At 46.7% G+C, this 60,948-nt stretch overlaps 7 protein-coding genes and 1 long non-coding RNA gene across 9 annotated transcripts; 1 reads left to right on the top strand and 7 right to left on the bottom strand.

Moving 5' to 3' along the window:
- Positions 1-913: 913 nt before the first annotated feature.
- LOC117861234 (uncharacterized) lies at positions 914-3,560 on the bottom strand. Its single transcript, XR_004641726.2, has 2 exons — positions 2,989-3,560; positions 914-1,853 (listed from the first exon to the last, which is right to left on the bottom strand). It is a non-coding gene; the product is annotated as an uncharacterized lncRNA (long non-coding RNA).
- Positions 3,561-4,336: 776 nt separating this feature from the next.
- Positions 4,337-5,789, bottom strand: LOC117861293 (momilactone A synthase). The gene is made up of 3 exons (XM_034744825.2): positions 5,569-5,789; positions 5,403-5,486; positions 4,337-5,279 (listed from the first exon to the last, which is right to left on the bottom strand). The coding sequence occupies exons 1-3, from the start codon at positions 5,598-5,600 to the stop codon at positions 4,493-4,495; spliced, it is 903 nt and encodes a 300-aa protein (XP_034600716.1). The 5' UTR covers positions 5,601-5,789; the 3' UTR covers positions 4,337-4,492.
- A 1,746-nt stretch (positions 5,790-7,535) lies between these two features.
- LOC117861316 (momilactone A synthase) lies at positions 7,536-9,021 on the bottom strand. The gene is made up of 3 exons (XM_034744848.2): positions 8,847-9,021; positions 8,681-8,761; positions 7,536-8,532 (listed from the first exon to the last, which is right to left on the bottom strand). The coding sequence occupies exons 1-3, from the start codon at positions 8,876-8,878 to the stop codon at positions 7,719-7,721; spliced, it is 927 nt and encodes a 308-aa protein (XP_034600739.1). The 5' UTR covers positions 8,879-9,021; the 3' UTR covers positions 7,536-7,718.
- Positions 9,022-11,342: 2,321 nt separating this feature from the next.
- LOC117860233 (momilactone A synthase) lies at positions 11,343-12,758 on the bottom strand. Its single transcript, XM_034743492.2, has 3 exons — positions 12,565-12,758; positions 12,398-12,481; positions 11,343-12,288 (listed from the first exon to the last, which is right to left on the bottom strand). The coding sequence occupies exons 1-3, from the start codon at positions 12,594-12,596 to the stop codon at positions 11,496-11,498; spliced, it is 909 nt and encodes a 302-aa protein (XP_034599383.1). The 5' UTR covers positions 12,597-12,758; the 3' UTR covers positions 11,343-11,495.
- Positions 12,759-25,655: 12,897 nt separating this feature from the next.
- LOC117861381 (momilactone A synthase) lies at positions 25,656-27,213 on the bottom strand. The gene is made up of 3 exons (XM_034744923.2): positions 26,934-27,213; positions 26,761-26,844; positions 25,656-26,623 (listed from the first exon to the last, which is right to left on the bottom strand). Exons 1-3 carry the CDS (start codon positions 27,110-27,112, stop codon positions 25,804-25,806), a joined length of 1,083 nt encoding a protein of 360 aa, XP_034600814.1. The 5' UTR covers positions 27,113-27,213; the 3' UTR covers positions 25,656-25,803.
- A 1,457-nt stretch (positions 27,214-28,670) lies between these two features.
- Positions 28,671-32,894, top strand: LOC117861380 (peptidyl-prolyl cis-trans isomerase CYP57). 2 transcript variants are annotated; one of them, XM_034744922.2, is made up of 11 exons: positions 28,671-28,997; positions 29,273-29,451; positions 29,548-29,646; positions 29,790-29,893; positions 29,978-30,122; positions 30,737-30,956; positions 31,071-31,128; positions 31,680-31,884; positions 32,047-32,214; positions 32,311-32,499; positions 32,627-32,894. In XM_034744922.2, the coding sequence occupies exons 1-10, from the start codon at positions 28,778-28,780 to the stop codon at positions 32,449-32,451; spliced, it is 1,539 nt and encodes a 512-aa protein (XP_034600813.1). In that variant the 5' UTR covers positions 28,671-28,777; the 3' UTR covers positions 32,452-32,499; positions 32,627-32,894. The 2 variants fall into 2 exon arrangements, with proteins under 2 accessions (XP_034600813.1, XP_034600811.1); XM_034744920.2 differs by having other exon boundaries at positions 32,311-32,894.
- Positions 32,895-36,557: 3,663 nt separating this feature from the next.
- Positions 36,558-37,756, bottom strand: LOC117860306 (uncharacterized). Its single transcript, XM_034743574.2, has one exon. The coding sequence runs from the start codon at positions 37,584-37,586 to the stop codon at positions 36,846-36,848; it is 741 nt and encodes a 246-aa protein (XP_034599465.1). The 5' UTR covers positions 37,587-37,756; the 3' UTR covers positions 36,558-36,845.
- A 10,163-nt stretch (positions 37,757-47,919) lies between these two features.
- LOC117862089 (uncharacterized) lies at positions 47,920-49,609 on the bottom strand. Its single transcript, XM_034745599.2, has one exon. The coding sequence runs from the start codon at positions 49,503-49,505 to the stop codon at positions 48,210-48,212; it is 1,296 nt and encodes a 431-aa protein (XP_034601490.1). The 5' UTR covers positions 49,506-49,609; the 3' UTR covers positions 47,920-48,209.
- Between the last annotated feature and the right edge of the window lie 11,339 nt (positions 49,610-60,948).

Genomic DNA, 60,948 nt, shown 5'->3' with positions numbered 1-60,948 from the left:
CTTCTACTTACAATCTCATAGATAATAGAAATAGTAGAAATCATAGCAAGATAAAGCTCTTATCCTTTTGTGACAGATTTGAGGCATCTAAAATTATTCCTCCTTATGAGCTCCCACTAATCTCGGCATCCTATAAGAACACAGCCTATCACGTTTCAATAAACTTAGTGAAGCAATTAGAACAGTGGAGATGGTAGTCCCTCAAACTTATTTGGGTATCCTACAATAGCTCATAATTTTAGACATGTCTTATTTAAATACCATTGATGATCTTCCTTTGCCAAAACTAGCCCACCATAGCGATAGCCAGAGAATGAACTAGAGTAGCAAAGCTATGATCAGATATTCACAAACAGCGATGGCTAGAAGTATGAATACAGACCATACTTCAAAAGTCTATGGTTCTATTGAACTAGTCCACCCAGTAATGGCTAGAAATGAACAAGAACAACAAAACCTGTGAAAATGTACTCATTAATCGGCGATAGCCAGATTTAATGAATAAATGTCACACTAACTTATTTGAGACAATAGGTAATTATGGAGTATTACTCCTATCATAATGGTATTTTAGTGAGCATGTCTCGCAAAATATTCACCCTTGATTCATGCCGAGTTTCTATTTCAACTTTTTGAATTCATTCTTTATGGGCAAATAAGAGCATAGTGTGAGAAACTTATAGCTCCTTTATTATATTAGCATATTTCCCTTAATAAATTTGTGGGTTGTACTTAATAGTTGGAGCATCTCTTTACTGATGAGACATTCCATTCTCCCCTTCAAATTATGGTCAAATGTCAGTGAGCCACAAATTTGACAAGGTCTCATCATTTTCTTATACACACACATCACATAATTATATCAAATAAGAAGAGAACATAAACTTTACCACAAGGCAAAATAAATGATAACTTGGATAAACTTGATGATGCTTTTATTATCACCACAAAACATAATGTGACAATATTAATATTCAAATAATGAAACAAACTAAGGTTCCTTTCAAACTATTTACAAAATCAAGTAAAATGTTGGAGCTACTAACTAATTCTATAATTTCATGACGCTTGGACTTCAACTTTATTCATGGATATTTCTTTGCTCCCCTTCTTCTTATGGTTCCTTATGCATAATCTACAAGTGACGTGCACATTGCACCATAGTCCACCATTAAGGGATAATAATTTGCTAAGAGACTTAGCCATAATGGAACAACATAATTAACTTAATTTTGCAGTCACTTTTAGAGGATCTTCTTCTTCATTATTTATGAAGCTAACAAGATCAGAAATGCTCCACGTCTCCCTATTAGTGTCAGAGATAGTCTTGATGGGAGCATAACGAGCTGGCAAAGATGACATAATACTTTCCACAAGGAATTTATCAGAGATATCAACTCTCAGTGATCTTAACTCATTTGTTATGCCACACATGCTCATAATATGTCTCATGACTCCACCTTGACCATCATAACGTGAGGACATCTTAGTAATCAGGACATTGGAATACATCTCAAAGGAAACCTTATAATGTTCTTCTACTGACTTTAGTAGTTCCTTAGCATCCAACTCCCTTTCATCTTTCTTATCAGGAATGCCTCCCCTTATGCCAATTAAAATCGATTCCTTAATAATCCTTTTGGCAATTCTGTTGGATTTCTCCCATTTCTCAAAGTCAACAGTGTAATTCTCAAACTTATGAGCATATTCCAAACTGTCAGACATAATGGGAGCAACTGGCTTATCCTCACGTAATGCATAATCAAGGTCAAGAATCATGAGGACCTCTTGCACATCTTTCTTCCAGGCATGAAAACTACTGCCATTGAGAGGAACGATGCCTCTTATTGGAACTGCAATATCCTCAACTTAAAATTATAGTAACAACATAATGTTTCAATAATAGCACAATAAGATGCACATAAAAGCACAAATTTAACCTTACGGTGGTCTGATTAAAATCATGCAATAAGTTTCAATTTGTATCACCGGTGGGTAGAAAACAAACGAAACTTATCATTAACTCATAATTAAAACAACGTTGGTTAGATTAATCACAAGTGTACTCTAAATGAACTTCTCATTGGTTCCATTCAAATAGAGAGCGTCTTAATTGTACTTGGTGGAAAAACATAATTTTCAGTGTAATTGCGCAACTTAAACAGTAATTAACATAACAAAACAATTCATGGAAATTAAATAAATGTAAACAATAAATTAAATAATGCAAACTAATGCAATATTTAATCTTGAAACATAATGGAAACACTCATTCTAAAATTAAATTTAAACTTAAATATAATGGAATCATGCCAATGTAGCACAAAGTATTAAAAAATAAATTGCGCTCGTAAACTAAAGGCTCTAACAATCGGTACCAAGAGCCATCTTAACCTAATCATGGTCGATCACCTCTGCCTAAGCTATGTTTGAGCCCTGATCTTGCCGTTTTAGATCGGTTTGATGTGCACCTAAGAGTTTTAGATGTGTGCAGTTTAGTTGTTTATGAGAAATTAAGGTTCTCGTTCATGTTTAGTGTGCAGCTAGATTAATTCGTGCTTGTTAATATGCAATTAGATCTGTGCAGTGAGTTTCTAGTGCGAATTTCATGTGAATCTAGTCAAATTAGTTCGGCTTAAGTAAAGTTTAAGTCATATCTTGATCTGTTTAAGTACTCACAGAGCCAGATTAGATCTTAATTAATGAGGTTTAGATCCTAGTTGTGGTTAATTAGTGCCTAAGTGTGCTTATCAATACCGAATTAGGGTCAATTTCATGTCTAATTAAGCAATTAGGCCCTAGGGTTTACTGTTTCCCCACATTTATCCCCAAAAATTCACTGTTACGCCCAAAATTCTCGTTGTTAAGACTCTTCGTGAAATTGAAAATGCATTAACAAGTAGAAGGCGCATTCGTAAGAAACGAAACCCTAAATTCAAAAGAAATCCCTAAATCCGAATAACCCTAACCCTAGTTTTGGGGACTAACCTGGGGATGGCCGCACGTGGCATGAGGCTGCTACGCGCAAACCATGAGCATCTCCCCGACTAACTGCTGCATCAGCAAGGGTGCGCACAGCCTAAGTTAGCCAGACCAGCGAGCCTCCGGGCCACCATCCCGAGCAGCCGTGCCGCTTGAGCTCGTGCGCTGCCGGATCCTTGGCCACTCCGGTGGGCGCGTCATCACCTTGACCCACCGCCGCTGTCGTCGGGCTGTTACCGCCGTCAGTTGCCACGCCCAGATGCGTGCGCCCCGCCGCTGCACACTGCTCTCGGAGCTTCTCGACGGCACCGCACGCGACTTGGTCGCGCGCGGTCGTCGACGAAAGGGCCCGAGGCAAAACCGGCCGAGGGCGATGAAGGGGTGGCCGCCGCCGGCGCTGCTCGGGGTCGGGAGAGAAAGGAAAAGGGACTGAGAGTGAGAAAGGGGATTAGAATTTGCTTGCCGGCTGGCCAGCGTTTATGCGGGTGAAAAACCCTCCCGACCGTCCGATCGATTCAGCGGTTGAGATGCAGGCTAGGCTGTTAGCTGGGCTGTCTCGGGCCGCGCGAGGAGTTACTGCGCGTGGACGTTTGGCCGCTGCAGGCTGTTTTAGTCTTTGGGCTTCTTTTGAGGTTTCGAGTCCATTTTTAAGTTTTATATTTATTATTCACTATTTCTATTAATTATTGTTTCCATGAGTTATTTAATTAGTTTAATTACTGTTTCTTGCGTAATTACACTAAAAATTATGTTTTCCACCAGTATGCAATTAAAATGCTCTCTAATTAAGTGGAACCATCGAGAAGCTTAGTTAGAGTACACTCATAATTAATTTTGACCATCGTTGTTTTAATTATGAGTTTAATGATAAATTTCGTTTGTTTTCTACCCATCGGTGATACACATTGAAATTTATTGCATGATTTTAATTGGACCACCGTAAGGTTATTTTTATGCTTTTATGTGCATCTTTATTGTGTATTTACTGAAATATGATTTTTCTATAATTTTCAGTGAGCAATGTGACCACCTACCTGCGCTCCATCGAACCACTAAATGGCACCAACTTCCCCACACTTGGGTTCACTGAGTATGATATGGCTTTGCATTAGGACAAGTCTCCCACTCCCACTGGTGCTAATGCTGACACCACTCAGGTTAATAAGTGGGAGAGTTGCAACAGGATGGCACCGATGATCATTAAGCAATCGATCTCAGGTGCTATATCAGGACCAGGACGGCAGGGATTTGACTGCTAAGGCATAAATTCCTACCGCAGCATGAATTCATCATGTAAAAGATGTTGATAACCTCAAAAATTTGGATATAATCTACTCGGTGGAATCGTGGAAGGTGTTAAGAAACCAACATCCCATTATTTTCATGGATCACACCAACGCATAATGAGCGCTGGACGGTTCTCACGTGCACAAGAAGTAAAACACAGCTGATATTCGGAAAAATAGCCCACGAAATCCATCACTCCGTCGGTGTGCTGGAGCAGGTACTTCTATTTGGCGGTTCTGCTCACCGCGTAACCGCCGTCGACGATGAGGTTGTGCCCGCTGACGTACTTGGCCTCGTCGGAAGCCAGGTACAGCGCCGCCCTCGCGATGTCCTCCGGCTCCAGCACCGTCCCGTCCATCGAGCTCACGTCTACCTCAATGATCCGCCGGATCTCCTCGGCGCTCTTCCCGGGGAACCACGAGCCGAAGGTTTCCATCGCCAGCGGCGTCGCGACGGCGCCGGGGGAGATGGCGTTGACGCGAACCCCGAAGCGCGCCATCTCCGCCGCCATGGCGCGCACCAGGCCCAGGACCGCCGCCTTCGAGGCACTGTACGAGGGGTTGACGACGGTGCCCACCACGCCGGCGGTGCTCGCCGTGCAGATGATGCTGCCGCGGCGGCGCGGGACCATGACGCGGGCGGCGTGCTTAAGGCCGGCCAGAACGCCCCGGGCGTTGGTCGCCATCACCCGGTCGAAGTCCGCGATGTCCACGGCGCCGAGCGGTGGCCGCACAGGGTTCCCTCCGATGCCGGCGTTGTTGAACATGACGTCGAGCTGACCGTGGCGGGCAACCGCGAGGTCCACGGCCGCGGCGACCTGCGCCTCGTCGGAGACGTCGCAGCGGGTGTAGCACGCCGCTCCTGGGCCGAGCTCCGTGGCGACGGCATGGCCGAGGTCGTCTTGGACGTCGGCGATGATGACCTTGGCGCCGTTCCTGACAAATTCGACGGCGGTCGCCTTGCCGATGCCGCTCGCGCCCCCGGTGATGACGGCGACCTTTCCAGCCAGCCTAAAAACAAAATAATCCTCCGTTAGTCATGAATGATTAAGAAATTAAAGAGCACAGGACACCATCAAAGATGTGCCACAGATGACTAGAGCGATTCAATGAAGGTTGTGCGCGAGAGTGAACCTCTGACTCTGAGAGGCCGAAGCCGAGGAGAAGGCATTGACGAAGCCCAAGGATCCTGGCGCAATGACCCCGTTCTTCTTCTCCCTGCAAGACACGGAATCCATTCAATGTTTTAGAGCTTCTCGTAAACATCAATCAAAATTAATCAAACTCTGACACCGGCTACCTGAAAATCGATCGCAAGGCTCTGACGAACATGGTGCCCACTAGCTTATTGTTGAGAAGATACAATCCTACAAACAGGCAGCAAGCTGATCTTCGCCTCTAGATGGTGGCGAGCCTTCTTAAGAAGGTTAGTTTTGGTGCTGGGGTTTTGGCGTCCCGTTCCGAGTTGTTGTGCCATGTCACTCAGCAGTCAGCATGCTCCTTCTCAGCGGTCGTTTGTTAGTGTTTCACGTGCATTGGAATAATGATGGAAAGCCCTCCTAACCTCAGAGTCAAACCTAGATAACTTCCACATGGTTTTTCTTTTCTTATAAACTTCCAGTATTTAAGATCCATGCTATCCATTGTGAGGGCGATACCCTCAGCAAATTCAGCTTTTGTTAACCTATGATCGTAGTTTAGGCCTAATCCGGATTCCGTATTCATTTTAAATAGGTTTAGGCACCCAATTGTACTTGATGCTTATATAAAAGAAATACCATATAGGACGTAGGAATTATACTCCTAATCAGGGATCCAAAGTTGTATAAATCTATAAGCCCGTGTAAGATGGTCGCGATACTTGTCACCTCACGACACTACTGCACGGCCTACATCGCCGGTTTGATCTAACCGTCCTAGGCCTCCCTCTAACCTCAAACCCCCAAATCCCTTTTTCGCTAAGCCTACTTTCTATATATTGTATCATGCCACATCAAAGTTGTTGTGTCATAGAAATAAAATTGATACAACTCGCCAGAAGGATAGTATAATGGTATTGTTAACCGTAAGTCAACTAATTATTACATGAGTTGTGTCTATGGCAATAAACCAAATCATGAACACAATTTTCAACATGAAGATCCCATTTCTTCTCTTTTTTTCCTCAACCCTATGCCATGCTACTAAAAAAAAATCATACATAGCAATCATTTAATTAATGCATATGACACCAGAGCAGCACTTCGCTGGAGTCAGTGTTGAAACTCTCTAAGGTCGACTGAAATAATCAAAACTACTGACTATTGAGTACCTGATATGCAATACGGCATGAGACTAGTGTATCTTGGTTATCTCGTTTTCGTATACAAAAGCTTACTAAAAGAATGCTGGCAATAAAAATTCTTGGCATCTACCTCTGAACTGCGAGTCTCTGTAGTAAACATGATTTTTGTTATCCTAAAGTCCACAATGTTCTCCGCAGTCGCTGTTCAGGTTTCACATGGTTTGAACTTTGAACAAACTGAAAGTCCACCCAGCAACCATCGAGATTGGACTATTTTGACTCATCAAGGCATGTGTTTGCGCGGTGACACATCCAACAGGATGGCATTCTGCCGCGGATGCCTGAGCTAACGTCCACGAGGAAATATGAATATGCAATGTGCTGTTTTCTCCTTTTTCTTCGTTTTCCTTATTTTTAGTTTTTCCTTGTTCTTCTCTTACATCACGAGGAAATATGCCCAGTGGTGATGACATATCTGAAGAATCTCTACACGTTTGTTTGGATCTAGAAATTTTGTGTTCTCATTCTTCTGCATTTTTTTCTCAAAAATATGTGGTGCAAAAGAATTTTACTTACTATAGGATTCATTTGCCCATTAGCTTTTTTTACATAGATCATGTTTGCATTATGACCTTCTATCCTAGATCTAATGAATTTATTTATGTTGAGAACTTATACAGTTTTGCTGGCCTTCTGGCTTTAACCCAACTTATTTCAATTGCCCCATGAAAGCTGCATTTTTTTTTTTTCCATTTTCTTTCTTTCATGATGCCATATGCAGATGCAGAGTTTCAGAAAAGGCCTTTGGCTTGCCTTGCTATTGCATGTGTAAGTTGGTAGAGGATCCTGATCTTGCATCAAGACGTATAAATCACATTATAGTTTGTATATGTGACCTCAATTCTCAATCACAAAACCACAAAGAACATATATGAGGCATTTAGTTTGAAATGGATTTTTGAGCCCGTAGTGACGCATGGGTATTGGCCTATTAGGAAAAGAAAACATAGTATTTATTTCCGTTGATCGCACCGTTGTTAAACACTGAATGAGTGCTGAACTGTTCTCTTGTGCATAAGAAGTCAAGAACACAGTTTATTCCGTGAATAGGTCACGAAATCTGCCCGCTCTTAGTCTAAAAAAAAAGAATCTGCCCCGTTCTCCCCTCACTCCCTCGCCGTGCTGGCGCTCACATTTCCGACGCTTCTGCTCACCGTCAAACCGCCGTCGACGACGAGGTTGTGCCCGCTCACGTACTTGGCCTCGTCGGACGCCAGGTACATAGCCGCCCTCGCGATATCCTCCGCCTCTAGCACCGTCCCATCCATCACGTTCATGTCTACCTCAATGATCCGCCTTATCTCCTCGACGCTCTTCCCGGGGAACCACAAGGAGAAGATTTCCATTGCCGCAGGCGTTGGGACGCCAGCAGGAGAGATGGCGTTAACGCGCACCCCGGAGCGCGCCATCTCCGCCGCCACGGCGCGCACCAGGCCCAGGATCGCCGCCTTCGAGGCGCTGTACGCGGGGTTCATCGCGGTGCCCACCACGCCGGCGACGCTCGAGGTGCAGATGATGCAGCCGCGGCGGCGCGGGACCATGACGCGCGCGGCGTGCTTGAGCCCGGCCATAACGCCCCGAGCATTCGTCGCCATCACCCGGTCGAAGTCGGCGAGGTCCGCGGCACCGAGCGGCGGCCGCACGGGGTTGCCCCCGATGCCGGCGTTGTTGAACATGACGTCGAGCTGCCCGTGGCGGGCCACCGCGAGGTCCACGGCCGCGGCGACCTGCGCCTCGTCGGAGACGTCGCAGCGGGTGTAGCACGCCGCGGCCGGGCCGAGCTCCGCGGCGACGGCGTGGCCGAGGTCGTCCTGGACGTCGGCGATGACGACCTTGGCGCCGTTCCTGACGAACTCGGCGGCGGTCGCTTTGCCGATGCCGCTCGCGCCCCCGGTGATGACGGCGACCTTTCCGGCCAGCCTACAAACCAACCCCGCACAACAAAAAGGCTCCTCTGTCAGTCGTGAACGAATAAGAAATTGAAGCTCCGCACAGGCCAATTCAATTCCATCAACGAGGTGCCAGAGAGCACTAGCAGCTAGATGAAGGTTGTGCCACGAGAGTGAACCTCTGACTCTGAGAGGCCGAAGCAGAGGAGAAGGCATTGACGAAGCCCAAGGATCCTGGCGCAATGACCCCGCTCTTCTTACTGCAAGACACACGAAATCCATTCAAATGTTTTAGAGCTTCTCGTAAATATCAATCAAAATTAACCAAACTGTAACCCCAGCTACCTGACAATCAATTGCAAGGCTCTGACGAACATGGTGCCCACTCGCTTATTCGTTGAGAATGTACAATCCTACAAACAGGCAGCAAGATGATCTTCGTCTTGACGCTTCGGCTGGTTTAATTGCAGCTCCGCGTGGCGAGCCTTCTTATGAAGGTTAGTTAGGGTGCTGGGTTTTTGGTGTCCCGTTCTGAGTCGTGTGCCATGTCACTCAGCACAGCAGTCAGCATTCCCCTTCTCAGCGGTCGTTGTTACTACTTGCTAGTATTTTCACGTGCTTTGAAAGAACGATGGAAACCCTCAGTGTCAATGGTCAACGACTGAGATGTTTGCGGCACCACGGTGTGAGACGACGTACGGTCACCCTTCCAGATGCTCTCAGTTTCTCTGTTGAATAATAATACTTGGTGATGGACGGCCCAGGCCGTAGTCTAGTCATATTTAGGATTGGATAAAGCTCGTAACTCGTTAGTTCGTTCACTAAGGACCCAGCCAAGGCCTAATAGGACCTTTTTGTGCTTGCTACGCCTCAAGTGAAAGACCTAACGTCCAAACCTTAGTGGCCTCTGTATCTAGCAATAATTGTGCTCGCCACCAAAGCTAAAGGAATATGTCGAATACTGATTGGAAACGGGTAAAGGAGTTTTCTGAGAAAGTACTTCATAGTTGGAAAGGTAAACACTTTTTTTTTTTGGCAAAACACAATACTAACATAGAGTTCATATAAACACGCGCATGCTCAACTTTATGAATACATGCACAAAATTCTACCCCTATGAGCTCCTCTGAGAGACTGAGCCAGCAGATCCTTGAGATTGACAAAATCTCCTCTGGAGTCTCGCTGTCGACGGGTATGTCATCTACCACCGAAAGAACAACATACGGTTAAATTCTAAAATAAATCTAGAAAAATATGAGAAATAGTACCGAGTCGAGATCTCGAACGGATAGATTCCACCATAACGACGTTACCAGCTGGGCTGCTCAGTTCAGACACCTATTCATGGTTGGGAGAGTAACACTGATTAATTCAGTGCTCAATAGTCTAACCATGCACATGATTTTTTTTTTGCCATCCCACGGGTCTGGTGGTAGGGGAACGCTTTGAAAGAAGAGTTAGTAATTGGAACACCTATAAAAAAATCAAAATTACTGACAGTTGAGAATTTAGTAAGCAGTACGGTACGGGACAGTATAGTTCAATTATAATGTATATTCATATAAAAAGCTTATTAAGAAAAATACTATGGACAAACAATTTTTCGCATCTGCCCCACTCTACTCCCAACATTAGTAAACACGATTTTCATTAGTTCACCCCCAAACTCCTCAACGTTCTCAGCCGTCACTGTCCTTGTTTCACATGGTTTGGACTTTGGGTGAGCTGAATGCGTACAAATCCACCTAACAATCTCGGACATTTGGTTGATTTCAAGGCACGTATTGGCGCGGTGACACATCCAACTGCAATGCCCAAATCACCACGACGCGCACGAGGGCAATGACGGCAGAAAGATAGAGCACACTGTGCGCATGGGGAGCAGTGCCGCTGCTACACTAACCGTTGCCCCGTCACTGCAGTTGGCAACCGAGAGCGCGGCCGAGCTTCAATAGTGTTCAGGCTGTCATCCCCCGTTGTCCGTTTTAGGCAGTTTTGGACCTTCCATGAGTTAGTACACAGTTACATGGCTGAACATTATTCTGTGTTCCTTTTCACATGTTCAGAAGGGCTCCTCCAACAATACCAATTCAGCTAGCTTATAGGATTCAGCTAGCTTATAGGAATCTACCTTATCACTTTGCTTGCATGGAAGAGAGAAAATATGAGGAGAGAGAGTGTAATATTTCTTTTTCAAGAGCTAGCTAATAGAGAGAAAGTGGGTTGGACCCTTTATTGATGGGAGATATGTTGTTAGACCTAAAATACTTTGAACAATGTGCTAGACAAATTATTGGAGAGGTAAACTTTTTACTATCTCTTAGAGCATAGCAGTGTAGCCGAGGCTTGAAACATCATTTCATACTGCACACAACTACGATGCTTTAACTTATTTTCATCGCAGTGTGCGCCGAAACAATGTGAACCCTACCCGCGAATAAAATACTCCCTCTCATTTCAACCACCGGCCACCGCTTCGCCATCTGTCGTTGATGTGGCCGCAATCGGACAACGGCCATGTGACTGAAGAATGTTATTTTATTGATCAAGGAGAATACGCATCGAGGACTATACATTTCCAGTTGCTGACTTTTTGCAACTGGGCATCGGTAGTCACGGTGGAAAAAGCGATGCTCCAAACAGGAGAGAGAAATCGGTAGTCACGGTGGAAAAAGCGATGCTCCAAACAGGAGAGAGAAAAATGGGGCATCGTGTTTTCACAACATTGCGGTTGCTCTTATATGAGGTGGATAATCTTTGAGCTAGTGCACGGAGGGAGGTCTAACACGATGAGCTCATGTAAAGAAGTTGGTAGGCTAAAAAATTCCGACACGTGGAAGATGTTAGGAAAGCAACGTTCTATTATTTTCGTGGATCACACCAACGCAGAATGAGCGTTAGACAGTTCTCGTGTGCACAGGAAGTAAAAAACACAGTTTATGTTCTGAAAATAGCCCACTAAATCACTCCGTCGGCGTGCTGGAGCTGGTACTTTCATTTGGCGCTTCCGGTCACCGCAAAACCGCCGTCAACGATGAGGTTGTGCCCGCTCACGTACTTGGCCTCGTCGGACGCCAGGTACAGCGCCGCCCTCGCGATGTCCTCCTCCTCCAGCACCACCCCGTCCATCAGGTTCACTTCTTCCTCAATGATCCGCCGAACCTCCTCGGCGCTCTTCCCGGGGAACCACACGGCGAAGGTTTTCAACGCCAGCGGCGTCGGGATAGCGCCGGGAGAGATGGCGTTCACGCGCACCCCGGAGCGCGCCATCTCCGCCGCCACGGTGCGCACCATGCCCAGGACCGCCGCCTTCGAGGTGCTGTACGCGAGGTTGCCCATACTGCCAAGGCCCACCACGCCCGCGACGCTCGAGGTGCAGATGATGCTGCCGCTGCGGCGCGGGACCATGACGCGCGCGGCGTGCTTGATCCCGGCCAGCACGCCCCGGGCGTTGGTCGCCATCACCTGGTCGAAGTCGGCGAGGTCCGTGGCGCCGAGCGGTGGTGGCACGGGGTTGCCCCCGATGCCGGCGTTGTTGAACATGACGTCGAGCTGCCCGTGGCGGGCCACCGCGAGGTCCACGGCCGCGGCGACCTGCGCCTCGTCGGTGACGTCGCAGCGGGTGTAGCACGCCGCGTCCGGGCCGAGCTCCGCGGCAACGGCGTGGCCGAGGTCGTCCTGGACGTCGGCGATCACGACCTTGGCGCCGTTCTTGACGAACTCGGTGGCGGTCGCCTTGCCGATGCCGCTCGCGCCCCCGGTAATGACGGCGACCTTTCCGGCCAGCCTACAAACCAATCCCACAGTAAAGAGGGCTGCTCCGTTAGCCAGGAACGATTAAGAAATCAAAGAGCACTACTGGCACTGGCACAGGAAGGTTGTGCACGAGAGTGAACCTCTGGCTCTGAGAGGCCGAAGCCGAGGAGAAGGCATTGACGAAGCCCAAGGATCCTGGAGCAACGATCCCGCTCTTCTTCTCCCTGCAAGACAGGGAATCCATTCAAGTATTTTAGAGGTTCTAGCGAACATCAATCAAAAGTAACCAAATTCTGACCCCGGCTACCTGGCAATCAATTGCAGTGCTCTGACGAACATGATGCCCACTCGCTTATTTGCTGATGCGCAGATACAATCCTACCAAGCAGAAAGCTGAGGTTCGTCTCGACGATCCAGCTGGTTGATTGCAGTACCTCGCGGGGGCCTTTTTAAGAAGGTCAGTTAGAGTGCAGGTTTTGGTGTCCCGTTCCGAGTCACCTTGGGCGATGTCACACTCGCATCCCCTTCTCAGCGGTCGTCGTTAGTATTTCACGTGCTTTGGAACTTGGAAGAATGATGGAAACCCTCTTGACGTTAATAAAGTCAATGGTCAAGGAGTGAGGTGCTCTACAGTTTCTCTGTTGAATAATCTGCTTGGTGATGGATGGTCCAACAGCCGTATAGCCAGGTCCGTCACGTCTCCATCTTGATTAATAAAAAGTTGATCGTGGACCGTTGATCTAATGACATATTACTATTACTAAGGAGTAATAGGTTTGATTTTTATTATATGTATTTTTTAAATCGAAAAATAGAAAAATATCTGAACTGGATCTAACTGCCATGCGATTAGATCTGTTTTTTCCCTGACGTGATAATGACCATCTGTACGTTTTAAAAAAAACAAAGAGAGAACATGACAACTGCTGTGTTGTTTTTTCCCACCCGTGATTTACCAACCGGTAAAAATGACAACAGAAAGAAGAACGTGAAGCTGCTACATTTCTTCCCTCTGTACGTGATTATGGCCCCAGCTGTTCGTATTAAAAAATAAATTTCCCTGTCACATTCTTTTTATTTTGACATAAAACAATGAATGTAATCGTAACATGAAGGTGTGACTACTTACAAAAAAATTGAATGTAATCGTAACATGATGTATGAAGGGAATTCATGTCGCTTTATAATTCTGTGATTGATAAATTGATCAATATCATGACATTCAACTGCACAGGTTCTGCTAATTTCTTGTCAATCTTGAAATCATGAGAGAAATAGATGATCACGTATTGATTCCATTGATAAAAAAGGATACATATATATACACACCACTACAAAATAGATGGTTCATGTCGACCATGGATAAATGATATACCTGAAGAATCATCCATGATGTGTAGATCTACGTGCATGCATGCAAGATTTTACTATTTTTTATATATTTTAAATTGATTTATCCTTAAAAATCTTGTAGCTCAGATTCAATTGAGATCTTACCTCCTAGGAGGTAACTGGAGTCCTTAGCGTAGCCCTTAATAAAATCTTCCCTTATCGAAAAAAGGTCACATCACGTGTAGAGTTGGACAAAAAAACTCGGGACTCATTAGTTCGTTCGGCTCAGGACTAGCTTGGCTCCATACACTAATGAGCAAACAAGTAGTTCGCGAGTTTAATGTGCCAGAGTAAATGTTAGCAGGCTGATAGTTCGGGCCGGCGATTCCCTAAGGGTCCAATAAAGGCCCAATAGATTTCATTTGGACTCCTACACCTACGACGTCTAAACCCTAATGGCAATACTCTAACCACTGAGTTAAGTAGGCAATTTATCACCATAAAAGAAGGCCTCTGCATCTAGCAGTCGTGCTTGCCACCAAAGCTAAAAAGAGGCAAAAGGGTGCGTCCCGTGTTCTACTTGTGAGTCGTGACTCGTGACGATATTCGCAATCGGGGTTCCAAGGTAACCCCAAGTTATTGTTTATTTCCCAATTGTCAATGAAGTTATTTGTATCTCATCTCACCAGGATAGTACATCGTCGGCGAAAATTGTCACTTCACGACACTACTGCACGACCTACCACCGCCTGTCTAATCTGGACGTCCTGGTTGCCGCTAGAAAATGGTCTTGATTTTGCTAAAGAATAAGATTGTACTATGGAAAAATACTCCCTCTAACCTCAAATCCCAAAATCCCCTTTTCTCCGAGTCTACTTCCTATACATCAAAGTTTCCAAATCACAGAAATACAATTTGATACAGCTCGCCAAAATGGGTAATATTATGGTATTGTTCATCCTAAGTCAACTAATTATTACATAAGTTGTCTCTATCATAATCTTACTATTACTAATTGGAGACTCCTTCTGAGATCTCCAGGTGAAGCCACCTAGGATCTTAGGTGGACACTCTAGAAAAAGAGAGAAATCCTAAAAATTCACACAAAGAAGCAAAACATCTGGCCATCAATCTGGAACTCAAATCATCATAGGATCTATTATGTTTTCTAAAAAATTACCCACCTAACCCTCTAAATCTGTATCTAAATTACCCACATCTACCATTATATAAAATAAACTTGAGTAACATCCTGATCTTCATCAAAATTACCCACTTATGCCATTATAAATAATATTTAAAATAATCCACTAAATTTGTAACTAAATTACTGACCACTAATACTCAAAAAATAACTTAAAGTAACCCCTTAAATTTGCATCTATATTGACCACGTATATATGTCATTATTAAAAATAACATGAGGTAACCATACATTTGAATGCAAATCACATTAGTTAAAATATACACTAATATACGGTTCTAAATCGTCTATTTCCTACACTATTGGTATATGATATAATAATTAAGGTATAAACGCATGATGTGCGTCACCATTTATAAAGATATAGAGGAAGTGATGAGAATATTGATTTCTATGTTAAAATTATAGCTCAAACTTGGATCCATTAAATAAATTAAAATGCAACCTGCAATGCAAAGTTAAAAGTTGAAGATTATAAATGTGGATGAAAATATTATAGACTAATTACTAACTAAAATCTATCACAATTAGATGAAGATAATAAGTATATATCTATATGAGTATTGTGTTTAAATATTTAACAAATGAGATGTAGCTTAAGGTAATAGTTTTGTAGCAATGTGGCCTCATTTGTTTCCATTGGACACTCCACATTAAATCTCATAAGACACACTAGAAAAAAAATATAAATTCTAAAAATTCTCATGAAAATCAGAAACACCAAACATCAATCATGTAAACTCTAATAATCATAGTCATTGGTCTATTATATTTTCTAAAAAGTTACTCACCAGTATCATTTTGAAAATATTCTAAAATAAACTCTAAACCTATATCTAAATTACGAAGCTCTGTCATTATAAAAAAAATCTAAAGTAATTCCATAATCTTCATCCAATTTATTCATGCATATCATTATAAAGCATAACTTAAAATGTCATTCTAAATTTGTATCTAAGTTACCCACGTATGTCGTTATTAAAAATAACCTAAAGTAAATATCTAAATCTTAATTTAATTACCTTCATGTGCATCATATACAAATATTCAAAAGTAAAGTAATATATGATTCTAAATTACCTATTTATATCATTGTTAATAAATAAATACTAAGCTAAGGTATATACACATGATGAATGTCACCATGTAGACCATTTATACATGTATAGGAGGAAGTGATGAAAAATATTGATTTTCATGCTAAACGCCATGTATGGAGGTGCAATACAAAATAAAAAAAGTGTGAATGTGAATGAAAAAAATGTATAGCTTAATTACTAATTAAAAATCAATCACAACTTACGCATCTATATAAGTATTATGTTGAAGTATTTAAAAATTGAGAGAGTAGTAGGTAAACAATTTTGATTATTATCCAGAATTTTAATTTCTAAATAATTTTTAAATACAATAACTTTTAAAAATATTAGCCCGTGCGCGAGCACGATGAACTAGTAAATCAAATGATGGATATGATTTCACCAAGAAGATCCACTTTCTTCTCTTTTTCTTAAATCTATGTCACATTACTAAAAGAAATCATATATAGCAATGTTGCTGGAGTTAAGGTCGACTGAAATACATGAACCTAGGAAATCAAAACTACTACTCTTGAGGACCTAGTATATGTATACAGCACGACATGAGACTAGTCTTGATGAAAGCTGGTCCGACTAGGGAGCATTCTCCCACTTCTGACCACATCAAAGGGGTCCGACACTTTCTATCATAAAGGGCCTCAAATGGTGACATGCCTAGGCTGGCTTGATAGCTATTGTTGTATGAGAACTCTGCATAGGGTAAACTTTGTTCCCAATCCTTGCCATAGGTTAGGACACACGCTCTCAACATATCTTCCATAATTTGATTTACCCTCTCTGTTTGGCCATCGGTCTGGGGGTGATAAGCTGAACTAAAATCCAATTTGGTACCCATGGCTTTATGCAAACTCCTCCAAAACCTAGAGGTGAACTGAGTTCCTCTATCCGAGACGATTTGGCTGGGCACACCGTGTAGCTTCACTATATTGTCGACGTAGAGTCGAGCTAGTCTTTCTCCACCGTATGTGCTCCATACGGGTAGGTAGTGAGCGACCTTGGTGAGTCGGTCCACTATTACCCATATGGAGTCATTTCCCTTCTGAGTCCTGGGCAAGCCTACCACAAAATCCATGCCAATCTCATCCCACTTCCAAACCGGGATAGGCAATGGTTGCAGCAAGCTGGCTGGCTTCTGGTGCTCGGCCTTGACCCTTTGGCAAGTATCACATCGGGCGACAAAATGAGCTATGTCTGCCTTCATTCCATTCCACCAATATCTCTGTTTTAAGTCCATATACATTTTGGTGGATCCGGGGTGAATGGAGTATGCCGAGTTATGGGCTTCATCCATGATGGTCTGCCGGAATTCTCCGTCCTTGGGAACACAAATTCTGTCCTTGTACCACAAGGTTCCTTTGTCATCTACCCTGAAATCCGGGACTTTATTTTCTCCGGTCTGCTTGCGGATTTTTGCTAAGTCTTGGTCTGAACCCTGGGCTTCTCGGATTTTATCCTCCAAGGTGGGCTGGACACTTAGCTTGCGGCTAGTATTCTGGGGAATGATATGCACATTCAATCGGGCCACTTCCTCTTGTAGACGGGCATTCTCGGGTCCGGGTTGTCTATAGGTTTTTCTGCTTAAGGCATCAGCTACAACATTAGCTTTGCCGGGGTGGTAATGGATTTCTAGGTTGTAGTTCTTTACCAGTTCTAACCACCGCCTTTGCCTTAGATTCAGATCGGGCTGGGTGAAAATGTATTTTAGGCTCTTATTGTCGGTGTAGATTTCACACTTATTCCGAATCAGATAATGTCTCCAGATCTTGAGGGCATGCACTACGGCTGCAAACTCTAAGTCATGGGTTGGGTAGTTCTGCTCATGGGGCTTAAGTTGTCGGAAGCATATGCCACAACCTTCCCATCCTGCATGAGGACACATCCTAATCCTTGTCGGGATGCATCGCAGTAGATGACGAAGTCCCGCTGGATATCTGATAAGGTTAATACTGGGGCTGTCGTCAATCTCTTCTTCAGCTCTTGGAAGCTCCGCTCACATGACTCGGTCCAGGTGAACTTCTTATCCTTCCTGAGCAACTCTGTCATGGGCCGGGCTATCTTGGAGAATCCCTCGATAAACCTCCGATAATACCCAGCTAAACCCAGAAAACTCCTGATCTCACTAACATTGGTGGGTTGCTGCCAGTTGGAGACGGCCTCAACCTTCTCAGGATCAACTGCTACTCCTTCCGCGGTCAAGATATGACCAAGGAATGCCACTTTCTCAAGCCAAAATTCGCACTTGCTGAATTTAGCATAGAGTCGGTGGGCTCTCAATTTTTCTAACACCACCCGTATGTGTTGTTCATGCTCCTGAACACTCTTGGAGTAAATAAGTATGTCATCAATAAAGACTACGACAAACTTATCTAACTCGTCCATAAACACCTTGTTCATGAGGTTCATAAAATAAGCAGGTGCATTGGTCAATCCAAAGGACATCACTGTAAACTCAAATTGACCATAACGGGTGACAAAGGTCGTCTTCGGGATGTCGCTCTCCTTGATCTTGAGCTGATGGTACCCTGATCTCAGATCTATCTTGGAGAAATACTTGGCTCCTTTCAGCTGGTCGAATAGGTCATCTATCCTGGGGAGAAGGTACTTGTTCTTAATGGTGACTTCATTTAGTGCGCGATAATCTACGCACATCCTCATACTCCTGTCTTTCTTCTTGACAAAAAGTACGGGGGCTCCCCACGGGGATGAGCTGGGCCTGATAAAGCCACTCTGCTGCAATTTTCCCAACTGTTTCTTCAGTTCGGCTAACTCTGAGGCTGCCATCCTATAGGGTCTCTTGGCTATAGGGGAGGTTCCAGGGACAAGGTCAATTACGAATTCTATGTCCCTATCTGGGGGCATTCCAGGTAGTTCCTCGGGAAAGATGTCCGGGTATTCACTCACCACCGGGACTTCTTCTATGGTCTTGGTCTCCATGCTAAACACCATGGGGTCTGGACCACTTCCTCGGGTGTGGCAGGTCACTTGCACACCATCCCGATTGGTCAGGTGTACTACCTTATCAGCACACCCTATATGACCGTCATGCAGGCTCAACCAGTCCATTCCAAGAATCACATCTATCCCCTTAGACTTAAGTACTACTAGATCCGCTAGAAATTCTACCCCACTTAAATTGATCCTTACCCGAGAACAACCTAGTCGACACTGAATGTCGGCTCCAGGAGTCCGGGTTAATAGGGGTAACTTTAGTAGTACTGTAGGTATATGGTGTTCTTCCACAAAACTTGAGGATATGAAGGAATGTGATGCTCCAGAATCAAAAAGTACTGTTGCCAAGACTGAGCTGACTAGAAACTCACCGAGTACCACGCCCTGAGCTTCGCGAGCCTCCTGCGCGTCGATGTGGTTGACGCGGGCTTGTCCGAATGATTGCTGGGGCAGCCTCATCTGCTGGCTGTTGTTGTTGCTGGGGTTGTTGTTGCTGCGGACTAGCACACGGTTGGCTCCTGACAATGCGGCCTTGGGCCCGGCTACTGAGTTGGAGAAGGCTGATGCTGCTGGCTTGCTGGCATAGGGGCAGTTGGCGATGAAATGCCCTGGCTCTCTGCAGTTGAAGCATGCCCTACCGTTGCCAGTGACTTGGCTGGCGCCGCTCTGTGGGGCCTTGGCAGGGTTCTGGCTCCTGAACGGGGCAGCGGTCTAGTGCGAACCGGGTGCTTGGGACTGGGTCCGATAATGCATGGGAGCTTGGGATCTGGGCAAGGGGTGTCCGAAGCTCCTTGGCCTCTGGAATCGGTCCTGCTGGTGCGTCTTGTTCTCCAGGAACCGACGCTTGTTGTCCCTCCGCTCTTCTGCCTTGGCCCTCTCAGTCAAGATGGCTATGTTCATCAAGGTGTTGAAGTCGGGGTAGATCTAGGGAGTGAGCAGGGTCCTCAGTTCCGTGTTCAAGCCTTTCTTGAACATGTCCTGCTTCTTCTCATCCTTGTCCACCTCCTCTGGAGCATAACGGGCCAACTCCATGAACTGGAAGGTGTACTCTTCCACGGACCTGTTGCCTTGGCGGAGTTCATGGAACTCGTCCGCCTTGCGCTTCATGGTGGCTGCGGGGATATGGTAGCGACGGAATTCCGTCATGAACTCATCCCAGGTGATAGTGGAGGCATCCTGGGCGGCAGAGCAGTAGTTCTCCCACCATGCTAGGGCAGTCCCAGTGAGCTGGTGGGCAGCCAAGAGAACTTTGTCCCTGCCCTCACAACCAAATGGCTCCAGCTTCCTCTGGATGACGCGCAGCCAGTCATCCGCGTCCAGAGGGTTGACGGACCCGCCAAAAGTGGGTGGCTTGGTCCGGAGGAAGTCCGTCAGCTTCTCATTCATGTTATGCCCGCGGGGCCTCTGACGGGTAACAGCGTTGGCCAGAGCTTCCAGCAGAAGGGTCTGGTTGTTCATCACTTGAACCAGATCAATAACTGGTGGGGGTGGTGGCTGCTGTGTTCCCACTTGGCTTTCTCCCCTTCCTTCTGGCTGGCTCACTTCCTGTTCCTCCAGGAGTACTACCAGAGGCGGTGCTTGCCTTTCTGGCTACCTCTCTGCACTGCGGGTGGCATGTCCCTGACTTGGGGAAGTCCTGGTGGCACGCTTGGGCGGCATCTGCGGATTGAGTGAGACTTTATGAGAGTGGGATTTGGATTTTAGTGATCTTTAAAGTTGTTATTTCGTATTTTCGAAGAGACAGAATCCACCTCCTGTCGACAAACACACAGACTAACAAGCAACAAACACAAGCGATTTTATTTATTTTGGGGGGGGCTACAACACTTCTGGGGTAAGGCCAAAACACGTACTACACGACCGGTTACAGCAACACAACTGGAGGGGGTACGACTCTAAACTGCGGACCATGTCGACTTCATTCCTTGGGCAACTCTGGGCTGGGCATACTACTCGCGGGGTGAGTCTTCTCCCTGGGCTGAGTGGTCTTCTAACAGGATGAGGAGGGCCAGCACCTCATCTTTCAGAGTCCCGCCCGCTGGAGGGGTCCCGGGTGCCTCTCCATCTGACACCTCGGAGTTCCTTTCCGAGGGCGGTGGCGCTGGGGTGGCATCTGGGCTCTTCCGCTTTCGGACCCTGGGGCAATGGGAATTCCTTCAAGGATCGGGGCCTCTTCGTCCTCGATGGCCACCATCCTACTCCTGGCACGAATGGTGAGGTGGGCATCCTTCAGTTCCTTGGGGTGCCGATCCTCAGCCTCCTTGAGAGCCTCAACGGCAATGGCCTCGTTGCTTTGGGCGGCTGCGGCTCGAGCTTCGGCGGCAGCTAACTTCACCTGAAGCCTCCTCACCATAACCTCTGCGTCCTCGGCCCTACGAGTCTGCTGCTTCAACTTAGCAGCCTGCTCGTCATAGAGCTCGTCCAAGGTGAGAGGGTAGGCAGCCATGTGCAGCACGGTGTAGTCATCCTCGCGCTGTCCACGTCCTTCCAAAGTCCTTACCCGGGCCAGCCAAACCGGGCGGTTCTTCTTGACAGGCGGGTAGAACCTCATCGGAGTGCAGCCAATGTGCCTCTCATAGATCTGGCACAGGAAACGGAGGGCTTTCTGGGCTGCCACTTGATAAGTATCCTTGTGCCGAAAGCCGGTGGCAGTCACATTCCATGGCTGGATGTCGGCGTAGCGGCTACTCCGCCCGATGTAGATAATCATCTCACACCGAGGGGTCCCGCGGTCCTCGTACTCCCTGCTGGTGTACTCCGGACGCTCATAAATTCCAAGGCGGTCCATGCAGGCGAACAACAATCTGGGAAAGCTAGGCTCCTCCAGGCAGTGGCTGTTGACCCATCCTTCCTTGGCCATCTGGAAAAGATCCGGGGCACAAATTAGTTTTGCAATAGAGCAGAGGTAGGCAGAAATTTTATAAATCTTTTATTTTCGTCAAAAAGGGCTAATCCGGTCATAAGGTCGCGTCCTACAGCCAATGACGGCTCTGATACCACCTGAAGCGTCCTCACATAAGTAGATACTAAATGTGATACAAATATCAGTCCCAGGAGGCTGATAGCACATTTATTCGACAGATAATTCAGTTACCGTACAACTCCCGAGGAAGTGGGCGTGAGAGCCACGCAGCGATAAGAAGTAAATAAACAACAGCGGCTAACCAAGCGACTGCCAAAAGACAGCACTTGGGACTACACGGCAGCAGCAGCATCTTGGAAAGGCCAACACCACAGGCAGCGTCGGGTGCGGACACAACCTCCACTCAAGGTCTTCAGCGATGAAGTCAGGGTCTTCCTCTGTAGTAACGAAGCAAGGGTGAGTACGAACGTACTCAACAAGTCCAACCCCATCCACGGAGGGGGATACAAGCAAGTATATGCACAGGATATAACAAGGATAGGCTAGGGTTTATTTGCAATAAAGCTAGATTTTTCAACACATGCATAGGCTTGTTTTCAAACAAGTTTTCATAAAGCTTTTCCTTTGGTACCCGAAACAAGGAGTGGGGTTGATCCTACACAAAGGATCCAAGTTTTTATCGCTATCGGACTCGCCATCCGCCATAGCGCACGGCACAACTGCCGGACTCTTCCAAAATTCAACTCACACACACACACACCCACACACCATCCATGCCCAAGTGCTAGTTATGTGACCAAGCCGTAACTCGTCCAATGCCGTGGACACGGCTACCCGGATAGGTTTTAACTCTGCAGAGGTTGTACACTTTTCCCACAAGTAGGGTACCGCAGCACGATCACCTTAGTGCCAGTGCGGATCCTAACAAAGCCATTACCCACCTTAGCTAAGACTGGCTAGCCCTCACGGAAGCACCCAAGGGGTTCACGGCTCATCCACGAGACCGTAACCGGGACCTAAGTCACCAAGATCTTATTCCTTTTCCATGGGCTCCCGTTGCTCACCAGCACCCCTGAAGACTAACAGTTCAGCTAGTGGGATTTATGCTAAGGCGTTGCCCATACAACGGTCGAGTGGTTGCACGATGGTGGAATTAGGCAAGATGACACATCAACTCGGTCCTTAACCATGACAAGATGGATATCTCCCGACATTGCTCAACCACTAAGGTACGAGCACAACATCCTAGCATCCCACACAAGGAATACCCATCCATCCTGTCTACACATCCTTTTTCCTCTGAACCTAGAAAGTCATTTTCCTCATTTGCACACACACACACACACACACACGCTTATTTTCCAAAAACATCATTGTAGTGGTGATTGTATTGGAGTAGTAATTTCCTAAGCATTCTAGCAGTGGCTATCGACCAAATAGAGCGAATCATATTTAGAGACAACCATAGGATAATAAGGAATGTTCATAACAATCAAGGGGTGGCTATCCAACCAGGTCTTGCGATGAAATAATATGCATTTTGTAAAACAGGCCAATAGGTTGTGTTTGAAAAACTAGGTGTTAAATATGCATCAAAGGGTGAGATTGGACTTGCCATCTTCAAAGCCTTCCGGGAGTTCCGGCTCGTGCTGCTGGTCCTCGAGCTCGGGCTCGCGGTCAAACTCCTCCTCGGGATCCTCCTCGGGCAATCTGCGATCAACGGCACACACAAACGGGCACACAAATAAATAAAAGAAAATCGGTTTTTAACCGTGAGCTCCGAACAGAAAATGTGAACGGAAAGTAGGTAGAAACATTATTTTTGGGAAATTTGGATATGGATCGGCGAAAGTATTCTGGAGGATGAAGTGGTGAAATTTAGGATTAATTCGAGGGAGTTTGGCGCATGAAATGACGGGTTAAACATGAATTAGGGCTTAAATAGGAGGTTTAGGACTGTTTTGTACTAAACTAGGGACCTATTTGTAAATAATTTTGGAGGTGGAGGGGCTTATCCGTGAATAGGTTTATGAGAGTGGTGGAACGACTGTTTCGTGAATAATGGATTTGTTGGGGTTAGATCGGAATTGGGACCTTCTTCTTCCCCTTGGGCGCATAGTGCACACGGGAGAGGGAGAGGGAGGCACGGCCGGCCTGGGGGCGGCGGCCTAGGCTCGCCGGCGGCGAGGGGAGGCGGCGGGAGAGGCTAGAGGAGGCCGTGGGGGCTCCATTTTGCCCGATACCTTGGAGCTTCGGATAGGGAAGGGGCGGCCGGCGGTGGTTCGGTGGAGGCGGCGACGGTTGACGCTCGGGCGGCGGAGGTACTGGTGACGGCGGCGCTTGGCGAGTGGTGTAGGTTGGGGTGGTGAGCTGGGTGGTGGTGGAGTGGCAAGGGAGGCCGGGCGAGCGGCCCTTTTTTATAGGCCGGCGAGGGGCGGCCGGCGGTGGGGGACCGGGCGACCGACGGTGTGCGGCGTGGGGGTGGGGGCCGGGCAGGCCGGGCCGGCGGTAGGGGCTCGGGCGTCGGAGGTGTGTGTCACGGGGAGGGCGGCACGGCAACGGTGGCGTGCGGCGGGCGGCACCGGAAGAGAGGTAGGGGCCGATGGCGGGCAGCGTGGAACGGGGACGGAGGTTGGGCCGGCGCAGGAGGGGCGCGGGAGGGGTCGGGCGGCGCGGAGCGGGGCCGGAGGCGGGGTCGGCGGGGTCGGGCGATGCGGAGGGGCGCGGCCCGAGGCGGGCGGGCGGCGTGGCGCCAGGGAGACGCGGGCGCCGGGAGGAGTAAATGCGTCGGTGGGGAGGCGCTAGGAAGAAGAAGAGAGGAGGAGAGAGAAGGAGGAGGAGGAAGAAGAAAAAGAAAGGAGAAGGAATAGGAAAAAGAAAGAAAGAGGGAGGAAACAGAGAAAGAAAGAGGGGGAACCGGCGGCCATTGCGGCACGCGGTCGGAGCACGCGCGCGGCGGTCTGACGACGGCACACGGCGAGATTTACGGGCACGGGTAAAGATGATGGCTGTCGGCTTAGGTGCCGGGACGGCGAAATCGCTGGGAAAGTTTTCGATATCCGGGAGCTCAGCGGTAAAAAGATTTTGAAAACGATTTTTAACGGATGATTTTAATTGGTGATTTCTGCGGATGTTATAGAGCACAACCCCAACACCCTGGTGGTCATCCTCCCACCTTCATATACCCCTTAGCCGTCATCAAGAACAGTTAGATTTTGTTTAGATCAAGTTTAACTCTCGCTACTACTTATAAGCGCGCGTGCTGGATCAACCGCCCGTCTTGTTGTCTTCAAAACCGCACCTTATTTGAGATTGAATTTGAAACCTTCATCTTCATCTAGTAAATTTAGTACTTGTTATACTTGTTTTTCCTAGTTCTTCGATTGCTTGCAGGACGAGTGCCCTAATGGCCAGGTGACGCGCTCCACAAGCTCGCGGCAGCCATTGGAGGTGGTGTATCGGTTGTTAAGGCGCAGCTTGGAAGGCTATAGTTGGACCGTGAACGTCGCCTCCATCGACCAATCGAGTTATCCCACGCCTCTCTCATCAAAAGATCCGAAATCAACCCTAGCAGGTACCTATCATATCTGATCTGCGGGCCAGCCCTATCACTCACCATCCACACATTGGGCTCAAGCCACAGCTATAATCCAGCCCTTTAACAAACAATCCGATTTGATTCGGCCCTTTTCTACAAGAGCCCATATAGGATCCGTAAATCACAGACCATGAGTTTGGAGGCCCTTACGGCCCTTGGGTATACAAGGTCCGTTACCAGGCCTACCCACAGCTGCCTTCATCGTAGCCGCCTGCTTGGGCAGGACAGGACGAAGGCGAACTGGGGAGTTGCGGGCCGGGCCTGCTAGCGGCCCGTCAAGGGAGCCACACCCGTGCCGCCAGCGGGGCAGACGCGGGGGCGAGATGGTTTTCTCGTTTTATAACTCCGCCAATTGGTTGTATGGTGAAAGATATCAGGAAAAGAAACAACATACTCCGTCGATCACAGCGTTGCTCAACACTGAGCTGTTCTTGTGCACAGGAAGTCAAGAACGCAGTTTTTATTCCGTGAAGAGCCCACGAAATCTGCCGGCTCTCCCTTCACTCCCTCGTCGTGCTGCCGCCGGCATTTTCGAGGCTTCTGCTCACCGTGAAACCGCCGTCGACGACGAGGTTGTGCCCGTTCACGTACTTGGATTCGTCGGACGCCAGGTACACCGCCGCCCTCGCGACGTCGTCCACCTCCAGCACCGTCCCCCCGACCGTCACGTTCATGCCCACCTCAACGAGCCGCCTGAGCTCCTCGGCGCTCTTCCCGGGCAACAACAAGGCGAGGGGTTCCATGACCAGCGGCGTCGGGATGATGTGAGGAGAGATGGCGTTGACGCGCACCCCGGAGCGCGCCAGCTCCACCGCCACGGTGCGCACCAGCCCGGCCACCGCCGCCTTCGACGCGCCGTACGCGGGGGCCGCGATGCCGCCCACCAAGCTGGTGGTGCTCGCAGTGCAGATGATGCTGCCGCGGCGACGCGGGACCATGACGCGTGCGGCGTGCTTGAGCCCGGCCAGAACGCCCCGGGCGTTGGTCGCCATCACCTGGTCGAATTCGGCGAGGTCCACGGCGTCGAGCGGCGGTGGTGGCCCGTGGTTCCCCCCGATGCCGGCGTTGTTGAACATGACGTCGAGCTGGCCGTGGCGGGCCACCGCGAGGTCCACAGCCGCGGCGACCTGCGCCTCGTCGGTGACATCGCAGCGGGTGTAGCTCGCCGCGTCCGGGCCGAGCTCCGCGGCGACGGCGTGACCGAGTTCGTCCTGGACGTCGGCGATGACGACCTTCGCGCCGTTCCTGACGAACTCGGCGGCCGTCGCCTTGCCGATGCCGCTCGCGCCCCCGGTAATGACGGCGACCTTTCCAGCCAGCCTGAAAACAAAAGAATCCTCCCGCTAGTCATGAACGAGTATAAGAAATTGAAGAGCACAGGAGACTTCAATTCCATCAACGATGCGCCACAGAGCACTAGCGATTCCATGAAGGCTGTGCAAGAGAGTGAAGTGAACCTCTGACTCTGAGCGGCCGAAGCAGAGGAGAAGGCATTGACGACGCCCAAGCATCCTGACGCAATGACCCCGCTCTTCTTCTCCCTGCAAGAACATGACACGAAATCCATCGAGATATTTTAGAGCTTCTCGTAAACATCAATCAAAATTAACCAAACTCTGAGCCCAGTTACCTGACAACCAATTGCAAGGCTCTGATGAACATGGTGCCCACTGCCCACTCGCTTGTTTGCTGAGCAGATACAGTCCTAACAAGGAGCAAGCTGAGGTTCGTCTCAACGATCCAGCTGGTTAATTGCAGTTGCGCGCGGCGAGCCTTCTTGAGGAGGGCAGTTAGAGTGCTGGCTTTCATTTGGTGTCCGTTCTAGTCGTCTTGTGCGATGTCACTCGCATCACCTTCTCAAGCGGTCGGTCGTTAGAACTAGAAACAAATGGCGCCCATCTGCTGAGGCTCCTAGTGTTCCAGGCCCATGTTATGTAGTTAGCCCGTCACTGTGTTGTTGGTTGGGATGTGACGCTTTCCCTGGTGTGTGTGCTGGTGGTGCTAGGCTTGTGTGACCTGGATGGTATTGCTTGCCACACACAAATCTGGGTAAGTTTTTTCAAAAACTTTGTTACCATGTTATCATATTTGTTCATGTGTCATTTCATTTATTGAGAATAAAATCCCCACCGAAAATGGTCGCAAAGAATTACTTTTCGCTACAACATCTCTGACCTTGTGTACATTTAACACTTCTCCAATTAGCCCATGTTAGTTGGCACAAATATCTTCATCGAGGACCTAATTCATAATGATTGTCTTTATCGAAAAATTTGGAACAATTGCTAGACGTGTGAAATTACAATACAAAATACTTTGGATTCACAATAATACGATAATAAGACTAGATTGGCTTGTGGTACACTATAGGAGCATTCAAAGCTATACGCAATGTGGTGGAAGGAATGCAACACTGTGATATGAAATCGGATTTCAACACGAATTTTTTTGTTATTACAAATCGATGCCACGTAACCCCCTGTTCTTCCATCACCGAAAAAACGAAACGGCGTAATCCACTCACAAAGAGAAAACGTAAAAGCATTCGATATGTTTCCATGACACGAATATGTTTCCATGACATGTACACAGGCCAGGCCTCTTCCCATCCAGCCCGCCGTTCTCTCTCTCCTCCACCCCTGCCTGGGTTCTTATAAGTGATTGAACTATAAAGTTCAGCAAGACCTAGTCGAGGCTCAACTGATGATGACCCGTTTAACATTTTCAACGGATGATCAATATTTTTTCGAAAAAGTTAAACCTCTATTTTTTAGAAATGTTGAGCAACATTTTCCAAAAATGTTGAGCCTCAACATTTTCCCAAAATTGTTGAGCCTCAACATTTTTAAAGAAATCTAGAAAAAAGTTGAACCAACATCTTTTCTTAAAAATTAATTCAACATTTGTTTTTGAAAAATTTGTTTCAACACTTTTTTTTTAAAAAAAATTCAACATTTTTCCGCACCTTCTTCTCCGACTCCGATAGCCGACGGCGATGCGCGCCGGGCTCGGGGAGCCGCAGAGGTGGCACGAGCAGGAGGTGGCACGAGCCCTGCTCGGTGACTGCTAGTGCACGGTGAGAGGCAACAACATGAGCTAGAGTTTGATGCAGATCTGACGGACATCGTTTCTTGCACATATTGAAATATTGGACCTGTTCGCTTCAGCTTATAAGCTGGCTGAAAAGCTGAAACGGCTGATTTGTTGTGAGAGAAAAATATTATTTAGTAGCTGACAAGCCGACTGAATAAATTGAAGCGAATAGGTCAATGGAAGTTACCGACCCAATTCAAAGATGGATAGGATTTCCACCCACGGCCCTACCCCCCATCCAAATCGAGTCGGCTGACCCGATCCAGCCCAACCCAACCACGAACCAGACGGACCGGACAGCCCGACCGGCGGGAAGGAGCACGCGCGAAGTAGAGCGCCGAGGCGGCGGAGGCGGCGGCTGGCGGAGACGAGGCGGGCAGGATGTCGTCGGTGTACGTGCTCGAGCCCCCGACGAAGGGCAAGGTGGTGGTGCAGACGACGGCGGGCCCGCTCGACATCGAGCTGTGGCCCAAGGAGGCCCCCAAGGCGGCGCGCAACTTCGTGCAGCTCTGCCTCGAGGGCTACTACGACGGCACCCTCTTCCACCGCGTCATCAAGAACTTCCTCGTCCAGGGCGGCGACCCCACCGGCTCCGGCACCGGTACGACCCTCCCTTCCCCGTCCCCCCTTGAGCGTACATCTAGGGTTTCCGATTCCACATCGAATTGTTGTTGATACCTACCGAATTGATCTATAAGTTTCGACCAAATTACTGTACGCCTCAAATTTGATGAATTCGTGCCGTTCTGTTATATAAGGTTCTGGCGTTTTGTTATTGGGGGGGGGGGGGGGGGGGGGGGGGGGGGAGTGTTGCGGTTAGGACTTGGGGCGCTTTGATTTGGAGCTGATGACATCATCCTGGCGTCACTCCTGCAGGGGGTCAGAGCATCTACGGGGCGCCGTTTGCAGATGAATTCCACTCGCGGTTAAGGTTTAACCACAGGGGTTTAGTGGCCTGCGCCAATGCTGGCACGCCTCATTCGAATGGAAGCCAGTTCTTTATCACTCTTGACCGTTGCGATTGGCTCGATAAGAAGAACACCATCTTCGGGAAGGTACCGTGTCTAGTTCGGGAGCCATTTCTCTGTGCATGCCTTGGTTCAGCGTTGTTCCGTTGGAGTCATCATGGCTGGATACATGTTTGTGTGCAGGTTACCGGTGATTCTATTTTCAACCTTCTTGCCTTGGCTGATGTTGAGACCGATAAGGATGATCGACCTGTGTACCCGCAGAAAATTCTTTCAGTCGAGGTGCCTTTTTCCTGTCATATTTTGTTGTTATCTTTATTCTGGTACTTACCTGTATTTGGTTTGGGTTTCTAATATTTTCTTTCTATTACTGGTGAATCCAAACTAGTTATTTATCCTTCTGTTTCCTTTTTATGTGTCTGTAGGTTCTCTGGGACCCATTTGAGGATATTGTTCCAAGGCAACTTAAGAAGGCCGAGTCTGTTGCCAAGACTGATGCTGAGTTGAAACCTAAAAAGAAGGCTGTTAAGTAAGTAATCTCCTCCATGTTGTTCTTAGGTTGACTGTATAATGCCTGTTGGATTAGTTTTGACCCAGACTGTTAATCTTCCAGGCAACTTAACGTGCTCTCTTTTGGAGATGAAGTAGAAGAGGAGGAGAATGAGGCAGCTTCCTCTGTTCAGGCCAAAATAAAAAGTATTCATGATGTGTTGGATGATCCCCGTTTTCTTAAAGGGGAACCAGAGGATGTACAGCTGGTGAGTCTTATCACTTGTCATAAAAAATATTCAGCATCATAATTAACCAACACACTGAATTGGCAACTATGATATCTAGAATGGTGCCGTATCTGCCACATTAAGTCCTGTTTCCTCTGCGTATCATCTTGTATTTTTTTTTCTGTCTGTACTTATAAGTCCTGTTTCCTCTTCTCGTTAATTGAAACACCTCCAGTGTTGAGTTGGTTTAGGCTGTTATCTGTATATTTTACTCTTGTCCGCCGGTGAGTTTGATCACTTGTGATGAGAAAATGTTCAACATATGAGAACCAAACATAGCTAGTGAACATATCACGTTGAAAATGATAGGACAATACCTTATCCAGTTGGCAGATAGACTATCCAGAACATTTCTGTATCTGCCACATTATTGTGCCTACTATCTTGGTTTTGTTTGTTTTTTTGTTTGTGTTTAAGTCCTCTTTGCTGTTATACACTGCTCATTAATTGAATGCCTCTAGTGTTGAGTTTGTTTAGGATGTAATGTGTATCTTATTCTCTGGCCAGGTTTTGCAATTACAGTGTTACCTGCTTCCGTAACTTTTTATGTTCTGCCAAATTTAAATAGCATTGTGCTTGTTCCCACCTTGCAGTCCAAGGAGGAAGAGGAGAAGAAAAAGGACACTGTTTTATCTGTCAGGGATGCTTTGATCTCAAAGAAAGTTGACTCAAGAGAGTCAGAGCAGGCTCCAGAATCTGATGATTATCCTGAAGACGAGAATGAAGAAGATTTTGACAATAGGATGCGCTCACAAATCCTAAAAAAACGTAGAGAGCTTGGTGATGTTCGCCCCCGTGAAACCTCTAAAGCAGGTAGCATGTTTTGTTCAAGTTTGTATTAATTGTGCTTCTCCTGAAACTTAGATGCAGCTATTTTGTACTAATGAATCCTGATTGCAAAATTGATTATTGTTCTCATTTGAACAGATAAACCGCATCGGAAAGATAAAGAGTTACCAGACCGCAGGTCCAATATCGAACATAGGTAAATGCTCGTGCACCTCATCCCCAAATTATCATAGTTGTCCTTTTGCCCCCTCACATTGTAATGATAGAAACAATGGATTTCGAAGTTGTAGGTAACCATTATGTATCAGCAATGGTTACCCCTGCTCTTGTGAACCCTGCAGCATTCTTTTTCTATATGACCCTTAACTCAAGATTCTTGATCTCATTGGTCATTACACATCTAAGGCCAAGTGATCATCTTGCAATAATTTATTGTTTAAAATAACATATATTCTGTTTAATTTTTGTTATATTGTCATGATAAAGAGTGATTCTATTTCTTTGCATCTTGTATTCAGCAATCATAATACTTTTCATAAGCAGAGGTACCAGGTGTGAATAGTTAATGCATATAATATGCGGTTAGACATATCCGGACTATAATGTGGACTATAATATGCGTATTAGGACTAGAATGGAAGAAGAGTTCCTGTGTCCATGCTTGAAATGATCTAAACTTAGACATGTATCTGTGGATAATTTAGTGTAACAGTTTTTCTAAATTGATTTCCGGTTGTTGGTTTGCAGGAGGGACAATGATGACGATGATGATCAGGAGCATGAGCTGCAAAAGTCTAAAAAACTATCCTTGAAGAAAAAGGGTATTGGCTCAGAAGCCAGTGCTGAGAGGATGTCCAAAGCAGATGCTAACTTGCAGCTGCTAAATCCAGCTGAACAAGAGAGACATAAACAAAAACAGAAAAAACGTCAGCTCCAAGGCCGTGAAGATGAGGTAATGATTTTTCTTCATTCTGATAATTTCCACCTTTCTCGTGCCATGCCAAGATGGTTCATGCATACAGCTGGCATATCAATTTGATCTGTTAAGCTTTGTGCTCTGCAAGTTGGGCGGCCAATATTTCTTACACTGTTACACGTTATTTTTCCTTGTTAGACTCTAGCAAAGCTACAGAAGTTCAAGGCTTCTTTCCTCAGTAAGAATCCTGCTACGGATCATGTCAGAGAAAATAATCTTGCTACTGATAAGGTGGAAAAGGAAGCTGAAGAGGACTACACAGGGTGGCATACAAACCGGCTGTCTTTCTTACCTGATTCTTCCAAGGTTGATTTCCAGGCCTTTCTTGCCTTTTCTCACACATGTGGGAGAATAGATGCATCTTTTAAAGATTGGGAATGACATGTGACTTGATCTTCACAGGATGGAATGGCTAGGAAAGATGATCCAGATGACTATGTAGTGGTAGATCCTCTTCTGGAGAAAGGAAAAGAAAAATTCAACAAGGAACAAGCGAAGCTTAAGCGGAGACAGCGTGAATGGGCAGGCAGATCTCTCACCTGACCATCAAGCTGCTTGAATTGTGTTAATGCTCCTTTCTTGCCGTTGATGGTACTGAATCACCTCTACTGCATTTCCATTGCTCTTGTTAAACTTGATAGTACCGGACTGTTCTTTTCCCTTGAACATTGCAAAATTCCTACATATCTTAAACAGTTAACACATTGCAATGCTGCAGTTTTGGCGTGGTCTTGGGACTGTAAACTGTGGATACCGCAGAGATCATGGAACTGATGTAGAGTGCTATCTGTAGACTAGTGTCTTCCTTTTGGTATTTGTATCATGTTTGCTGAGGCTGTAAATGCAATGTACAATAGATTGTTGATTATTTTAGGGTCCCTGAGGAAGCCTGTATCACTAGCTATAAGCTATCCGTTTCACATAGTTCACAGAAGGGACTAACACAAAAGTTTTTGAATTAAAAATACGCGCGGTTCTTTCGTCTATCTCCTTTTTCGGTTCATTTTACCGTGACTGAAGTGAACCCTGTGGGGAAGCTAGCAGGGGAGGAAACGGCTGCCTTGAGAATGAGTTTGGAACTTTAATAAAATGTCGTCGAACTGGAAGTCATTTGCATTGTAATTTGAGCTGTTCCGTATAAACCAGACTTATTCCATCACCTCAGACTTAGGGCCTGTTTGGATCCGACATCCTAAATATTAGGAAAATATTAGGACATGTCACATCCGATATTTAGATATTAATTAGAAGTATTAAATATAAGCTAATTATAAAACTAATTGCACAGATGGAGTCTAATTCGCGAGATGAATCTATTAAGCCTAATTAGTCCATGATTTGACAATGTGGTGCTACAGTAACCATTTGCTAATGATGGATTAATTAGGCTTAATAGATTCGTCGCACGAATTAGTATAGGGATTCTGCATTTAATTTTATAATTAGCTAATGTTTAGTCCTTCTAACTAGCGTCCGAACATCCGAGGTGACTCTCCTAAAGTCTAACATCCGAGATGACTCTCCTAAAGTCTAGTACCTTGTATCCAAACACCCACTTAGTTAACAAATATGGTGGGCTCACATTTGGGGCACACACGAGTCTTGTCCTGAAATTGTTGTTGGGCTCATTGCTGCCCGCTAGCAAATTGCTGCCGGGCTGTGCGCCTGCGCTGTACTGCATTTGACAACGGGAGGAAGCAGGCCTACATATCCTCGCATACCTCACGATCACATGTCCACCGGCGGCGGCGGCGCGGGTACATCGTCGACATGACGCGCGCGGCGTGCTTGACCGCCATGATGCGGTCGAATTAAGTCGCCCAGATCGAGGGAGGCCAGCGCGCGCGGTGCCTGGTCGCCGCTGACGCCGGCGTTGTTCACCACGACGTCGAGGCGGGCGTGACGTCGCAGTGGGTGTAGCAGCTGGCGGCGTCGGGGCTCGCCCTGCACGTCGGCGCCTCGGCGGTGATGACCCGCGCGCCGTGCCTGACGAACTCGGAACATCCGGAACATCGGCGAGTTAGCTATATATACTGCTCATCGGTGGAAAACAGAACTTTAGTTCCGATTGGATAGAACCATAGATTCCGAAAATCCAACGGAACTAAGTTTTCGAGACAAAAGGAAATCCTTTAGTTTCGAGTCAGTCGTCCGGGACCAAAGACTCCCTTTAGTCCCGGTTGGTACTAAAAAAATTAAAAAAATTAAAAAAAGTGGGTTGGTGACGCGGCGGCACCGCTTCGCCGCCGCTCGCCTCCACATGCCGCCGCCCGACTCTGCCCCGCAGTCGTCCGCCCTCGCCCGCCTCGGCTGCGTCGCTGCCCGCGCCCGCCACTCGCCCTGCCCTTGCCCCGCTGCCGCTCCTCACTGCCAGTGAGGTGCGAGCAGAGAGGGAAGAGAAGGGCAGCAGAGGGGGAGGGTGGGAGAGGAAGGTAGAGAAGAGAGGGAGGGGAGGGGGCGGCGCAGAGAGGAAGGAGAAGGAGGAGAGGAGGTGCCGGTGGAGGGAGTCTGGAGGTGCCTGCGCGAGGATAAGGGAGGGAGGTTAAGAGTGAGGAGAAGATAAGGTGGAGTGAGAAGGGGCCGTGTGGGAGGAGGGACCTTTTGTCTCGGTTGGAAATACCTTCCAACCAGGACTAAAGGCTCCTCCTGTGTCTCGGTTGGAATTACCAATCGGGACTATTTCCATCCGGAATAAAAGATCCCCTTGTCCCACTACCTGTTACAACTGGGATTAAAGGGGGTTTTAGTGCTGGTTGGTCTTTCCAATTGGGACTAAAACTCTCCCTTTGGTGACTCATTTTTGACCTAGGACTAAAGACATTTGATTCTGAGTCCAAAATTAAGTGGAACAAAAGCACCTGGATGGAGATGGAAGGTAGCTGCAGTGCACCGTGAGAGAACGGCAACATAATCCTCTATAGTTCCTGGCGGGAGCAGGTGTTACCGGGAGTGGGTGACGAGCCGGCCTGATCGATCATTTGAGGTGGCCTCAACTCTCAAGAGGACAAGGAGGTCAGGTACGTCTCAACCCTTTTGTTGTGGTCGTGCATGGCGCCGGGTATTCACAAGTCACACACGCCGGTGCTGAGGCGCGGCGACTGATGACAAACATGCGCGAAAGAGCGGCTGCAATTTTCGCGTAGTACGGCCGATGTTATTCTTCTTCCATCAAAGTTCCATTGCGTGGGTGGGCCATCTTATTCGTCCCAAAAATGTTGTTACGGCTAAAAAAAACAGAATTAAATAATCCAGGTGTTACGAGGGTACGGTGGGTGGCACGATTTGTTATCCTCCACCTGGATGGAAGCTGGAAAGTGAAGAATCCCGGTGAGAAAGTGTTACAAATAAAAAGGAAGAAGAGAAAAAGAACAAAAAACAGGAAAGTGAAGAATCCTTCTGTGGGCCAAGCAATCTGCCGATGGGCTGTGCTGGGCCTGTTTCCCTCACCGCACTGGGTTCGGCTATCTGGTGGGCCATCTAACCTTCTTAGAGTTTTTTTGATAAAGGACCTTGTTAGAGTTGGATGAGGATTGGGGATGGAGTCTCCAGCCGGAACTGCCGGATGAACTGCTCCGCCTCCGCCTGGTCGGCAGCTCCGCACGGTCGCCGCCGCGCCGGGTCTGATCCACGCTGGCAAAGGCCACAGCGTCAAGTACGACTCCACGGCCATGGACACAGGAGCTAGCTCGTCGTTGTTCCTGTGCGGGCTCTCGATTAGTCCCTGAGTTCCGGCTTAACTCTGCACGAGTGATCGATCAGCTTATATAAGCAGGCTTGCAGAGTTACACGGCTTCTTCTTGCTGCGATGTCAATCCATTGACGCGTAGGAAAAGCTATGGATTCCCAAAGGGGTATGTGTTTCGAGCACCTTTACACCGTGCATGTGGAGGGGACGACCGAAATTCCATTCTTTGTGGCGAGACTGCAGCCTGCGAGAAGATTCGCATGGGACGACACTAGACTCACGTCTAGTCTAACCAGCTTGTTGACTGTCATGTACTCCTGCTTTTGGATGCTTCATCGACTGCTCAAGGCATGGTTAACATAATACCAAGCCGTTGTTCCCGCGTGGGAATTCTTTCTTCCGAGTTGTTGTGTGTTACCCCGGTAGGCGTGGCCATAATACCTATAACCTATTGTGTTTGTCTCTTCTGTTTTTTTTTTTCATCCACCAAATATTGTTCTTTGATTGGATTAAAACGTTTGACTTTCCAGTCACAAGGAGGCCAAATTTTGAATGTCCATACGGCTTATCTTAAAAACACAACTTTAGCGAGTATCTTTGTACTAAAGTATTATAAAACATAGCAAAAATAAGTTTTACAAAACTACATCTCAAAAATGATTGACATAGGCTCTGTTTGGTTCTTGACCAGACATGGCTGCACCAAAGTTCCGGCGGAACCGCCGAGTTTTTGGCGAGAATCACTGAGCGACCGTTGAGGCGAGTGCATCACGCCGCAGGTTGTCGCATATTGGATTATATTACGAGGCAAAGACGGATTATATGAGGTGCTGTGAGTTATGGCAAGGAGCGAGAGCCCGCATGATCTTGGCAATTGAACTCAGGGGCTCGTGAGAAGGGCTGGGGGGCCTGGGGCTAAGAAGAATAGGGAGAGGGGCGGCACCACTAGGCTAGTCACCAAGTGTTCAATGCAAAACTCCAAATAGTTTTTTTACTTACTATAAAATCATATTCAAATTTGAATTAAGACGAATGTGTTTGAAAATTACTGCATTATGTGGATATATGGGCCTACTGGTGAGTGGAGGACTTTTCTTTACCAAAACTCTGCTATAGGCAAAGGCAGCACACTATGAAATTCAAAAAATATGTTGTCGCCCTCTCGTGAGCAACAAAATCAAATTCTCTACATGAACAAGCCAAAACAATTATATTGCCCACGGGAGCAGCAGCAACCCACGTGGGATCGGAGCTACTCCCCGGCGGCCGGTGCCGAACCGCCAGCACCGCGGCGGAGCCCACGGGTGTAGTTGATGATGGAGTTGAGGCGCTGCAGCTTGAGGTCCTCCCGGAACTGCCGGATGAACAGTTCCGCCCGCGCGTTCAGCGCCGCCTTCCCTTCCAGCGCTTCCTCCACAAATTCCCGCCTGCACGCTCGCGCGCGCTGCACGATCGACCCCACGACCGTCGCCGGTCGCTCCGCGGCCGCAGTTGCCTCGGCGGCGGCGGTGGCGACAGCTGGTGATGGTGACGGTGGCTGCTGCGCGTGACCCTTCGTCCCTTGAACCTCGTCGGAGCTGATGGGCTCGTCCTTCTTTCCCACTTCAGCCAGTTCCTTGGCGCTCTCTGACAGCGTTGCAGATGCTGCGGCGACGACGGGCGCGCTCGCTGTCGCCGTGGGGATCGCTGGCTCTGCCGCGTCCGGTTGAGGCTGGTACGCCTCTGCTTCCAGCTCCAGGGACGGGTGGTAGCCGTCTTCCATGGGGACGGCGTGGACGGCGAACATGGAGAAGGACCGGAGCCGGCCGAGGACCATGGACGACGCGCTGCGGCAGAGCCTCCGCGTGGACGCAGCCGCGCGGCCGCCGCCCTGCTCCCCACGGGACGACGTGACCACGATGGCGCCGACGAGCACGTTGCACAACAGGAACAACGCCGCGCCGGGGCTGATCCAAGACGACGTCGGCCACCACGACAAGTACTCCATCGCCATTGGTCGGTGAGCTAGCCGCCTCTCTCCCTCCCAGCTGTTGTCTCCTTGCCGGCTACGAGTTTCTTGCTCTTAACAAGCTACAAGTAGTTACTCTGCAAACTGCACAAGTGACAGGACCTCCATATATAAGCCGGGCATCCGAATCCACGCACAGTGACAGGCACACCTTGTTGCCGTTTGTGCTGTCCATATAACAAGAGAAACTTAAAGAAAAGATGCAGCATAAAGCGTGTGCGAGCTTTGCAAAGATGGATGATGCCTCATCAGCGTTGCTTTTGTTTGCTTCCGCGTCGCGCACGTGTAGCTCGTGCAAGTGGAAGGGGAGAACGAGTTGATGAAATCGATTCTTTTTGGCGACGCAGCTGCAGCAGCCTGCAAGAAGATTCCCCATGAGATTAACAATGCTTAGTTTAAGCTGCGTGCTCATTGCCAGTTACTGGATTTTGGATGCGTTAGACGAAGGTATGGTTAGCATGCACGATACCATATTCTCTGGTCTTTACCTAGCTGATTATTAGTGGATTCGTCGAATTGTATCGTTCCTTTTGCGTTGTCTCTTATTTTATGTACATCCAGGCAGGTTAGTGTTGACGTATATATGCTTAGTCGCTAAGCATCGGAAGGCGATACGTGCGCCTGGCTTTATATATATCCTGTCTCGTCGATCGGGATCTCAACCTCCTTGCTTTAGCAAGTTGTATTGTGATAAATATTTTTTTCGAAAAGGTGATTAATTTGTTTCGTGGTAGCTCTGCACTCACTTTATAAGCGCAGCTCTTATGCTTCATAGCTGGCTCTCAAGACGTTGTTTTTGAGCCGTCCAGGCGACGCTCATTTACAGCTGAGATGAAGTCCAACAACGTGTAAACTAACTAGAACACCCGAACTTTGATCACAATCGCCCTCCTTTCTTGTTGGGATTTATAGCCAGTGACTTGCAAAATAAAAGGAAAAATTATAGCCGGTGAACAAGCAACTCCAGCAGTAGCCATAATTTCAGAGCCCCAAAGGCCAAATTGCAGCTTGACCATTCGCTTATCCATTTGTGTCACGGATGCATGATTCACCCACATAAACAACCAACCTAATTCAGTTGTGCACTATCCACATGGGATCTAGGACGGTTAGTATAGCTTTTTTGAACGAACGGCACGAGACAGTGCCTGTTTCCATTGATATATAAAGCAGAAAATAAAGAGTGGAACCCTAGGAGGTTTTTTTAGAATGGACGGCAAAAGCTTTGCTGAATTTTATTAGAAGAAAAGAGACAAAAAAATATATATAAGCAACAACAAAGAAATAAAAAGAAGAAACAACTATTACAACTGGTGGTACCAGAGGCACCCTAAGAACAACTTGCGCTTGCGTTTGATCGGCCCAGTCGCCGAGATGGCGCAGTGCACCAGCTTAGGGCGTGCACGAGGATCCCCTGGATACGTCTCCATGGCTGCCACCTCTCCCTTCGCCGCCTGGAGGAAGGACCGGCTGGCCACGCAGACGGCCGAACCAGCAGAAGAGGAAGGGGCTCTGCCGGTAGGGGAAGCTAGAGTGGGAGTCCTATGGGGTGCTACTGTCTATGCTTGGGGGAGTTTCTCTTAAATTGGCTTCTCCAGGAAGGATAGGATTGAGCTTTGTGCCCCAACCGAAGGCAACACTAGCATTTAGTTGTGTATCTGCACTCTGCAACCTTGTGTTTGGTGGAGAAGCAGTTAAGACATTTGCCTCTGACATGTGCCAAGTATCTCTTTCTCCTCTACTCCACTTCCTGCTTTGGTTGTTGGAAATGTATTACCTTGCTCGTAGAATTGGCTGTTCGGCGCCACCAGTAAGCTGGCCTGACTATCTGATAGTTGTGCTCGTCAGTGAGGTCTGACTGCAATGAATTGTTCTAGTGAGCTTTAGAGAGGGAATCCATGGAGGAATCCTGACGACGCATCTGTTGTCCTCCACTCCTTGGGCCAAAATTTGCTGGAAAAGATGGGGATTGAAAGCTTCCCACTTTCTTAGCCGTAGAGCATTCACCATGCTGAATCTGTCGGGCTAGTGCTGAGCTGCTCCCCTCTCTCGCCTTGAATGGAGGTGACTCTTGTCCTTGCGGTGTTGCTGAGGCAATGGATTTTCCCTTCTCTGCACTAGGGTATCTCCTCCTCTATGTCTCCTTCACCCTGTCATCTAGCAGTGAGGCCACTTGCGGATATGAGGGGATCTCCGGGTGGTTGAGCCTTTGAATGAGGCTGAGGAGCAGAGGATCCTAAGCTTCCTCGAGCCCCCTGCTTCCAGGTGGTGTCTTGAATCTTCCATGAATGTGGATCTCATGGGCAAGATCAAGGAGTATAACATTTACCTCTAGCCTGGCCTATTGTTCCTGAGGGTGAAGAGCATTGACGCTTGGCTGCCTTGCCGGTGATGGTTGCTCCACCGTATCTTCTCTGCCCTTGGGAGTTGCGACTTAGATCGGACCTTGGGCAGCCTCGATCTCCTTTGTCCCTGCGCTGCTGAAGATGGGAGGACGGTGGGCTTGTAGATCCTCCTTGTGCACGTTGACTCTTGGCTGTCTCGCCGGTGACGGTGGCTCCACCGTGTCTTGTCTGACATTGGGAGTTGCGACTTGGACCAGACCTTGGGCTGCCTCGATCTCCTCTATCCCTGTGCCGCTAACGATGGGTGGACGGTGGGCTTGTAGATCCTCCTTGGGCACCTCCAGATCTAGTGCCGGATGGGTGAGGGCGGCGGTCGCCGCAGGGGATCTAGGTGGGATTTGGTTTAGTGGTGGGGGGGGGGGGGACGCCATGGGAGTCGCCTCCCGCAGAGGGTGGCGTTTCGGTCATGGTTCTTCTACTCAACCCTAGCAAGTTATAATCAGGAAAGAAAAAAAACAACTACCAAAAGCAACAAGCTGCTCGACCGGTTGGACAAACCCAAAACCGCTCCAACACCACTCAAAGACTCTGCAACTAGGATGGTTAGTAGCTAGGTGAAGTTAGGAGTAAGTCTAGAGGAGTACCTACTGCTGCAGCCTGCTCTTGCTGCCTCCAACGCGATCAAAGGGAGCAGCAGGACGACATACGGTGGCAATGTTGTGAGATAGATGAGCTGAATGGTGGTGCTCAGAGAGGGTTTGCGGATAGGGAAAGCGAGCAGGACAATTGAGGCCATAGCTCAGTGCCTTTTTTGCGTTAACGAGGCTAATTTTAGGTGATGGAACAAGTACTACATGGGGTTGTTTCATCTAGGCCCAGGATCCAGCCCCCCAACCTGCACCCTGAATCTACCCTTACAACATGCCAGTTCAGAAATTGCTATACACAATACTACTCACCTCGCGGAAGCTACGGCACTACTTCCAGGAGCATAACATCTCTGTCATTACAGACTTCCCTCTAGGGGAAATCCTCCATAATCAGAATGCAACAGGAAGAATATCCAAGTGGGCGGTAGAACTCAGAGCATTGTCCCTGGAATTCAAATCGAGGACTGCAATCAAGTCCTAGGCACTAATCAATTTCATGGTAGAATGGCGGGAAAATCAACTACCAACTCTAGCACAGTGTCTTGAGCATTGTGTTATGTATTTTGACAGATCACTCAAGCTTGAGAGCGTCGGCGCATGAGTACTCTTAATATCTCTCAAAGGCGAACAACTCAAATATGTCTTGCAAACCTTCTGGGAGGTATCCAACAATGAAGTTGAATACGAAGTGCTTCTGCATGGGCTCCGCCTGGCAGTGTCACTAGGAATTAAGCAATTGTTAGTTTATGGCGACTCACTGGTGGTAACCAATCATGTCAAGGACGAGTGGGATCTCCATAAGGACAACATGGATGTGTACTGCTTGTAAGTATGCAAGCTAGAGAACAAGTTCTCCGGTCTGGAGTTGCACCATGTAGCTCATGACAACAACGTTTCTGCGGATGTCTTATCCAAGCTCGGATCTTCTCATGCTCAAGTTCCAGCTGGGGTCTTCATCCATGAGCTACACAAGCCATCCATAACGGAGCCCGCGCCATCATCCACCACCAATCGAGGTCAAGGTGCACCAGATTGGAAGGTTATGATGATCGACATAGACTGGAGAAATCTTTCCATCGACTACATCAAAGAGAACAAGTTACCTCTAAACAAAATAGAAGTAGAACAAGTCTCACGATACGGCAAGAACTATGTTCTAGTCGGAGACAAACTCTACAGAAGAGGCACATCATGAGGAGTACTCATGAAGTGCATCTCACGACAAGATGGCAAGGACATACTAGAGAAAATTCACAAAGGCATCTGCGGCAACTACGCATCCTCATGAACGATCATGGGCAAAGCTTTCAGAGCAGGGTTCTATTGACTTACAGCTCTCGCTGACGTCGAGGAACTAGTCCGCCGATGCCAAGGATGTCAATTCTTCGCCAAGCAACAACACGTCCATGCCTACAAGCTGATCACCATACCACCCTCTTGGCCCTTCTATGCTGGGGGCTAGACATGATTAGCCCACTGCCTACGGTGCTAGGAGGATTCAACTGAGTACTGGTGGCGATCGACAAGTTTACCAAGTGGATCAAGGTGTAGCCAGTAACCTGACTCAACTTCCTCGACGAAATTGTCCACCGCTACAGCTTGCCCAATCGCATTATAATAGACTTGGGATCCAACTTTAACAACCACGAGTTCTAGGAGTACTGCAAGAACAGCAGGATTGACATCTAGTATGTCTGTGTCGCTCATCCGCAGGCCAACGGTCAAGTTGAGCGCACCAACGGTATGCTACTGGAAGCTCTCAAGAAGATGTTGCACGACATCGGGAACACAAAAGGGGGCAAGTGGCTCAAAGAACTACCTAATGTCCTCTGGGGAGCTTTGTACCCAGCCGTGCAAGCCTACAGGGCAATCGCCCTACTTCCTGGTCTACGGATCAGAAATTGTCCTCCCCACCAACATCATGTGGAATTCTCTAGTAGTCGAGCAATATGAGGATGGCGCAATAGAAGAAACAAGGTGTCTACAATTAGACAACCTCAAAGAAGCTCGCTGTGCAGCACTCGTCTAGTCTGCAAGGTACCTTGAACGAATCTACCGCTATCATGATCGCAACGTCAAAGAATGTTCATTCAATATAGGCAATATGGTACTCAAGTGTATCCAAGATACTAAGGGGCTGCACAAGCTAAATTCACCATGGGAGGGACCGTTCATTATCTCCAAGGTCACTGGATCTGGGTCATACAGGCTCCAACATCTCTCTGGTGAAGACATCGACAACTCGTGGAACATTAAACAACTTTGTTGATTTTATCCTTAGTTTACATATTTATGTAAATTGGCCACTGGCCCTAGTTGTAGAATTACTATCTAAATAAAGTAGATTTATTTTTCATCCTAAAACGACTACTTATTTTTGCCTGATTGCGGCTTGCAAAAGCAAGTTCACAGAGCTATGCAGCTCTCTAGGCAATGTCGCCCAACTTGCAGCTTGTAATAACAGGTCTGCACAAAACTATTCAGCTTTTGGGGTAAAATTGTCCACACACGGCTTGTAATAACAAGTCTGCAAAATTTTTCGAGTTATTCAACTCATTGGACAGAATTGTCCAAAAGCGGCTTGCAAAGACAAGTCCGCAGGTCAATTTATGAGCTAATCAACTCATTTGGACAAATCTGTCCCTTGGCGGCCTACAGAGAAGGAGTCGTCAACACTTTTGGAGTTATTTAAACTACCCGAGTTACTTTCTACTAGACAAGTCTGTCTAGTTGCGGCTTGTAATAGTAAGTTTGCAGTTCCAGGTTTCAAGAGCACAACATCCGTACAACCCAGAGAGGTTGTAAAGATAGGCTCCAGTTGAAGAAAATCTTGAAGAGTCCACTTGCCTAAGAGGTATGACTACCCAGATGCCTTGAGTACTTGTACTCCGCGAAAAGGAGTCGCATCGTAAAGTACTCTACATCGTAATTTGAAGAGGCTCATCAATGTAGTTTTGTGCGTAGACACTTACATCTACCGTAGGAGCAATTATCAGGGTAGTTCAAGTCGAAAGCAATAAAAATTGCAACAAGACTTAGAATTATTTACATTTCATTCATATCTTGTTTATATTACAAAGAACTAATATTCACTTTTTAAAATACTACTCAAGGTCCAAGTGATTTGCACCTTCCTCCGTGATAGGGTCCATCTCCTGCAGGTACTGCTGGAAGAACTCATCTGAGCAGTCCTCCGCTATCCCTTCCGCGATAGGAGCAAGATCCTCCGTGGGTAGAAGGATTTCGCTATCTTTTGGACATAGCTAGTGAACTTTGCTGGAACGTCCTTGACTATCTCAGATAGAGGGTGGGGCTCCACACCCTCAGCTGGGGGCTCCACTATGTCCGCAATAGGCTGAGCTGCTTCGGATAGTTCCTTCAGAGCAAGTTTCGCAGCCTCAAGCTCAGCCTCACGCTCCTGGAGGGCCTTCATGGCGTTGACCAAGTCGACCTTCCCGTCCTCACGCATCTTCTTCTCCTTCTGCAGGTGATGGTTCAGGTTTTCATATAGCGCAGATAGCTTATCGTGCTGGTTCGTCACCCGATAGTAGGAGTTCTGCCAGGAGTTCTGCCAGTCAACAACTCAGCCCTACAGATTCCTTTATTTTCTCGAGCATTGCAGGAATAATTCAAAGAAATTTAGCATCACAAAGTGGAATCAGTACTTGAAGACCAAGGGAGAAGATCAATTACCTCTTAGTTGCTGCTTTAGAGACTTGTTGCACTTCCTGAGATAGTCCTTCTCCTCCTCAAACTACTGGATACTATTGCGGTACTCGGCGGCTTGTCCGTCATACTTCATCAGCATCCGGGAGGAGTACTCCCTCTCCATGGAAAGCTCCTTAGCCAAGGCCTAAGGATGGATTATTGCACCCCTGTAGACTTGTAGCATCTGTGATTTCCACCGAGAGCGCCTAATGACATCCTGTACCACAGCATACGTACTCGTATCAGGGTACGGGTACTAATTTGAAGTTATGGAAGAAGCAGAATGGGACTTATCTCCGCATATACTCCAACAAGGTGGTACATCTCCATCATCCCGGCCACCATCTCCATGTCAAGCAGCTGGTCATTGATTAGCTGAATACCTTCAAGATTAAGTCCCCCTGCTTCCTGTGGCTCCCCGTGCGCTTCAGCATCTGTCGCGTTGAGTGGAACCATGGCAAGACTTGTTGATGGGCCTGGCTTGAAAGTTGGGATGGCTGCCACAACTTCCAGCACCTCTGTGGCTTCGGTCTCTACCTCCGACTTGGGGGCTATAAGAGCAGCCATGGCGCCAGAGGTAGTCACCACTACGGCCTCGGGCACTGGTGGCTCGGGGGCTGGTACTATGGCATCAGTCAAAGACCCTATTACGTCTTGCATCAATGCAGCTACAAGAGATATATTATGATAAAAATGAGGCTCGAAAGTTGTTCGACTTGTATGTTGTATCTCGGACAGGTTTCTGTACTTGACAGACGTGATCCGGTGAAATAGAACGAACCACGCTCGTGGACATACTAGATTGGGCAAGTAATGGGCACACAACTATACGTCACCTATGCGACAGCAACCTATTTGTCGCGCGTGCGGCAAAGCGGAGCCGGATTTCAGCCCACGTAATGCTGATCCCCATTATTTATTTCCCCCGCTGCTTCCGCCTCACTTCGATCCAATACACCGCTTCTGTTCAGCCTGATCGAATCAGCACGCCTTTTTGTTCCCGTAGCTCAACTCACTCAGCCCAGTATGCCACTAAATACGGCGAAAACAACGAAGGAAGCAAGATTCAAACTCGCGACCTACGACTTGGGATTCAGTTGAACTACCACTACGAACATATTTAAATAATAAAGTTTTTTTCTTTTTCTCTCTTTTCTATTCTTTTTATTTTTTTTATCATTATTTGTTTGCAATATCTCGAATTATTTGTTCACGTGGAATCATTTTGTATGCTTTTTAAATTAATGTATTTGTAATGTTAAAATTAGTTGTACCTCATTCCTTCCTTTTTATTTATTCTTTGTAAGAACACTACCTTCTATCTTGTTTTTTGTTCTTTCTTATTTTCTTCTTTTTTGTTTTTATTTTTCTCCATTGTCATTTCCTTTTCTTTTCTTGGTACACCCACTTGTTCGCATGTGTATATATTTTTCATTCGTACAAAAAAAATTTTGTTCGTGATATAGACGTATTTTTATGAATATTTATATATTCATGTGTAAAACGATATTATTTATTTTGTAGACTAATTTATTCGATATGTTAAATTATTATTTGTGAACCAAATCCATATAGTTTATCTAGGGGTAGATAGCTTTGTTCTATCGATTCGTATATCATTTGATATATACAACTATTTTTCTTAAGAACTTCGTATAATTTATTTTAGGTATACATATATTTGTTCTGTGAGTTTGTATACTTGTTGGATACGTATAATTTGTTTGTTCTAGAACTTGGTATAATTTGTTCTAGGTATACATATATTTTTGTTCTATGAGTTTATATAATTTCTTTTTTTGTGTACATTTTATTTTATGAGTTCGTATAATTTGTTCGATGCTTATAATTGTTTTGTTCCGTTAGTTCATATAATTTATTCGATGTTTATAATTGTTTTGTTCCATGGGTTCATAGAATTTGTTCCAGGTTCACATGTCTTGTAGATAATCACCTAACTTCATAAAAAAATTCATCCAAATATAGTTAAATGGGGTCTTGTTTGGAAGGTCTTGTTGTAAAAACTCGATGGTATAATTAAAATTTAATTTTGATGCTCGGTGTAAGATTTATGGTTTTTTAAGTTCCCAACAGTTTTGCATGTGGGATGACATCATCAGTTTTTGTCTCCCATCCATGTATCCACCAACTCTTCTCATTTTTTAGTGATAACTACTTGAGAGTCTGAATAAACATACGGGCTCAAAAGAAAAGTCAGAATCTCTTGAGGCGTTAAATGTATTTTTTATCTCCTTAAGTGACATATAGCCGCACCCAACTACTGGGCATATCCTCAATGCATTTGCACCTCTTGCTTAACCCGAATACTGGATTATCCCTTATTACACAAAGACCGGTGCCTATTTAATTCTCGTGGTTGCATTGTTTTCTTAGGTATTTGCTCCGCAGACCGGTCCTTAAATGTTAGACTAGGGTCGGACTAGCACATCCCAACATAACCTATATTAACATGTTGCATAGATCATTATTCAAGATTAAGATTACCATCCAAACTATGTTGAGCAAGCTAAGCATAATTTACCCAACAATGTAGCCTCTAATGGCAATAAGGATGATCAAGCAAATCTAGTAAAACAATCTATACATGTGTCCTGTCAATTTGTCAGCTAAATGCATGAAACCATAAATAAAAAGGTGACAAAGTGTAGATAATAAAGGCGCAAGTGTTAATATTCACTGCTCAGGTACATCAATCCCTTGATGCGACAAACATATAAAACAACACGTAAATAGAACTAAGAATAATACACCATGCGGTAGTAAAACTGAAAAGCGTACTAAGAGATAACACTAGTTACTAAAAGGTATTGTAGTTGCTACTTGCTAGAGGGCAAATAGACACAAGTTTTTTTTGAATGAACTGCACCTGACGTATGCGTTTCTATTGATATAGCAGAAAAATACAAGATTATACCCCTGGAATGACATAACCAGGAAAATGAAAGAGAAATTAATAAGAAAAACATCTAAAACAAACACTAGAAGGTCGGATTGGGACATCAACACATGCCAAAACTCAGCTCAACTCAAATAACCATGGTCGGTTAGATTGGGGTATAGCACACCGCGGAAACACTCCACGTTACCATCGCTCGTGTACCCTACTGCACCACCATCACCTGGACACAAGTTAAATGTCTAAGGAACAGTTTCCTTTCTAATACCTCAGTTCAAAAGTTTAGGTCAATGTTATGTTCTGACATCCAAGTTAGAATTTTATTTTGACTTGAATGTTGATAATTGCAAAATCAAGGCATCATCTTCTTTGATCAAAATATGTTCATCAATTACTTCACCACCTGCGAATGTTTGAATTAATATGTTCTATGTTGGAAACCATTATTTGAATGTTGGGCTCACTTTGGGTTGAAAGTGATAGGAAGTCCAAATTGAAACAAAAAAAATTGACTCTCAAGTTTAGTTATAGCCACGAAGTATTATTCATTACTTAGTGAACTGATTAATGTTCTCTTTGGGGTATTTTAGGGCCCAAATCAAATTGCGGTGATCACACCTACCAGGGTCGTGGACAAAATAAAAAAGGATGAAGAAACCAATCACTTGTTCTAACCAAAACTGCACTATGCATCTTGCTGTGATTAAATGAATGAGACAAAGATTCAGAATGCATTATTCTTTGCCTCCAAGGTAATTACATTACCAAATCCTCATAGTCCCACTCCCACACACAACATTATTAACAAAAATTGTTAAGAAAATTCTAACATTCTTAAATGTTCTTGTGCTCATAATTCTTAAACAAGTAGGCGGATCAGGCCTCCAGTTGACAAAAAAACAATCCTAATTTCTTCATCCTCTCAAAAAAGAAAAATTATTCGTACATGCCTTGGCGTTGATGCATGCGAATAATGGAAGTTTCATCATCAGAACGAAGAAAAGCCTAACCCTAGTCTGCAGTGCGACGACTCAGCTGCCATTTGCACCGCTTCATCACCTGCGGCGATGTTGTTGGGATCCTCTTCCTGTAGGTCGACATTGACGTCGACGTTGGCGTTTACATCCACCGCCTTGATGCCAACGCCGCCAATGCCGGCGTTCACATCCACCGCCTTGACGACAACGTCGGCGTTCACGTCCACCGCCGGCTGCAGCTCCTGCCGCATGTCGAAGGCGTCGACGAGCGCCGCCGCCTTGATCTGGTAGTCCTTGTGGTCAATCTGGCAGTTGACGTCGAGGTGCTGCGGCTGCCCCATCTCCTCTGGCCCCGCCGGAGCCAGATCGATCTTCTCGGCGGCGCAGGTGTCGTCGAAATCGAATTGCTGCATGTTGTCGAGGTTGATGTCGATGGCCGGCTTGCTGCTGGCGTCATCACTGGCCGTGGCTTCGTAGTAGAAGTAGTCGAAGAGCTGCTGCTGCTGCTGCTGCTGCTCGCCGTGATCTTGAGGGCTTTCGTCGCCATGGTCGTGGCGGTGGACGCCGTCGGTTTGAAGGATGGCGGCGGTGTCGGCCTCGTGGTTGGCGTAGAGCGCGTCGACGACCTCCTGCTCGGCGTCGAGGAGGAGCGGCTGGTTGGAGGACGTGACGTCGAGGTCGGCAGCCATGGCGCCGCCTGCTTCCTGCGGCGGGATAGCGGCGGCGGCGGCGGCGGCGGCGGCCTGGCGGTAGAGCGTGAGGTTGTGGAGGACGGCGGAGAGCTCGGCCGTCTCGATCTCGAGCTGGCGCTCGAGGCTGAGGATGAGGCGGTAGCAGCCGCCGACGGGGTCCGTGGCGCGCATGTCCGACTGGTAGATGAGCGTGCCCATGGCATCGGCGCAGAGCTCCGGCCTGAGCCTCTTGAGCGTCTTGAGGATGTTGCTGACCCCGAAGAGGCGGTGCGCGTTGAGGAAGCGCCGCTGCTGGTCGGCGGGGAAGTAGGGCGCCAGCGGGCAGTCCTGGTTGCACTTGCGCCGCTGGTACTTGCACGCCGCGCACGCCTGGTTCGTGCTCCCGCTCCCGCCGCCGCCGCCGGCCGCGGTGCCGGAGTTGCTGCTGCTGCCCCGAGGGGAGCTGCTCGCCGAGTGCGGGGCGGAGCGCGCGCTGCTGGGACTGTGGTGGTGGTGCGAGGAGGGCGATGTCGTGATGGTGGAGGTCCCGGTGCCGGTGGTGGTGGTGGTAATATGGAGGCGGGGGGCTTGCTGATGGGAGGAGGCGGCCGCGGCGGGGACAGCGGAGGAGGTCATGGTCTCTCGCCGCGCCCGCTCGCGCAGGTGGCGGCGGCAATGGCGTCGACCGTCGTGCTCGCGCTAGCGCACCGAGGTCGGGGGCGTCGGTGGTGGAGGCTAGGGCTGGCCCCGGCGCCGTCGTAGGAATAGGAGAGGCCCCGCGGGCTGCCCGCGCCCATTAATTAGCTCCCGCTTGCTTCGGCGGGGCGTGCCTATTAAAAGACAAGGGATCCATGCGTGAGCTCGTGGACGTGCGTGGAGTCGTTGGGTGGGTGCGGCGCAGGATGGCCGATGATCCTTCTTGAATGGGGCGTGAATGGGTCATCGCGACTGATTGAGCTGCTCAGACTCCGAGCATGGCGGCCTGTTGACTACGCCACTATAGGGTGGTTTGTTGTACATGGATGGATCGTGCTTGATACCTGCGCATCCAAGTATGAAATTCGTAATTCAGAAAAAGGTTTTGAGTTTCAATAATTCCTTGGCCACGGATCTAGGACTCTAGAAAAAAAAAGAGATGAGTGCTTCTTTTGTTTCAGTTGGCCATCCCTCCCACCGACATATAGGCCGATCTTCTCACGTTAACCGGACCAAAGGACATGGAGTTGTATATGTATTCGGTGTTCCTATAGCATCTATAACGAAACAGGATAATCACTGGGTTTTGGTGGAACCTTTAAACCTTTTAGCTCCTATGATATCTCCAAAGGTCATCGGTGCACGGTGGGAAACCATAATTCGTTTGTTCCACCGCCGAGGCAGGTTTTTGGTTGAGGTAGGACGAATGACAGCCATTAGATTGATGTGATCGAGCGCCTAAGAACGGGCGCAATGCATGGATCTGTAGGAATCGCAGCCAGAATGCAGGTTGCCTGAGCTCTTATATAACTTGTGGAAGTTGGTTAAACATTGTGGTTTAATTAAAGTTCATTAGGTCCAAATTGTAGATCTAAGTTCAACATTTCAGAAGACTAAATTCAACATCTCCTGAGGAATAGGTCAACACTTAGATATAGTAGATTAAACAGTCAACACTTAGATATAGTAGATTAAACATTTTTTGAAAACTCCAATCAACATTTTTCACAACCTATTTCAACATGTTGGGAGTATAGATTCAACATTATCAATACCGCTACCAACATTTTGTTTAAAAAAATATTTTGCCCCATGACTTCTTCTCTGACAATGGCGTCGATGTGTGATAGGGCAAGTAGGCGCGCACAGAGGCGCGCATGCAGCAGGCCAACCAGCTAACGGGCACGGGCGAGGTGGAGGCGCGGGGTGCTGCTGGGCCGCATGGCATAGGCGCTTGAGGGTGGTGGAGGCACCGCACAATGGCGGGCACGGAGGAGCTCGGCGTTGGCGGTGGACGTGATTAGAGGCAGCTGCATGGGTGGGTTGGAAAACCTAGAGTCCGATCGAGCGGCTAGAGACCTTGCACGAATCTCAAATACTGGAAACCCAATAGCATTCAGGCTTCTAGGAGTTATATACAGTACTACAAAAGCAACCTTTCATCCAATGCGTTAGTACCAACTAAATTTGGATCCGGTACTAGTATTAGCCCCCGGAGACCTTTTAGTAGCTCCCGGAGATCTTTTAGTGCCGGGTGGTAACACCACCCGGTACTAAAAGGTGATGTTACCACCCGGTATTAAAGCCTCCATGAGCATTAGTGCCGGGTGGTGTTACGATCCGGGACTAAAAGGTCCTCCACGGGATACTTGAAAAGAAAAACATCTCCTACTATTTAGTCAGATATGCTTTGTAGGTGATATGGTAAGGAAGGTACATGCGAGATGATTTGCGGGTTTGAATCCCATTTCGCGTGAAAAATTACGTGCTTGTAGGCCTCCCCGCAGTTTGAAATATTTTTTCATTAATGTTTTGATTGCAAAACCCTACAGGGTGGTTGACTCAGTACTAAAGGATAGCACCTTCTTCGTGGTACACTGGTACCAGTTGTGAATCCAGAACCCGGTACCAATGCTCGTCTCCGGTGATAGGAATCCAATTTGCCTGTTGCTGGGCTAAGGCTCATGCTGGTGCACAAGACGAAAATGGGCCAAATCTGATGCGGTCTTGATCGGAAGTAATTACATTGTTACTAATTTTAACCAAAACTTGCAAGATTCAGCTCAGACGAAAGTCAAATGCCAAAAACGTGTCTTTTTATGCTATTAAGCCCTTGAGAGTTGCATAATCCTGGGTACCCCTAATAGAAGGTAGTATCATTAATATAAAAAAATACTCCCTCTATCCTTAAATATACGATGTTGGCTAGAATGTCATATATTAATGAACGGAGGTTGTCCATATCAAGGCAACACATAATTTCTTAGTTAAACCCAATGGGTAGACAAGCGCTGAGTACAAAAGTGGCACATGCTCTCGTTTCAGCGACGTGCATGCCCTCACCGTAACTCAAAAGAAAAAAGACGTGAGTACCCATTCCAATAAAACCTAACACAAATGTCCAACTCACTAGACTATACTACGGTTGATAATCTCATACTTCTGTTAAAATGTATAGTATGTATATGTTACTTATCTGAAAGTAATCTTAGACTCCAGAGATCAAGACTGATCTTGGAAACAACCAGATGATCTTACGATAAACCAGTCAGTCTCCCGAGTAATCTGTCTCTCACTTGGTAATGCGGACATTGTTTTGCTTTCAAACTATCTATCATATTGCACTTTGCAGACGGTTGCGTCTCAATGAGGGTTTCGTATGAGCTGCCTTGCACACATTTCTCCTACGGACCATGCAAAGTAATTATGGAGCAAGACTCACGGTTAGCGCAAGAATATAGTGTGTAATTCATGAATCTTAATCTCATCCATTTTATAATCATAAAACGACAAAGGTAAATGAAGAAGTGTACGCATTTTGCATGATCCTCGAAGTTAGTGTTCGTTTTTCCCTAGGTTCTGTCCAAGTGTCCATGCATGTCAATATACTCCTACATCACCAGCTATAAATTCGTTTGGGCTGTTCTTCTGAGTTTGGCATCATGAAAGCCCAAAACGTTGGACCGGCTTCGGCAACGAAGCCCAACTGAAGATCTCTTAAGCCAAGTGGTCCTGACTTTTTTTTCTATTTTTGGCTAACTGAATTCTTTAACTTTTTATGAATATATGGAAGCTAAGCAAAGAACTTGAGCACACGATAAGATATAAGCTGGCTACTACATCCGTTCTTAAACACGATATTATAACTTTTTCATTTTTTTTGACTTTTTCATCTTTTTACAAATATTTGTGCGAATAGATAATTATAAAAGTTAAGCTTAAAGTAGCCTTGGTATTAGATCTAATGATACTCATTTCTCTTTACCAAACTAATTGATTAAATAAATCTTGTTGATCAAAATTTGAGTAAAAAAATCAACGATATCATATTTAAGAGTATATTTTAAGTGAGGGAAGTTATAACTCCATTGGTAGCCACACGACCTGAACCAGAGCGGGTGGACAGCCTCTCAACCAAGAGCTCTACCAACCAAGCTATTGTTCAGTTTTCTTTGGGTAAATACAGAGCATATTTGTAGGTAGCGGACAAACTAATGGAGACTATTGTAGGTACTAGGTAGTGCATCTTCAACTCAAATTCAAATTTTATACTGGTATTGTGGAAACATACTACGTAAAGGTTAAAAGTTCCATCCTCTGTATCCAAGCTGTCGCAAAAATGAAACTTTCAACAAAACGGTAAGAATAATTGATGGATTTACTTGGTTGTTGCCAAAAATGAAACAAATCAAGATATCAGTTACAGCCAAAACGTGAGTGTGGCCTAAATATTTACTCCCTCGGTTTGAAAAAACAAGTTATTATGTGGTTCAAATTTTCTCAAAAAACAAGTCGTTATACTCAATTTGGCATGTACGCATGTGCATGCAGTCATGCATTAATCAATTAGCACCAAATATAGCTAATAAATAGGAGCAATCAAAGTCATTTTATTTTAGAATTTCTTGGGTGACTTATTTTTTAGAACAGAGGGAGTATGTAGTATGTTTCCACAATACAAATTTGTTTCTGAGTTTGGAATGCGAAACATGGGGAAAAACCACAACGGTGACTAGCATGGGGTGTCGACATATTAGAACTTCTTTCAAACATTAAAATGTATTCCCATAATAGTTTCATTGGTACATTTAATCATAATGAAATTAGATAAAAAAGCACATCCTCCAATCAGAAGTATAAGTTCATTTATTTTATCCTAAGTCGAAGTTTTTAAAGTTTCAGTACAATTATAAAAAACTTTATATAGATTGACAATACAAGGTTAACATTACTAGATTTATTGTGAAAAATATTTCCATATTATAACTCTTTCCATGTAAGATAATACATTTTATAGATACTGTCAGTCAAAGTGTCCTACCGAAGACTAATGGGACTTATATTTCTTGTAGGAGGAAGTAGTTAAGAAAAAGGGAACAAAAAAGTGGTGCCCATCATTCTTTCCTTTTCTTCTTTCTTTATTTGGTATAAAAAAGCAAAGTACGACCACTTTTGGCTATTAGCTATGCAGTGTGAATTGATGAACCCACCTTATTAACCATTCTGGAAAGGGGGTGAAGGGGAAGGAACCAGTGGAGATCTTCATTGCAGTGCACTCTGTTCCGCACCGAAAGGTGGTCCGACCGAAATCTATAAAGAGAAAGAGAGGCCCCCCCAGGAAATGCTATAAATATAGCAGCGTGACCTATTGACCAGGGCATGCACGAGGGGTCCAATGTAAAGTTCCAAACAGTGACTCACATTTTCCACGCCGTTATCACACTACTAGGAAACCCCCCTCTAGATACGTTGTAGTAGTAACATAGTCTAAAAGTGTCTCTACGTCGTCACGTAAAGATACATTTTGACACGATTTCGAAAAAGTTTCAGACTGTTACGATATTAGACACGCTTATAGTGCTATTAGTCGTATAAACACATTTTTTAACACGCTATTGAAATTTTTTAACATGCTCGCTATTGAAGTTGTCTCAAAATGACATGGAGTTAGACACGCTTTAAGCATTATCCTCTAGACACGTTGTAAAGCGTATCAAAAAATTGTCTATAGCCAGCCAAAGATGCTTTCTGACTTGATTAGAAAAAACTACAGAATTATACAAAGTCCTAAAGCGTATCAACCGTGAATAGCATGTAGACAAGTCATAAAGCGTATCAAATAACCATCAATAGACATGTAAAGATGAATTTTGATGCGAAACGGAAAATGACACACTTATTCGGAACAAGAGAACCTAATATTTGTAATCATTGAAGGATGAATCAATATATTTGAATTGGTAAAAAAATACAACTACCATATAACCTAATATTTATAACGTTGGTAAGATGAAACACTCTATTTTAATTGGTATTGCAAGCTACAAAACATATTAAAATTAGCTGTGTACAAAAGAATTTAAAAAAAAACAAAAAATGGTGCCTCCAAGGAATTGAACCGCACCTCGCAATTTTAGAGATCTACAGCCGTACCATTGAGCTAGCAAAGTAAGTTCGTCAAGTCTGTAAATAAAATTATATTTGACTGTACATAACCCTCCCAATAACTACTCATCGGTGTTTTAGACCGGCAACCCGCCTAGGGGGTACCCTAGGTGGTCTTTTGTGCGGCGAGTGTCATCGAGAATCAAGGAGTCGATGGTGAAGCAAGGGACACGGTTTAGACAGGTTCGGACCCCTAGATCACGTAACACCCTACGTCCTGTGTGTTGGTTGTATTGAAGTTCTTAGTTGTTGTTTAGAGGAGGTCCCTGCCCACCCTTATATAGTCGGGGGAGTAGGGTTATAGGGTGGAGTCCTAGTCGAACATGGTTACAGAGTTCTACTCCGAATTGGTAGAGTAGTTTCCTTATGCATTCCGACTAGTCTTCAAGAGTCCGTGCAGGCTACGCTACCCTGCGGCATAGCCTCCATATCCTGATCACGTCCGAGTATTTCCCTGAGTGGGCTGTACAAGGCCTACTCGTGGGCCCGAGGATGTATACCTGACAAGCTCCCGAGTACTTTGTAGTCGAGAGGAACAGCTCCGAGTACTTGAGGACGCCGCCTGAGTTCTCCTTGGTGCTTTCTGAGTTGTAGACGCGGCTGATCCCTCGAGTACTGGTGCTGTCGCGTGACTGGAAGGTACTCACAGCAGCCCCCGATGTTCGCTTTGATTAACTTTCGCCCCCTCGAGCCTTAGGTTGAATCAAAGAATCAGGCTGAGGGTCAAATTTGTGATTTCGCTTTGACTTATGTAGTCTTAGAAAAAAGAAAACTTTATCCAACAGGTACGGTATTCGCAGTCCCCGAGCACTTGAGCGATTACTTGTAGTTGGTGAAGGGGTCAGACCTTTGGCCAGAGTATCAATTGGAAATTATGGTGGTAAATCTTATTTATATCAGGCCGTTGCTTGATTGACGCTTGGAATCCGGAGATGCCGCTGATATAATCGGGGGGGGGGGGGGCAGTGGTGATTAGCGGTACGTTGCTTTTAGCAGATATGTAATTTGCACCCCTTTCCTGTCCATCCAGTGCCGTCGCTCTTCCCTGCGCCACCACCGTTCTTCCCTAAGCCGCCGCCGCTCTTTCCTGCGCCGCCGCCACTCTTCCCTGCGCCGCCGCCGCCATTGTTGCTTTGGCATAACCCTTGAGAGAGATCTGTTGCAACTCCTTCCCTCCTCCATCTTTCTCGAGATCGATTGATGCGCGTCAAGAAGATGGGGAAGAAACCCGAGAAGACCCAGGGGGAAGCCGCGACCACTAGTAAGTTGAGATCTAGATCCAAGAAGGGCAAAGAGCTCGCGCTGCCGGCATCAAAGTGTGGTCCAACAAACCAGACTACGCCACCGCCCCCTGGGATCACCTGGCAACACTCCGTGATGAAGGAGCTGGCGGTCCAGGCTTTGGTCAACGTGAAGCTTCTTTAACCAAAGGTTGAACTTGAGTGGAGGTCTGCATTTGGGAACGCGTGGCAGTTTGAAGAGCACCCAAAGGAGACGTCATGCTTGCTCATTTTGTTGAGAGAGGACTAGCGGTTCCCACTTTTGACTTCTTCAGAGGTATTCTCGGGTACTACAACCTCCAATTAGAGCACTTGAATCCAAATAGTGTGCTTCATATGGCTATCTTTGTACACTTGTGTGAGGTGTACCTAGGTGTTTCGCCTAGTCTTGATCTTCTTAGGAAGTTGTTTCGCTGTAAGCCGCAACCCAGTGCAACTAGGATAGAGCTGTTTGGAGGGGCTGGGTTTCAACTGAGGAACTCGAGTGCTTATCTCGAGTATGACCTGCCCAACTCCCATGATGACTGGAAGAAGAGATGGTTTTATATTGGTAACCATGATCCTATCTTGCTAGTAGTCACCGGCCATGGTCCAAAGCATGCGAACAATTGGGTGAGCGAGCCCGAGGACACCCCTGAGATAATTGACCTACTAAATCAGATTGCCGAGTTGAGGTCTTGGAGTTTAACTGGCATTAATGTGGCCGCCAGTTTTCTCAAGTGGAGAGTTCAGCCCTTGCAGCAACGAGCTCGCTCAGGCTCAGAGTACTCAGGTTTTGATGATCCGTCGTGAATGTCTCCTGAAGACGTATCTGATGATGATGTGGAGGCATTGCTGGGCAAGTTATTTAAGAACTATCAAGGGGTACCAGTACTTTCAGGAGTTCTTCGTTAGTTTGATAGTTGGTATGGACCAACAGAGGTATGTTCCTTTGCTTAATTTGTGTAGTCAAGGCATGGTAACACCTTTTTAAGTAACAATCATTGGCTTGTAGTCCTGGGTGCTTTTCGGCTTCTTGCCATCGTATGAGGGCAGGGAGATTGCTGTGGTTGACACTGACGATGATCCTTCTCCTCCTGCCAAGAAACGGTGAGTAATTCGAAAGAAAGCTGCTTTTCAGCCTATTTCATCTTCATCAAGTTTGACCCCCTTGGGGTCATAGAGTGCCAAGGTACGTAGTCATGTGTTGTATTCGAGTACTTTTTAGAAATTTCTTTGTAGAATGCTGATGATATTAGTTGGTTGGAAGGGCCGACAGCTTGACCATCAGTGGTGATGAGGCTACTTCTGGTGAAGTAGTCGTGATTGCCAAAGACGCAGTTGTCAGTATCATGGCTGTTGAAGAGTTGCCTGTGGGGGTGCCACTTTTGAACTCGGAAACAACAGCCTCCGAGAAGGTAGCGTCGGCACCGGCAGCCCCCCAGTCGGTAGCCCCCGAGTAGGTTACCGAGTCATCCGTTGATAAGGTTACGTCTTCTGAGCTAGCAGATGTCGTGAAGACACCGGTGGTGGCTGCTAGTGCCTTGTTGTCTGATGTTATCGCCAGTGGTGAGTACTAGATTTATTCTGGTAGTCGTGCGTACATAGTTTCAACCTTGGTTTTTTCAGGACTCCGTGGAGTGGAAGTCTTTCGTTCCATGGCCCTTGTAGTGCCGAGTATCCAACCAGCGGTAGCTGAGAAGAAACATGTTCGATTGCCGCCACGATCATCCCGGTGAGTTTTTATTTAATCTTTCCCTTTGATTATTTTTGAACTCTGAAAAGCAGATGATGATCTTGTGTTTTTGATTCAGGGATGTTGAAGATACTATTCCCGTGGAGACAGGGGTGGAGGCTGGTCACCCGACTACGCTCTCTGGCCCCTTAGTTGATTTGTCGATGGATGATGCACCTGAGGTTGAAGACACAAGTCGTCTTGGTGCCACTATATCCATGCTGCAAGAAGTTATCCGTATAGTGGAGGGCCCAACAGTTCCCTCAAGTTCTGGAGGTGTGCCATCTTCAACAACTGCTGGTGGCATCTTGGCTTTGGTTGATGCGACTAAAGTGGGTGAAGTCAGTGTATCGGGTATGTTGCTTGACTATAAATGCTTTTGAAGAGGATTTCCTTTGTATCCAATAATTACCCATGAATTTTTATTGTCAGGGGCTATTGTGGGTGAAAAACTGGAGCCTCAAATTGCTAAGAATACTGGGGTCTGGTACTCGAGCTACCATCAGAGTCAGAGTTTTGAAGAGCTACCTAGAGCTTTCAGGTGTGTACAAGCTATTTTCTTTGATTTAATTGTGTTTTGACAAATCTTGACGACTTGTTTTGAGTTGCTTGCAGGACCTGTATGATAGAGCCTAAAGAAATACTCGGGCTCTCTAGGAGTGCAGTGAAACCGTGCAACGGGTGGTGCAACTGGAGCAAGAATGTAGCTGTCTTACAGAGTCCTTGAGAGTTCATGAGGAGGCTGCGAAGTCTTTTGTAGTTGAGCGTAATGATCATGAAGTCCTCCAGGAGCGATTGGAGAATCGCTATAAATCTTTGAACAAGAAATATCAGGGTGAGTACTCATGATCTTTTGAGTATGTTTGACTGTAGTAGTAGGTTCTGATCTGTGATGCTTAGCGTAGATCTCAAGAGAAAAGAGGTTGCTGTGAGTAGCCAACTGCTTGATTGGAGAAACGCCCATGATCGGGTAGCTGATGAGGCTGCCCATCTCAGGGCATCACTGGCTGAGGCTCAGGCTGCCTATGAGCATGAGAGGAGTATGAAGAATCAGAATGGGGTAATGCTTGCTATGGCAATGGTGGCGTGTAGGGATCATGGTATAACTATAGGGAGACTGCAAGGCGAGCTCCAAGAGTTGACCAGTGCTGCGCAGGATGTAGTCAATGCCATCGCTCCACTTGAAGATGACACTGGGCCTCGCTCGCTGGTCGAGAGACTAAGAGCTGCCCTGAGTAAAGTTGCTGGACTCTGTAAGGCTATGTGCAAACAAGTCCTTGCGGTGGTCAAGTCATATTACCCGAGGGTGGATTTGTTGGCGGTTGGTAATGGAGTTGCTTGGAACTGCATAGAGGATGCCTATGTGCAGTGTCTTGAGGAGGCTGAGCCGATTGCTTCAAAGATGTCTAAGTTTGTATCTTTGGAGGAGCCATAGTTCGAGTTGTAATCTGTCGAGTACTCGTGGGAGTACTCAAACAATTCTCTATAAATTTTATTGAAGTCCAAATTGTGATTGACGATCTCTTATTTGTAGTCGGGAAGAACAAATCCAAGTAATCGAGTAGTCGTAGTATCTGTTGCGGTCATCAATTATTGGTGTTGTTGTTGAAGGTACTGTGACCTTTCCTTGTACTTTGAAAGGACGCATGGGCGAACTGTTCACTTTTGTCCGTTGTGGTTGAGTGCCTTCATGTGAGTGGAGTCAGAAAAGCGCTAGGCTGACCCTTGACAGTGTTTCAGGCTGATCATCACGAGCGAGCAGTAACTTCTGAGTAGTTGGTGGTTGTGGCATTTCGGCTATAAATAGGCCCCTGGGGGCTCAACCAAGGTCATGCCTCTTTAGTGTAGCGATGGGTTGCTTTAGGTTGCTGTTGTTTGATAGTAGAAAACTTTCAGTGAGCGCCCCGGTGCTAGAAGATTCCTCGTAGGTTGGAGCCACCTTCCCTCCACATACTCTTGCGCTCATAGGGATAGCCGCGATGCTAGAAGAATCCTCGTAGGAGGGTTTGCTGTGTGCCTCATCTTGCAGCTCCTGATCTAGCTGAGTTCGTGCTGGAACTCGCGAGTGATGTGTGATGAGTGCCGCGGTCTTTATCCGGCTCTTTGATCAAAGGTGGAGGTGTGGCATGTAGTATGGATCTGTGCACTGAAACTAGCAAGGGAGCAGCTCGGGTAGTGCGCTCCATCATCTTGGTATTTTTCTCCCTTATGCTGCATCGGGGATTCATCATTGCTGCTGTCGAGGGAGCGGTGGTGAAGGAGTTCCTGGGGTTGTCAGGGAGGACCAGGATATGGCTGCGTATTGCGCAGCTTCCTCATGTGCAGGTCCTGCCCTTTGACACTGCTTGCGCCTTGGTGATCCAATAGTCGCCAGGCCTGTGTATCCTTGTGATATAGTAAAAGCCTAGGACTTCTGTGCAGACTACCAGTAGGCAGTTGCTTATAGTCGTTGTTGCGTCATTGTGTTGTATTTTGTATACCCTGATTTCATTGGGTAGTCAAATGTAACTCTGGAGTTTTGTTAACGCAAAGGATATGATTAAGCTTGAGTACCTCTGATAACTGCAAGTGTGTTTTTGAGTACAAATGAATAATGATGTAGTCGTGGCTTTGTGAAGCCGCTTTAGTCTTGTGGAGACGGGTTGAAAACTTGAACTGGAGCTTCAGTAGCTATGGGCAGCTGACGAGTTGTGATAACTCGGAGATACTTGATGAAGTCAAGTCGAGAGTGGGGAGCTGAGCACGAGGGCTCCCAGAGCTGGAAAATCTCGAGTGGCTGTGAATAGCCGATGAGTTGTGATAACTTGAAGATATTTGATGAAGTCAAGTCGAGAGCGGAGAGCTGAGCACGAGGGCTCTCAGAGCTGGAAAGCTCGAGTGGCTATGAATAGCCGATGAGTTGTGATAACTCGGAGAGACTTGATGAAATTAAAGTCAAACGGAG

The sequence above is a fragment of the Setaria viridis genome, chromosome 6, assembly GCF_005286985.2.
Source record: "Setaria viridis chromosome 6, Setaria_viridis_v4.0, whole genome shotgun sequence".
Taxonomy (NCBI): Eukaryota; Viridiplantae; Streptophyta; class Magnoliopsida; order Poales; family Poaceae; genus Setaria; species Setaria viridis.
The sequence above is the reverse complement of the archived record's forward strand: the minus strand, read 5'-3'. Positions and strand labels throughout refer to the sequence as shown.

Bases quoted from the DNA above. Each gene is read 5' to 3' on its own strand.
- LOC117861293 (XM_034744825.2), bottom strand. From the start codon at position 5,600: ATGTTCGTCAGAGCCTTGCGATCGATTTTCAG. The intron at 5,487-5,568 runs GTAGCCGGTGTC...CGTGTCTTGCAG, and splicing joins GCCTTGCGATCGATTTTCAG to GGAGAAGAAGAACGGGGTCA. The intron at 5,280-5,402 runs GTTCACTCTCGC...TTTTGTTTTTAG, and splicing joins TCGGCCTCTCAGAGTCAGAG to GCTGGCTGGAAAGGTCGCCG.
- LOC117861316 (XM_034744848.2), bottom strand. From the start codon at position 8,878: ATGTTCGTCAGAGCCTTGCAATTGATTGTCAG. The intron at 8,762-8,846 runs GTAGCTGGGGTT...TGTGTCTTGCAG, and splicing joins GCCTTGCAATTGATTGTCAG to TAAGAAGAGCGGGGTCATTG. The intron at 8,533-8,680 runs GTTCACTCTCGT...GTTGGTTTGTAG, and splicing joins TCGGCCTCTCAGAGTCAGAG to GCTGGCCGGAAAGGTCGCCG.
- LOC117860306 (XM_034743574.2), bottom strand. From the start codon at position 37,586: ATGGCGATGGAGTACTTGTCGTGGTGGCCGACGTCGTCTTGGATCAGC.
- LOC117861381 (XM_034744923.2), bottom strand. From the start codon at position 27,112: ATGAAAGCCAGCACTCTAACTGCCCTCCTCAAGAAGGCTCGCCGCGCG. The intron at 26,845-26,933 runs GTAACTGGGCTC...ATGTTCTTGCAG, and splicing joins GCCTTGCAATTGGTTGTCAG to GGAGAAGAAGAGCGGGGTCA. The intron at 26,624-26,760 runs GTTCACTTCACT...TTTTGTTTTCAG, and splicing joins TCGGCCGCTCAGAGTCAGAG to GCTGGCTGGAAAGGTCGCCG.
- LOC117862089 (XM_034745599.2), bottom strand. From the start codon at position 49,505: ATGACCTCCTCCGCTGTCCCCGCCGCGGCCGCCTCCTCCCATCAGCAA.
- LOC117860233 (XM_034743492.2), bottom strand. From the start codon at position 12,596: ATGTTCGTCAGAGCACTGCAATTGATTGCCAG. The intron at 12,482-12,564 runs GTAGCCGGGGTC...CCTGTCTTGCAG, and splicing joins GCACTGCAATTGATTGCCAG to GGAGAAGAAGAGCGGGATCG. The intron at 12,289-12,397 runs GTTCACTCTCGT...ATTGGTTTGTAG, and splicing joins TCGGCCTCTCAGAGCCAGAG to GCTGGCCGGAAAGGTCGCCG.
- LOC117861380 (XM_034744922.2), top strand. From the start codon at position 28,778: ATGTCGTCGGTGTACGTGCTCGAGCCCCCGACGAAGGGCAAGGTGGTG. The intron at 30,123-30,736 runs GTGAGTCTTATC...CCCACCTTGCAG, and splicing joins AACCAGAGGATGTACAGCTG to TCCAAGGAGGAAGAGGAGAA. The intron at 31,885-32,046 runs GTAATGATTTTT...TTTCCTTGTTAG, and splicing joins TCCAAGGCCGTGAAGATGAG to ACTCTAGCAAAGCTACAGAA.